We start from the raw sequence: 72,089 nt of genomic DNA on the forward strand, positions 1-72,089 counted from the left end.
TAGAGGTTACGGTGACCAGTAAGCCTCTTTGATTTTTTTTTTCAGAAAACTCCTATCAAAGTCTCTATCTATGGCTTATTGTTAGCCACAGTTTAACTATGTAAGAATTTTGACCAAGTCAAGTGCCTTGCTGAAGGTTACATAGTTAATAAGTTACAGATCAAACATTTGAGCTTATATCTTCAGCTTTCAAGAATAAGCCTCTTTTCATTACATTCCCTCTCCCTGTCATATTTAGGGGATTCAGATTACTTTATGCTAGAGGAGAATGACTTCATTGAACCATTAATTGGGCCTGTGTCCTGCCTCATCCATTAAACTGGTTTTATAGTATAATAGATTTATAGCTAGAAAGGGGCTCAAAATCCGTATACTTGAACCTCTTAGAGTTGCCTAAAGGTTGGAATTATTTCTCCTACCCAGATTTGGGAGTCTCTCTCTTTAGTTTTTTGCCTCTAACAGAAGGCTGAAAAAGCACCTTTTTAATCTATGATATTAACTGCATGCCAATTGTACCCACTTTACCACTAACACCATCTTCACCACCACTACCAAAGAAACCACCCAAGAATCTCTAGGATCATAACTATTCTCTGGCTAAATCACCCCTGATCCTTTCTTCTTAGCATTTTGAGCAATGCCTCCCTGATATGCTTGGATTTGACACTGTAAATAATAGGATTGAGAACAGGAGGCACAATCAAATAGACATAAGCAACAAGGGCATGTACAATGGGAGGTGCATGCCTACCAAAGCGATGGATCATGGACACTCCAATTACTGGGATATAGAAGACCAAAACAGCCAGAATGTGGGAAACACAGGTATTAAGAGCTCTCATACGTTCTCGGGGAGAGGCCAAACCCATTACTGTATGTAAGATGAGGCCATAGGAAAGAACAATTAGCAAGGAATCAATACCCACTGTAGATAGCACTACATAGAGCCCATATAGGATATTGACAGTGATATCAGCACAAGCCCGCTTCATAACATCTGCATGAAAACAGAATGAATGGGAGAGAAGATTTTTTCTAGGGCAGAAGTTCAGTCTCTTGAGTAAGAAGGGGACAGGAAAGAGTGAAACAGTAGCACGAACCACAATAGCCATTCCAATCCTTCCAATGACACTGTTGGTAAGAACAGAGGCATAGCGCAATGGGTTTGAGATGGCCACAAATCGGTCAAAGGACATAGCTAGTAGCACTGAAGACTCCACAACAGAGAAGGAATGGAGGAAAAACATCTGGATCAAGCAGGCATCAAAGGCTATGGGACGATAGTCAAACCACAGCACACCTAAGGTTGTGGGTAGTGTGCACATAGTAAGACCCAGATCAGTAAGAGCCAACATGGAAAGGAAGTAATACATGGGTTGGTGCAGACTGGGAGTTCTCCTCACAGCTAGCAGAATCAGGAAATTTCCTGTAAGAGCCATGGTATAAATGGAGGAGAAAGGGATGGAAACCCATCCATGAACAGCTTCCAGACCTGGAATGCCAATCAGTAGAAAAGCAGATGGCTGAAAGAAGGAGCTGTTGTCATGGGAATGAGGAAGGGACATCCTTGTAGGCTCTAAAAGATCACACACAGACCTTAAAAGATCACACTTCCTCAGTTTGTCCAGACAGATCTAGAAAGGAGATAAAATAAAAATCTATTTTTTTCTTCCATAAAAATGTAGAAAGTGCCCTAAATGTGTTCCTCAGACTACAAATATTGAAATGTAGACTCCCTTAGAGTTAGAAGACAGTATTTAGGGACCTCTCAATAGAATAGCTATCTCTATCATGCATCTTGGAGTTGTTATTTGATTAGATAGGTGCCCTAAGCTAGAATTAGAAACCAACAAAGAAAAATGTTTCAAGATGAAATTGGACAAATTTGAGAATGAAAAATGTCTGATGGTCTCCCAAGGGAAGCTTGCAGGGTTTAATTAACATCAGAGAAGGAAATTATGTAATAGAACAAGCCAGCTTAGAGCTTCTGCCAGATTAGACTCTGTCTAGGCACTAGGGAGACAACTTTGGGATTGACTAGTGGGAAGTGGTGGGGGTGACAGGAGTGATTGCTTCTAGTGGGCTTCAACCCAAGGTTTGACTCAGAGTAAAAGGATTTCTAAAGCTATTATGCTTCATTTTCTTCCTGTTATTATTGGGCTTAGGTTGACTAGGAGAAAAGGAAAACTCTAAGTAATAGTAACCCATGTTAACATAACACTTTAAGGTTGAAGTAGAGTATATGCATTATCTTTTTTGATTCTAAGGACATTGACAATAAAGAGGCTTTTACAGATGAAGAAACTGAGAAATTAAGTTAATTATTGCAGTCACTTAGATAGTAAATCTTTGAGGTGAGCATCAAATACAAGCTTTCCTAATTCCAGTTCTAGTGCTCTAGTCAATGTTTCACACCTCCTTTTAGGAGTCAAGATATAGAACTTCTTTTCCTCCATCTCCTTCCTCAATTGTCTTTCCCTCTGATAGGATAACTTATGTACTGACAGGAATCAAGAAATGATGGAGTTATTTTAATAATGGACTTAACAGGAAAATAAGATGCACAACAACTATAATAATACAAATGGAAAGAGTAATTATAAAACAGTGAAATGAAATGTTACCAGAATTATATGGAGCAAATATGATTTCAAAGAAGAGATACTTTCCCTGTTCCTTAGAAAAAATGGTTGTTCATAGTTGTAGGACATTACATGAATCAGATTTTTTTTTCTGATGTGTTAACTGACTTTTCTGTAAATTTTTTCTTATGCCTTTCTCTTTAAAAATATGTAAGGGATTTGTTATAACGGATGACTCTTAAGGAGAATGGGAAAGGAATGGGAAAGATACAGAGAGAAATGCAACTTTGATGTAAGGGCAAAAGATACCAGTAAAATTTATTTTTAAAGAAAATATATGCTTTTACCTACCTTTGGGTTTCATCTCTGAAAGGATTCTCACTTTTGTTTTTCTTTTCTCTCTCTACCCTATACTCTAGTTCAGGATCTTTGCCTTTTGGCATCATTGTCTATATGACAAGTTTTATTTTTCCAGTCCATCATGCATATGCTGCCAGTGTAATCTTCTGACTCCTTCGATCTTCATAAAAATCTCAAGTGGATTAGATTGACAATCAAATAAAATACATATCAAAGTTTTATTCTGAGATTTTAGAACCTTTATAATCTAGTCCTATCCTTCTTCTCTAGCTTCTTCATTTTATTTTCCAGCAATAATTGATATGTATTAAGCTCTTAGTAAACACAGAGTATTTTGCTAGTTCTAAAGGGACACAAAAAAGGAAAATGATTTCAAGATTCCATTCTAATTTTTGTATGTTTTTATTTTTGCACTTTTGGCCATGAAATTTCTTAAAAATGTATTTCCCTCTTCTCTCTTCCATATCAATCCATGATCCCCTCCTCAAAAACCAATGAACAAAAACCTGATTTCCAACTGTCTGCACTTATCTGCATATTTAGTGTTGGTTATTTATGTTTACATTTATTCACAAATTTTAATTATTGTGTTTTATTTTTTTCTTCATTTTCAAATGTGCAGCTATGTTTTCCCATAGTTATGAACCTCGGACTTTTCTTATAGAAGATGATAATCAGTTTCCAGATTGGGGAGTGTCCTGTTGTTTCCCTTTTCTCTATTTTTATACCTCCCCTAGTCACCAAAACTAGGTTAAAAATGTCTTAAAGGCCAACCAAGCTTTAATTCTCCTAAATCAAGGAGAGCCCTGGGGCCTGAATTTTTGTATGACCTAAAATTTTGCCTTAGTCCCTCATTTCAATTCATTCTCCAGCTCAGAATTTCCCATGACTTACAAAAGGCATGTAATTTTAATGACTATTTCTTCCCCCTCTACTTTTCCTTCTATCTTCTCCTAAGTACAGTGAGTAGAGGGAAATAAGCCTAAAGAAGCAAGATTATAAGGGTGACCCTGGGTAATTTATATTAAGAAATATATAAAAGGTAATTCTAATTTCAAAGTGTGTATAGTTATTTCTTATCTATTTCTGAATGTGTAACTTATATTCCTATAAGATAGAGATAGATAACTCTGTCTTAAGTCAGGTCCCAACCCATAGACACTAACCTCAGCTTTCACATAATGGTTAGAGGCTGCTGTTCATACTACCTTATCCAGTCACTTGCACAGCCAAGGCTCACTTTTGCTGGTCCTTTATATGGCTGCAGAGGAAAGTTCACCTGGAAACTGCATTCCCCTAAGGAATCCAGAAATCTGGCTATGAGACTCTGAGTATGCTAGGATCTCAGGAAAAGCACTTTCTTTGGTTAAGTCCTTTTGCAAGGTGGGGCCTAGGGTGGGACAGGATCTGCTGGGGAATTTTAGGGAACTGCTCATGTTAAGTTGATAAAGAAAAGATGAGAGAAAATGAGAGAAGAGAAAGAATGAAAAGGGAGAGGAAAGGGGGAGAACAAAAAAAGGAAGGATAAAAGGAGGAGGGAGGAGAATAATAAGGAATGAGGTTAAAGAGGAATATCAAACTAGTACAAATGTATAAGACTAAAAGCCATGCCCCAAGTGGATAGGGAATCAAAGAACAAGAAGAAACGGTTTTCCAAAGAATTGTAAACTACCAACAAGCATATGAAATATTGTTGAACATCACAAATGATATGAGAAATAAAAACCAAAACAATTCTTTCATACTCAGCAGTTTTGGGGGAAAATGTTGTAATGTCTGGGCCAGTTCTTTGGAGGACCTTGGGATCAGCCAGAGTCTTTGGTGGAGAAGTGAAGGAGGCTGGAGAGCCACCACGTGGCTGGTCAAAGATGGAGTCTGGACTCTTTAGTCTGGAGCCTCAAGTCTTCTCTGTCTGAGAATGCTAAGACCAAGAGACCTCTGTGTCTCTCCTCGAGCCCTTAAATCCTTCAGTACGATTACCTCACTACATCACATTGAGCATGCATAGTCATAAGTACCATGCTGTGATTCAAGTATACCTTTTCAGCATTCTGGTCTGTTCCATCTCCACCTTTCTTTTGTTTTAGAACAGAAGTGGCCATGCCCTCCTTAACTTTTCAGGAAGAGAGATGAGAACCCCAAAAAGAAGGTGATCACACCTTCCCTGACTTCTCAGGGAGAGAGGTGAAAACACCAAAAGGAGAGATGAAAATATCAAAAGGAAGTGGGGAATCAAACCAGATATTTCTAGCATGTATCCTCTGGACTGAAATTGAAACAGATATACATAAATCCAATACCATGAAAGTTATTACACAAGCACATAGTAATATAACTCGCACTAGTAATGATGTAACAACATGGATCAACATGAGGAATTATACATACAAATAGTGATGTAATAAACAGTATGAATCAACATAGTGATATGACAAACAATATTGATATACGTGTCCATAAATCCTAGAAGGAAGGTATATGAATAACAATCAGACATACACTTCCTTCAGCAACCAAAATATAGTCCAAAACCAATCTATTGTCCATTACTTCATGTGTCAGGGAATCCAATGATTCCTGCTGGTTTTAAAGTCCTGCAGCAGTCTTATTAACAATATTCAATGTTCATGAGTCAATTGCCATAACTGCCATGCTCTTTCATTGATGGGCACAGTAAGAGATGGAACCATTCAATGTTTCTTGGGTCTTCTCCTTCATTTCAAGAATCTTCTCCATGTCTCTCCAATGGCCAAGGTTAACACAGCTCGTTAGTACCCATGTGATTCCTTCTCCATATGTAGAGATACAAGAAAACCCTTTCCCCCAAGCAGTTAATCTAGCTGGTCCCTTCCATTCACCACTCTCTGGATCTCTCCACATCACCTGGCAATTATCTAAAGATAGTGGAGCTGCTCACACTGGACACTGCCCTTCTGGTGGGTTATAAAACCTATCTGCCAGAGCCAGTGCATCTTTATCAAAAATCAAGAAGTTAATTGTATAAAGAGCTAAATTTAGTTCTATAAGTTACCTGTGGCTCCCCCTTTCTTTTGTTTTTGGAGGAGTGTATTTATATCTCTATTCCTCCTCTCTACTATTACCTGTCCTTGAGGATTAAAGAGTATGCCAGTGGTGTGTAAAATCCGATACTATGCACAAAAGTTTACAAAATGTTTAGAAGTATATGCGGGTCCATTCTCTGTTTTTATTGCTTGTGGCACACCCATAATTGCAAAAGCTTATATAAGGAATTCAGTGACCACTTGAGCTGTCTATTTTGCTGCTGGTATTGCAAAAGTAAATGCTGAAAAGGTGTCTACTACTACTTGGATAAAAGACAGATGAACAAAAGATTTATAATGGGTCACATCCATTTGCCAAGTTTCATTGGTCTCAAACCATGGTTCAGAAGATGGTAAATGCCCTAAGGATGTCTGCTCAGGTGGAGGTGGAGGTGAAACTGAGCCAGCATGGTACTTGATTTGATCCAACTAGCTATGTACTCCAGCTTGACTACCATTGGCATCGTACTCAAGATCCAACTTTCCATGCCTTTCAGTTGCTTTGCTTTTGTTTCTTTTTTAAGGGTACTACCTCCCTCTCCTGCTCTTTCTTTCTTTTTCTTTATTCTAAAACTTATGTAATTCCTTAAAGCCAATTGTATTATATTGTATATATAGAATGTTTCTTCAGAAATTGAATCAGGACCATTATTTTCGTAATATTCAAATAGTTACTCTCCCACTAGTTTCCACAATCTGGCTCTAATCCTTTTTCCTTAGAGAGCCAAGGAGACATGTATTCTAATGTTTCTAAAAGTCCAAGGATCTGATCCCAAGTTACCAACAAACCTTGGCTTTTATTAACCTAATTATGCTTTCTTCACACTCCCCTTAGAGTGGAGGAGGCTCTTTTCTTGGTATTTGCCTCATTTCAACTAAAAAAATTAAAGTGACTAATTTAGCCCTTACCAAAGTTTCCTGGTTGTCTATTTTTTTACTCACGCTATTTCCAGGTCTCAGGGACTTCTCCATTGATCTTACAATCTTGTCAGTTGAATGCTGAGTGTAAGTTTTTAGTCCACGTTGGGTGCCAGAATGTAATGTCTGGCTTTCTGGAGGATCTTGGGATCAGCCAGAGTCCTTCGTCTTTAGATAGAGAAGTGAAGGAGGCAGGAGAGCTGCCACATGGCTGGTTAAAGATGGAGTCTGGACTCTGGAGTCTGGAGCCTGAAGTCTTCTCTGGCTGAGAGCGCTGTGGTCAAGAGACCTCTGTGTCTCTCCTACAGGCCTTAAATCCTTCAGTACAATTGCCTCATTACATCACATTGAGCATGCACAGCCATAAGCACCATGCTATGAATCAAGTATAACTTTTCAGAGTTCCAACCCACTATAAAATGTGTTAGAGGGGTTGAAGAAGAAAAAGAAGGCTAATGCCATGTTGGTGAACCTGTGAATTGGTCTAAACATTCTGGAAAGCAATTTGGAATAATGCTGAGAAAAATTTTCATAACTTTTTACCCAGAAATTATATGGAGAGGCTTATAATCCAAGAAAAAAAAAGTATTCCATGTACACCTAAATATAATAACAATTTTTAAATGTTTTGGTAGTGTCAAAGAGCAAGTAGAAATTCATTGGTTGGGTAAAGTGTAAATGAATTGTGGTTCATTAAGATAATGGTATGTTACTGGGCATAAAGATATGATCAATAAATGGACTTGGCTCTTTTTACAGTGAGGTGATTCAGGCCAATTCCAATAGACTTGTGGTGGGCAGAGCCATCTGCATCCAGAAAGATATTTATGTGGACTGAATGTGAATTCAACAACATAGCATTTTTACATTTTTGTTGTTTTTTGCTTGCTCTTTTGTTTCTCATTTTTTCCCTTTTTGATTTAATTTTTCTTTTGTAGCATAATTATTAGAACTGCACATATTTAACCTATATTGGATTACTCCCCTAGGGGAGGGGTGAGGTGAAGAGAGGGACAAAATTTGGAACACAAGATTTTGTAAGGGTGAATGTTGAAAACTCCCTTTCCATATGTTTTGAAAATAAAAAGCTATAATTTAAAAAAAGGAAGAGAACTGGAAAAAAGATATGATCGATATGATGAAATGGAATTATTCATATAAACTGATCTTTGTGAAATAAACAGAACCAGAGAAATAAAGTACACAATGACTAACAATATAAATGCAAATAATAGCAATAACAAACTAATAGAAGCTGAATCATGTGAAATTATAGTAATTACATGTAGGCCTTAAAAAACAGATGAAAAAGTACCTTCTGCCTTTCTTTGCAAAAATAATAGAACTATGAGTGTGAAACTCTATGTAAAATGTTGTACATGGCTGATTTATTCTTTATTTTTGCTGAATTGTAGTTGAATTGTATTTTGCTCTTTAATCTACACTACAAGGAAGATCCATCTAGAAGAGGAAAGATAGACAAATGTTTTAGGAAATATAACTGATGTAAAAACAAAAGAGTAATATTTTTAAAAAATAAAAATGAAAAAGTGAGCATTTAGATGAAGCTAATCTCTTTTATTATCATTATTATTCATCTTATGAGATATTGTAATATAAATGACTTTTTTTGTGTAACAAATGTTCTCAAATGGCTTCTACTTTATCTCAATTTTGTTTTGTAGGCTAGAAGCAAAACAAGGTTCCCAGAAATTGAAATGAGTAAAATTTTTGAAGTGGAGGGCTTTGTTCAATAACTTTGACACATTTTTTAAAGTCATGGGGTCTCTTATTTCCCCCAAAAAGAATGCCAAAGTCATTCACATAGGCAGAACTATTCTCAAAAATTATTCACATTATAACTGGAGACCCCCCAAACCGCCATGTCTAACTCATGGGAAGAAAATTCTAGCAAAATTGGGAAGGGTTTAATATTTAATGATTTGGAGGTAGGAAAACATGCAAGGTTGGAGAAGAAAAATAATATATTTCCTGCAACATTTTTTTTATCAAAAAAAAGATTTATTGAGAAGAGTTTACAGACAAAAATAAGAGATAAAATAGGCATTCACAAGTGACAAATATAAAATAGAGTTAGGAGAAGAAATGGTTAGATTTAGAAGAAAAAAAAAAGTTCCCCTGGGGAACTCATAACTAACCAGGAGAAAAGAAGTACTTCAGGAGGTGGGAGAAAGCCATTGTTAAATAGGGTAGACTGACTAGAATTAGCTAGAATAAGGAAAGAGGTGTCATTAAATGGAAAGACTATGAAGAAGAGAAAGAGGATACCTTATAATGGGCTGAGTCCTGAAGAGAACTTAGCCATTTCCTGCATCTAACATCTGAATTTGAGCCGCTTACTCCATTATTTTGCATGAAGGATTACTGTGGCAATTCAGTGAGTTTTAAGGTGAAGAAGTTTGCTCAATCTCTCCTATTCATTTGAACTCTTACATTTGTCAGCAAAAGCCTCTCCAAATGAAAAACCTACTACTAGCTTCATAAGAATTAGCATAGTGAATCTACTCCTTGTTCTTTACCCAGGTAAGTGGTGTGGGGTAGATTCCTAGAGAGTCCATTTCTAATGAGAGGAAGTACAAACTAATTAAACTTACATCATTATATCCTTAGAACAAATTATTTAAAGCTTCATTTATGATTATTCTCTAGACTGTTCCCAAAGGCAGGAATAGAAAAATACCCTACAATTTTCATAAATGGGACATATATTTTTTACCCATAAAAGAAATGCTAAACATAAATGATCCATATAAGACATTCCCAGAACTATTAAAAAAAACTTTATTCAGTAACTTTGCTTATAATTACTAATACAAACTATTAATAATGGTAACTAAATCTCATCTAAACATAAAAATTTGCTAGACTGTAATAAGACATTTTTCCAATTACTTCAGCTCTGAACATGAGTATGAGAAACCAACTAACTCCTCATAGCTATCCAATGATAAAAGTCAGGTTTCATTAACCCTTTTGTCAGTAGACATTCTCTTCAAGGCACTGGAGAGTTGCCAGGTATTCCTTCCTTATAGATATTCAACTCTTACTCAGTGGTATCTCAACCATCCAAACATTTTGGAATTTAAAAGGTTGTTTCCAAACTTACCTATATTTGTATAGATATCTACACAAGTAAAAACAAGAAAAAGGATGCACATATATACACATATGTGTGCATACACACACACACACACATGCACACACACACTCCAGACCAAGTTTGGGGTAGACCAGGCAGGGCATGTGCTACAGATGCTAGATGCTTATTGATAAACAAAGGCCAGGATAGGGACAATGAGAGTTCCTTCCTTATCCCCACTGAGGAAGCAGCATGAGAAAGTCTTGAAACAATTTTCAGCTAGAAAGGAAGAGAGTTGAGAAATTAGTCATTTTCTTTTGTATATCCACTGGTCATCAGGTCTAACTGCAGAGCCAATAAGGTGAATTTACCCTTTTAAGTAGAAGACATAAAAGATCAGAAACAGGCCTTTCATATGGTCATTTAGAATGAAAAATGGCAACTTTGTATATTCTCCATAGCATGTATTCTATTTGCCAATTCAATCTTGACATAACTATTGTTTTGGTAACAGTATCTGAATTTGGAAAGTAAAAAAAGAAAAATCACACATATGTATCCAAAGGACAATTAATAAAAGACATTATATACTGCCAAAACAACCCTTAGGAGGACTAGGAAAAAAAGAGAATTACTGCTATTTTTCCAATTTTCATAGGAAGGAGGATTCTGGGAAGATGGCCGAGTAGATCAGTAAATTTCAAGCTCTCTAGACTTCTCCTACAAACATAACAAATTGTCCCTCATGGTGAACATAGACTGGTGAAAAATCAAGACTTGGGGCAAAAAAGGGGTCATTCTGGTACAATCCAAGAAGACCTGAAGAAAGACCCAAGGCTGGGTATTAACCCATGTGAAGTACAAACATCTCCAGGCTAGTTCCACAGAAACACCAACTAGGGAAACCTGGGATGAGCTGGGCATGCCTGGAGCCTCAGCAGGAACCACAGAAATTTTCACCACTTGAACTGTGTGGAGTTGGGGGGTCTGAGTCCAGGAAGACTGAGGAACCCTCGCCTGATTAGGAATGCTAGGCATCTGTGCTTCAGAGACAAGACCCTGGGTGAGAAAGGAGTAGTGTACCTGAGAGTGCAGAAGCAGTTTGGCAGGAATGCAATGGTTACAGGAACTTGCTAATGGTGGAGCTTTGGTGGTCAGAGGGTAGAGCAAAAGAGAAACTAGAGGCACCATTCCCTCATCCCATGAATAAAGGTACTTACAAAAAAATGAACCATCAAAGAAGAACCCAACTACAGAAACTTACGTAAGAATAGGAAAGACCAAGGCTCATCTTTACAGGAGGACAGTGAAGTAAAAATAAAGCTTCTTCTACCCCAAAGAGTAATATTAAATGGTTCCCTATCCCATAGAGAATTTATAGAGGAACTCAACAAAGACTTTAAAGATCAAATTAGAGAGATTTAGGAAAAACTAAAACAAATAAAAAAAATCCAAGAAAAACAAGAAACATTATTTAAAAAGTTAACTAACTAGAAAAAAATACATTCTTAAAGACAAAAATAATTCTTTGAAAACTAGAATTGAGCAAGGGGAAGACAGTGAAGTTATGATACTAAGACTTAGCAAAACAACATATAAAAAAGAAAAAAGTAGAACAGAATATGAAACATCATAAGAAAAACAGCAGATCTGGAGAACAGATCAAGACGAACAAATATAAAAATAATTGGACTACATGAAACCTATGACCAAAAGAAGAATTTTGACATAATAATGCAAGAAATAATTCAAGAAAATTATCCGAGAATGATAGAACATGAGGGTAAAGTAGAAGTAGAAAAATACAATCACTATCTCAAAGAGATCCTTTGTGGAAAAAGCACAGGAACATTATTGCCAAATTTTGAAATCCTCAGATTAAAGAGGAAATTTTTCAAGAAACCAAAAACAAACAAACAAAAAATACAAATATTCTGGAGCTATAATTAGACTTATCACTTGAAACAATAAAAGACCATAGGTCCTGGAATCAAACATACCAGCAATAAAAATAACTGGAGTTGTGGCCAGAATATCATATCTAGCAAAATTTTGTATAATATTGAAAAAAAAAGAAATTCAACAAACTTGAAGATTTTCAGAATGTTCTCTCAACCAAACCCGAACTTAATGGAAAATTTTACATATAAGATCCCATATCAGAGATTACTTTCAAGGAATCCAATAAATTGTTTTTTACATGGAAATATATTCCATATGTTTAAAAATTATATCAGTAATTGGTTAGCTCAAAAGAAAGATTAGAGCAGAGTTGAGTTCACTCTAAAAAACAAAACTATCTAGGAAAAGTTTAAAAAAGTAATCATACAAATGAGGCACAAAGGAAGAATAGACACAGAGACATTGGAAGGGGATGAGGGCTCATAGTTCTGAAATCCTATTCACTTTGGAAATGGGTTAAATAAACAACACTAAATATATATAATTAAGGATATAGTACCCTCCAAAATATATAAAGAAATAAGGGGGGATAATAGGAGGGAACAGGATAAAGTGGGGTATAGAAGGATGTGTAGATTTATGGCTGTGGGACAAAGTGTATAGATTAATGCGTAAGGGATAAAGGATAAGGTGGGGTACAGAAGAATAAAGATAATGGAACAAGGTGTGTAAGATTCATGGGAATGGAATAAAGAGAGAAGGATGGGAGGAGAAAATAAGAAAGGAATCCTTGGATAAGGAAAGGTTCAGTAATAGCAAGGCAAGTTAAGGAACAGAATTAAAGTAAAAGATTTAGCAGGCATAGAAAATGAGATATACAAAAACAGAATCAGGAATAGCAAAGGTTCTGATAAAGGTCTCATTTCTAAAATATATACAAAATTGATTCAACTTTATAAGAATTCAGGCCATTCTCCAATTGATAAATGGTCAAAGAATATGAATGGACAATTTTCAGATGAAGAAATTGAAATTATCTGTAGTCATATGTAAAAGTCCTCCAAATCACTATTGATCAGAGAAATGCAAATTAAGACAACTCTGAGATATCAGTACACATGTTTCAGAAAGGTTAAAATGACAGGAAAAGATAATGATGAATGTTGGAAGGGATGTGGGAAAACTGGGACACTGATACATTGTTGGTGGAACTGTGAAGGGATCCAACCATTCTGGAGAGCAATCTGGAAGTATGCTCATAAAGCTATCAAACTGCACATACCTTTTGACCCAGCAGTGTTTCTACTATGCTTATTATTCCAAAGAGATCTTAAAGGAGGGAAAGGGACCCACATGTGCAAAAATGTTTGTGGCAGCCCTTTTGTGGCAGTGCTGCGTATCAACTGGAGAATGGCTGAATAAGTTATAGTATATTAATGCTATGGAATATTATTGTTCTGTAAGAAATGACCAGAAGGATTATTTCAGAGAGGCTTGGAGAGACTTACATGAACTGATGTTAAGTGAAATGAACAGAACCAGGAGATCATTATACACTGCAACAACAAGACTATACAATGATCAATTCTGAGGGATTGATGGATGTGACTCTCTTCAACAATGAGATGATTCAAACCAATTCCAATTGATTTGAGAGCCTTCTACACCCAAAGAGAGAACTGTGAGAGCTGTGTGGACCACAACATAACATTCCCACTCTTTCTGTTGTTGTTTGCTTGCATTTTGTTTTCTTGCCCAGTTTTTTTCCTTATTGATCCATTTCTTCTTGTGCAGCAAGATAACTGTACAAATATGTATACATATATTGTATTTAACATATATTTTAACACATTTAACTTGTATTGGACTACCTACCATCTAGGGGAGGGGGTGTGGGGAAGGAGGGGATAATTTGGAATAGAGGCTTTGAATATGTTTTGTAAATAAAAACTTTAATAAAAAAAACTGAATCAGGAATAGTATTTCCTAGATAAAAAAGGAATGCTAATAATCATTGATCTTAGATGAAGTTAAACTTAAAGATTCAATGGAGAAAAATTTACATTAGATGCCAATAATATTATTAATGTTTTAGATGTAAGTTTACATAAGGATAAATGTATCTGCATATATATGTGTCTGAGTATATGTGGATTTATGTATTTATGTAGATTCATGTATCTGTGTATATAAATATATGTATACGTGTGTGTGTATATATAAATATGATGGTGCTCAAATGTAGCCTGCTTGAGGGAGGTGCGGAGTAAATAAAAAGGGAAAAAAGAATAACATAAAAAGTGTTCAGCAGAGAGCAAAAGAATAACTTATAAGGAAACAAAGATGGACACACATGAATATAATTTATTCTATTATTATATGTGTTTGCTTGAAATATTTATTATTATATTTTTGAATACTACCTAATATTCTTCTGGGTACATGAAAATGTTTAATTTTAATTTTAATTTTTCCTTTATGTCTTTCTTTCCTCTATTCTTTTTTTTTTCTTATTTTAGAAAAATAAAAAAAAATTAAAATTGCATGAGAATTGAGGTGGTTCTGTAAACAGCTGCTGAAATTAACCCTTTTGTGCAGAATAAGTTTCTCCTCTCATCTCTGTTATGGATGATTCCTCATTTTCCAATTTTTTAAGAAAGTGATTGGTATTGTTACCTTTGTTTCTAGATTGAGACTTTGGGATCTTTGAGTAAGTCAAAGACAATAAAACCTATTTCACAGGTTTAAAGCTCTATTGGTGTATAATGGGTCAAGGGGGAAGAGGAATATGCAGCTAAGTGGCAAGACATTCAGGAAACAAGAAATCCTTTCCTGTACTCTCAACTGAATTAAGGACTTCTGCTGAAACAAGTTGAATGAGGGTTCATTACATGAGTTGGAGGAAGTTTTGTTAGTTTGGGTTTTTTTTAAAAGATATTTTTATGTCTTTTGTTTTAATATTGCTAACTTTTTTCGATGTATCTCTGACTCTCTCTCAGCGAGACATCTTTTACAAAAAAGAGTTTTTTTTTTAAAAAGCGAAAGAACAAAATAAAATAATTAAAACCAATGAACATATTCTAATAATTGTGTAATGTGCAATATTACAAGGATCTCTATGAGACTTCTTAGTTTTAAGATGAAACTTGATCAATTGTTCCCACACATTTAAATTCCTTCATTTGGTTTGCTTAGGAAGGACAAAAAATCATAGAATTATAATATTCTCCCTTCCCAATACACACAAACACATTATCTTGACATGAACTAATAAGAGTGATAAAGATGATTATACTTATAATAGCAGGTGCCATGAGGAAATTTAGGCCCAGGCAATAATAATTTTGTTACATTTATATAGTGCCTATTATATACTATGTAAAATGTTAAGCATTTTACAAATATTATCTCATTTGATGCTCAGAGCAATCCTGAGAAATAAGTACTATTATTATTCCCATTTTACAGATGAGAAAACTGAGGCAAATAGGGTAAGTGACTTGTCTAGGATAACACAGCTAGTAAGTGTCTGCCGCTAGATTTGAACTCAAGTTTTCTTGAAATTAAATTTGACACTATATGCACTATGTCACCTAGCTGCCCAGATATTCATCAGTAGCTAGATACTCATTACTGAAACTATAACTGGAAGGCTGGAAAAGAATCTTTTTTTCATTTGTTTTAGGGGAAAAGAACACAAAAAAACCAATTAAAATTTGTTAAATACAGAGATAGTAACCAATTAATAGTGGTTTGAACTTTTCCCAGGAAGTTCTGATGCTAAATTGGCTTACTATTGTTAGGGCAACTTTGAGTCATTTTCTCCAGTGAATTTCAAATTTTCTAATAGCAATTTTTTTCCTATTGGGGAGGAGAAGGGGAAAGAATAAAATTTTTGAGTGCTTATTATAAACACTATGCTAACTGATTTACAAATATTATCTTTTTATCCTTACAACAACCCACTGAATAGGTACTATTATAATCCCCATTTTACACATGAGGAAATTCACCTACTGTCACATACTTAGTAAGTGAAAAAAATTGGATTTGAACCCAAGTTTTCTGGCTCCAGATAACTGCTTCATCAAACTGGAATTTTGTACATGAATACCAGCTCAGAATCTATGGGTTATATAGTGGACAAGGGAAAAACAGCTTCTAATACATGAATAAGATCCAAACATGAGAAGAAAAATCTCAACTATGTGTAAATGTGTGTATGTATGTGTGTGTGTACTATAATAAGCAATATCAACACATTGTATTCTATGAAGTAAAAATGGAACTTAAAGTAATATAAATTATTCTAATTTATTCCAATAAGTAAATTCATCCTTAGAATATTTAGGGATTTTATTTGTATTTACTTCTAGAAATATGTTTTCATTCTAGAAATAAAATTTTCATTTTATTAGATTTTTTTATTTAAGCATATTTTATATATTTATAGAGATAGTTATCTAGATGAAGAAATGGAGGGCCAAAGAGCTGATTACTGAAGAACAGCTAAAGATTTTCTAAGATTCCTTTTAAAGGGTGGTCCCTTTCCAATCCCCCTGTTCGAGTGTGCTGCTTTACAGTTATCAAAAGATAACTTCTGAAGTGCTTCATAGGAAATTGGAGGCAGATAGAAAGAAGCAACAATGAAGGGTTGTTTTCAAAAGCAGAAGAATTTCCAAAGAAAAGAGACTTGGGTGGAATTTTGTCAATGGAGGACATATTTCTAGAATGCTTTCCACCCCCAAAGCTTATATTATTACTTCCATTTTATTGATTAAGTAATTGAGCGTCAGAGAGATTCTGTGTTCTACCATAGACTAAGAAACTAGTAAATGGTAGAATTGAGATTTAAATCTCCATTTTTTTTTCTGCTTTCCTGATTCTCAGCTCAGCCTTTTTACTACATTTACCAATTCCTTCTCTCATGCTGTCTTATTGGGAATACATATTATGTGAAAATATTTTCTTGCATAATTAAGAAATTCCAACATGAACTCTACATGTATGGAGACTTCCCCACCATACTCTACCTGCTTTCCTGCCCCAATCCTGAACTAGTTACAATTCTGCTTGGAAGTCAGGAATTGACCCAAGCAATCTGTGATTCTTTCTACTCCAGTAGCTTTTCTGAGTCACAGTGGGAACTGAGGCCTAGCCTGGTGCTCTGAACTGACCAGACCAAATTAAACAGGAATGAAGTCTAGATTTTTACTATCCTTGTTCCCCAGAGACATTGTTTCACTGGGGGAAATTTCTCTTACAGAAACAAGTGCCTGTGTGGCTCTCATGACCTCATGGGTCTGGCACAGCTCAGACCAAAGTCTTCCAGGCAAGTTGATTCAGCTGCAATAGGTCCCAAGAGGCCCTCTCCTCCAGGAAGTCTTCCTAAACAAAGAATATCCCTATGATTCCCTTCTCCCTATTTTTATGACAAATCAGTGTTCAGGACTATCCTTCAATCTTCAGTGGCTAAAGCAAAGAAACCCATTCTGTTTAGAGGAATATGGGGATATACTTTTGATTGTCCAATGGACTTAGTGTTCTGGTTCAGCATATTTTTCGCCAGTTAATTAGCAGTCTTCTTGTACTCCAGTCATAGAGTCTGGACAAAATATTAGAGTTGGAGGGACGTCAGAAGCTATTGGGGCATACCTGCAAAATAATCCCCACTACATTGTGCCTGAAAAGTGGTTAGCCAATCTTTGCTTTGATATCTTCTCCCTTTCCATCAGTGAATCATTACAGCTAGACTATTATATTTGGGGAAAAGGAAAAGGAGTAAGAATTTATGTAAGTGCATACTATGTGTCAAGTACTGTACAAAGCTTTTGACAAATATCTCATTTGAGCATAAGCCTTTAGTGCATTCCCAGTAGTTAGGTAGCTTTTTCTTATGTCAAACCTAAATCTATTTCTTACAAATTATATCTGCTTTTGCTAGGTTTGCCTTCTAAAGTCAAGTAAATGAAATTAACATATCTTTCACACAAAGTTTTTTAAATTAGGTGAAGACATCCATCCAGGCCAAACACCCGTATTTCTTTTAATCAGTACTCATGACATGAATTTGATTCCCTTCACCATTCTGATTAACTTCCTTTAAATGTTCTCCAGCTTAATCAATATGCTTCCTAAAATGTGTAGCTATATTTTAAAACAATAATTCAGAATTAGTTAGACCACTCTTATGCTTAGAGATTTCTGTATGAGGCAAAAGGGAAATAAACTTTTATCAGGAAAGCCTCTGGTCTTTGATAAAAGATATAAACAATTCCTTTGGGATGGAATAAGGATCTTTTTAATATGAATGGGGAGATATGACCCCCTTGTCTTGGGGAGTCATGCTATGAAGGTACAGATATGGTTTCTTCCTTTTGGTAATGGTCATTCTAAGATAGAAGAAATGACCAGCACAGGGAACTCCTGATCTAAACAAGAATATAAGGTTTCATTCTAACAGTCTCCAATTTGAGCAAAAAGATATGGTCCATTCATTTTAGGAGTTCCTAATCTAAGAAGATGATGAGAAATAAAACAAATAGGAAGTATCCTATATAATCAGCACACACAACATTTTAACAACCAGACCAAAGCTTACAAATTCCGATCAACATCTCATCTCCCTATTTATCCACATCTAAGATAAAGTTTCCTAAAATGTAGGTCACAACCCCATTTTGGGTTGCATAACTGAATGTGGGAATTGTGAAATACTTCACAACAACAAAGGTTTTCTGAATGCAATTACCAAAGATTAATTAAAAATCAAATGCATAATAAATCTGAGGTTTCTGACAGTGCTTGCCCATGTTGCATCATGTGACTTCACTGAAGCCTTGGTTCTGAATATACAACATTCACATTGCATTGCATATGCATGAATACTCCTAGAAACAACTTGACTCAGATTTGAAATGGGACCACATAAAAATTTCTTGAGTGAAAAAGAGTCATGAATGGAAAAAATGGAAAAAATATTTAAAAGAGACCACACTGATTTCTCTGTGTCTGGCTATCATGGCACCTCCCTTCCCTTTTCTGGACCTCTGTTTTCCCATCTTTATATTAAAGGGGTTTGACTGGATATTCTGTCCCTTTTAGCTCAAAACTTCTTTAAAAAAATTCCTTTGGAATCTCCATAATGGAAGGTCAATCTCAAACTCCTGGGAATGGATAATTCCATGGTTCTCACAGTCACACTATGATTCCTGCACTGGAAAGCTCTTCTCAAGGACAAAGAATTGAGCTGGATTATGAGAGTTATATGGGAGTTTGGGGGTGATGGGTGTCTGTTCTTAATTTATTTCTCTTTTCTTCCTGCACTGTTTCCTTTGATAAACCTCATTTGATTTAAATTACTACTTCCATACAGATGACTATTAAATCTGTTTCTCTAGACCTGATTTCTTCTGAGACCCTGACCTTTATCTCACATTGCCTAAAAAGCATATTGTAAATTCCTAGGTATGTTATAAATTCTATAAAGTGAACTAAAACTAAACTAATCCCATACAACTAATTCTCTACTTCATCTTCCCTTTTGCTGTTCTTCACTATTTACCAACAACAACATAATTCATACTGGTTTCTAGGTTTCTAAATTCAGACATAAGTTTGTGCCTTTTCTTAAAAAAAATAGCTAGGCATGTGGACAAAGTGCTGGACTAAGGAAGAATGGGCTGATATTCTGCCTGCAATATTTGCTAATGTGGTGACCATGTGACCATGAATTAATTATTTAACCTTTCTGACCCTTATTAACTTGATTTAACATTGCTTATTAATCTATTTTTGTTGTGCATTGTGACCTTGGGCAAGTCACTTAGTCCTCTTTCCCTCATTTCCTTATTGTAAAATACTCCGGAGAAGGAAATGGCAAAACACTCCAGTATCTTTTCTAAGAAAACCCCAAATGGGGTCAGAAAGAGTTAAAAAAAAAAAAGCTAAAATTATTAGATGACAACAAAAGACGACAATTAGATGACAAAAACAAAAACACTAGACTTTTTTTTAATGTTTTGCCAAGAGTGAAAATGAGAAACAAAAAGAAAGAAAAGACAATGACATTTAGACTATGTGATCACCTGGGCTTGGTACCTGCTTCAGAAGACATGGGGAAGTTAATATGAATTGGGGAAGTTGCTAGAACCCAAGTGAACAAAAAAGAGAACTTGGGACCTTGATGCAGTGACTAAAGAAGTTTGAGAATTAAATTACACTTCTTAAAACAGAACACTTGGATAAAAGACAGACTCAGTGGAATTATTTCTGAGAAATCAATATGTGATGAGACTATGTGGTCAGCAATACCCTAAAATAGCTTCTTTATCACACAATGCCTTACTTTATCTTGAAAGGCAAAAATATCTTAACTGAACAAAAATTGCATAGATCCAAAGCCTAGGGGCTCAATGAATTATCAAGAATGATGATATGCAGTGAAAGTTGCCAAACAGATTGCAATACCTCCATGTGTGAGCTCCAGTTTCTGGGATTATATTCTGCCTCCAGGCAAAGTGTCTTTTGACCACTGTTTCTCTGGACCAAGGTCTGTGACGAGTAATATGAAACCTATACAATCATGAAGAAAGCATGTTGGGTACAAGACATAAGTCTGAATGAGTTAGAAGAGAAAGAGAGCTGAGCCTAACAAAAAGTTTCTTTACACAAAATTAGAACAACCAAAATAAGGAAAGAAATATTAGAAAATTGAGTTCAATTTTTGGGACCATATTAAGAAAGAATATTTGCTCACTGGAGAACATTAGAAGGATGATAAGGTTGAAGATTATGCCATAAAGACTTAGATGACCTGAAGCCTAGAGATAAGAACATTTTATGTTGGACATGCATTCTATTTTCAAACATTAAAAATATTACTTGATTTTGAGTTATTTCCCAACTTTAAAATTCTGTGACTTGGTGACTTTATTTTTAAAAATAATTCCTATGAATATTCCTGTTGCTTCTTGGTCAAATTACCAAATAAAATTTTAGAACATTCTGTGTGCAAGTAACTGGACCAGAAAGCACCTTCCACTATGGGTTCAAAATCTGTTTGTGTCCTAGCCTACTTTGGGTGTCTGTTGAAACATATGGATCATTTCTCAGAATAATGTTTTAAATTTATAAAACATATAAGATTCAAAGGAAATCAATTATACTGATAAACAATTATCAATTTTTTCCAAAACCAATATTTGGCCCATGTTACCTTGCACATAATAAACAAGTAATAAATGTTTATTGAATTGAATTAGGTATTATACAACCAAAGGACTCCCAAGCTGACACAAAAACACAGAGAGACTGACTTGCAACTTGCAATCTGCCATAAACTTAGGGGGTTCTTATTCAATAATCTGTTAAAAATATTTGAGTGCTTCCCTATCAACTTCCTGACATAGGATAAACTTACTTGCCTTGTATTCCAAATGTTCTTGATTTAGTGCTATCTCAACTTTCCAGTCTTATCTCTTATTACTCTGATCCATGAATACATCGTCTGTTTCTTTTTATTTGTTTATTTTTATGTCCATTTATATTCCACTTTCTATGTCAAGATTTAGTGTGGGAACCATGAGATTAGGGTCCCTGTGTGTCAAACTAAGCATGTTGGATACATGATCTGTATGTCTGTGGCAGGCTGGAGAAAAAGTTCCTGAGAAGACATGTTTGTTTGGCTGGAGTCTGTGATGGCAAGTTCTATATGAAAGCCAATTCAACACAAGTTAATTAAAATCAATAAACATTTTGTTAAACTTCTACTTTCAGAACAATATGAGAAATTTACAGGGAAAAATAATTAACACGAATTCATAGAAACTATGAGTTTAAAATTAGAGGAAATAATGCAATGGATAATGGAATGGATAATTTGTAACATTATCTATTTTCCCTATTTTTAAGTGATAGAGAAGTGGGAGAGAGAAAAATTTAAAAAAAACTTATTAATTGAATACTTTCAAAAGAAAAATACAAAGTTTAATTGGACACTCAGAGAATTTAATTTGTCCTATTTTGAACTTCTTAGTGGCTTCTTTTTCAAAATTCTTTTTATCTATTTTTGAAACTACATATGTCAAGGAGAATTTGAATGTAGACAAACATATATTTATTTGTGTGTATGTATGTGTATATTAAAAATAAAATAGGTTAAGGTTTTGCATAGCAAATGGGACATTTCAGCTAAGTAATATACACATTCTCTGGGAACTCAGGAGCTCTGCACAAGAATTTCAAAGCTAACTTTATGTCATCTCCACTTAAAAATTCTTGAGATGTATTTAGAAGTTTTTCCTGGTTTCTTGAATTGCTAGAACCTTTCTTGTCTGATTACCTTCCATCTTTGCTATATATATATATATATATATCTTATATACATATAGTTGGTTGTGTATCATCTCCTTTACTAGAATGTGAGCTCCTCAAGCTCAGGGATTGTGCTTTTGTCTTTATAGATCTTCAGGTCTTAGCAGAGTGCCTGGCATATAGCAGTCACTTAAAAAATGTTTGTTGTTGATGGTGATGATGATGATGATGATGACGATGATGATGACACATCAGTCCCAGATAATAGGTCAGTAAATTGTTCCAAGTATACACTATAGTCTCTTTACTTACATTAATACCACTTGGTATTGTGGGAATGTAGGGAATTAATAAATTCTTCTCTAGTTCCAACAAAATCCTGACCTATAACAGTGAAAAACAAATAAATTGATAGGTCTCGAAAAACTGATCATCATTTTATAAAAGTGGAATATTCAATATGTATCTGGATCACAGAGGTTCATTGAAATCAGAGGTTTAAAATAGAGGGAAAATATACTGCTCTGAAGTGGGTGGACTCTAAAGAACAGCTATAATGAATATTAAAATGTACAGTATTTGTGTTGTTTTGAGGCCTGAGTGTTTTGGGTATAGATTGGTCTGAAATTATTTATTTCCAGTGACATCCCATAGGGAAGCACTGGGTTTTAACCTTCACAAAATGGTCACTCACAACACAGTAGGATTTCATAAGTAGGAATCCCAATGGAAATATCTGATCACATTACCTCCCTAAACTATGAACTCCAGTGGCTCATTATTACTCCAGAATAAGATAAATATAAAAAGAAAACCCAACAAAACTTTAAATAACTTTGAAAATCCTCCATAATCTGATCTCTTCCTATTTTACAATCTTCTTATGTGTTCCTCATTACACACCCTCTGATCCAGTGTGACTCATCTCCTTGATTCACTATTTCCTCCATCCTGCAGTACCTTCATTTCTTAACTCTGTATATTGCTGTCCGACTCACATGCCTGGAACTCTTTCCTTCCTAACTTCAGCTTCTAGCTTATTTAACTTACAATTCTCAGCTAAACCCTCAGCTCAAGTTAAAGGCTTCTCCAAGAATTTACTGAATTCCCCTTCATTTTAGTGTCTTCTCTACGAGATTATGTTTAATTGACTCTTGTTTGTACATAGCTGTTTGTATATTTGCTCTTCCATTAGAAGGTTTGTTCTTTAAGTGCCTGAGGCTTCTTTTTGTATTTTCTTTGTTTTCCTAGCAATTAGCACAGTTCCTGGATTATAGTAGGTGCTTGATATGTAACTAATTAACTATCTAATCAGTTAGGTCAAACATCAAGTAATTCAAAAGCCTTAAAAATTGTTTCTTAATTCTTTCTAGCTCCTCTTCCCTCCAATGAGCATCACTTTTTCCTTCAATTTGAGGCGACTGATTTTCTTCAAAATCACTTTCTGATGTCTGTAGGGTACCCATTGTTTTAGTCCTTGAAGTCTAAAGGATGGAATATTTCAGAAAGGTCAGTGTTGATCTTTAGAATATTTGCCAAAATCATTGCTAGACCTTTCTCAAACTACATTTTTTGAGTCCACAAATCTTATTAAACAAGAACCCTTTTCCTGCCAGGCTGAATTTGTAGGGGTAAAGGAGAATACAATAAACACTCTACCTGACCCTTTCTGGACAGGACTGGTACAATTATTCCCCTTAAAGTAGACATGGGGAGGTGAGACAGATAATCCAAGAATTTTATTTTATTCTAGATCCTTGGAAAACAGTATTCTATTACCTCTTCATTCACTTACAACAGAAAAGTGAATAATAGGTTTCTCTCTCTTCCTCTCTCTTTTTCTGAAGTTCATATTGGTATCTAACTTTAATCCATCCTGCTACATGTCTGTGCATACCTGTTCCCAAATATGTAGGTTTCTGAGAGACAAGAAATTTGAATTTGAGGAGAGAGGTGATCTAAACCTCCAATGAGAACCTGAGTTCTGAAAAGTGCGTACCCTAGGGATGTGACCTTTTTGGTCTGGGGGCAACTCTTAAAGTTGATGGGCAACCAAGGGCACCAAGCATCCCACGCCGGAGCCGATGAGACTGTATACCATAGACAAGGGGATGGATGGCAGGGGATGCAAGAAGGCCAAGAGAGACGAAGCTTCCAGGAAGTGAGCCAGGGAATAGGGCTGAAACAAAAAGTGGTCCATAAAATACCAAGAGGGCACAGAGGTGGGCAGTGAATGTTCTCAGGGCTTTGTGCTGCCAAGGAGGAGATACCCTCTTCACCACTTCCCAGAGAACCAGACAATAAAAGATAGTAATGAGGACTATATCCATACTGACTGTAGTGAGCAGAGACACAGCTAGGTATGTCCAGCCCCGTCCTCCACAGGAAAGCTGCAGCACTTCTGTTGGGAAGCAGAAAGGAAGGGAGAGATTACAAGTACTGCAAGAGGATATTAGCAAAGGAGTGGGCAGCAGTGGGATGGTGGCCCGGAGGATGAAAGCCAGACTGGTCCAGGCAAGGCGGCTGGGGGTAAAAAATGCCAAATAGTAGAGAGGATGACACACAGCTAACCAACGGTCCAAGGCCATAGCCAGCAGCACAGAGGACTGCCCAGTGGAGATGGTATAAAGGCAGCACATCTGGAGGATGCAAACATCCCTAGAGATAGTAGGGACTGGGAACCACAGAGCATCCAAGATGGTAGGCAGCATAGAAAGGGCCAGACCCAGGTCTGTAGTGGCCAACAGTGCCAGAAGTGAGAACTGAGGTTGGTGCAGGTAGGTGTTGGCACAGATGGTGAGAAGGAGCAGACCATTTCCCAGAAGGGTGGTGCTATAGGTCAAACCAAGGATGCTGAGGAGTCCTGGGGCCCCTGGCCCTGGGAAGCTGGGCAGAAGGAAGGTCAGCACATCAGAGTGAGTATGGTTGTGGGGAGACATGGCATATAGGCAGGGCCTGGTCTTTGTCCCTTTGAATAGAAAGCAAATCAGGAGTACTTAAAAATAACAATTATAGATAATTCCTAGGATCTAAAATTGACACGGTTTTTAGAGATTATTTAGTATAATCCCTTCATATTATATACAAGAAAATGGAGGCATAGCAATCTTAAGATCCTAGATTTAGAGGAGGAAAGAACCTAAGAGGCCATGTTACCCAGCTTCTTTCTTTTAATGATAAGGAACTAAGGCTTGGAGAAGTTAAATGAGTTTTCCAAGGCCATACAGGTACCAACCAGTGTTTAGGATGGAACCTATGTCCTGCAAAGTCATCCCTATGGCTCTTTCCATTATGCCTCATGCTTCTATAGGCATGTAACTTATCCAAAGTGCTTTTCCATTTGGTCTATCAGTATTAGAGATCAAAACATCTTTTGTCATATCCCAATATGGTCCCTGAGGAGTCCAGGATGGTTAAATAATGGTGAAAAAACACTCACATTTACTATAAAATAGAAAAGCATGGAACTGTCATTTATGGAGAAAGAAAAGACTTAGGATCAAAGAAGATATAGAAAGAGCATTATAAAATATAAATTAGATAATTTTCATTATATAAAACTTTTTAAAAATTGTATAAATAAAACCAATGCAACCAAAATTATTAGGAAGAAAAAAACTTGGGGAAGAAATTGCAAAAATTATCTTTAATAAAGGTCTCATTTATCATATATAGAGAGAACTGAGTCAAATTGTTAAAAAAAACAAACAAAACAGGTTATTCCTCAATTGATAAATGGTCAAAGAAATGAACAGATTTTTTCAAACAAATAATTAAAGTCTATAGTCAAAGATATCTATACTCATATAAAAATGCTCTAAATCACTACTAATCAGAGAAATGCAAGTTAAAACAACTCTGACGTACCACTTATCAGCATGATTAATATTACAAAAAAGGAAAATATTGAATGTTGGAGGGAATGTGGAAAACTGGAACATTAATGTACTGTTGGGGGAATTGTGAACTATCCAATCATTCTGGAAAGTAATTTGGAGCTATACCGAAAAGGCTACAAGATTGGGCACACCCCTTAATCCTCTTCTAGGTTTATATTCCAAAGATGTCAAAAAAAATTCAAGAAGACATATTTATACAAAATAAATTATAGATGTTCTTTTTATTGTGGCTAAGAAATGGAATTCAAAGGGATGCCCATCAATGACTAAACAATCTGTGGTATATTATTGTAATAGAATATTATTACACTGTAAGAAATGATAAGCAGGATGATTTCAGAAAAACCTGGAGAAACTTATATGAACTGATTGCATAGTGAATTGAACAGAACCAGGAGAATATTGGACATAATAACAGCAACATTGTTCAATGAAGAATTGGGAATGACATAGTTATTCTCAGCAATACAATAGATTAATAATGAAGCATAATATCTATCTCCAGAAAAAGAATTGATATTATTGAATATAGAGTAAAGCATGTGGATTTTCACTTTCCTTTTATGTTTTACTTGAGTCTTATATATGACTAAAATGAAAATATTTTATATACTTTCACATGTATTACCTATATATCTTGTTGCTTTACCATCCAGAGGGGAGAGAAGAAGGAGGGAAGGGGTAATAGAATTTGGAATTTAAAATTTAAGTAAAAATGCTAAAAAGGAAGGAAGGAAGGAAGGAAGGAAGGAAGGAAAGAAAAGCACTCACATTGTACTTGTGAAATAAGTCTAAATAAAACTAAAATAATTTTGTGAGTGTTAATAGAGATATGATTAGTCACTGATTGTGAAAGGATTAATCTCCTGATGTCCTAATTCCCAACTATAAAAGTTATAGTAAAGGTCTCTTACTTCCTCAAACCTAATTCTCCACTCTCTCCACTTTTATAGTGGAACTAAGTAGTTTCATTTTGATGGAGTTGAGACAAATGTACTGAAAAAAGGATACATTGACTTAGGGGTGAGATTGGTAATAATTTCATCTTGGAAAAACATTTTGGAGTTTGTTTATCACATGAACACTCAGCTTTTTTTGCCTATATACATGTACGATTCCACATTATGATTTGCTTCTAGGCTTTCTTTCTTTCTCTTAGGAACACAAGGGAAAGAGAATTGGATACAGGAAGAGATTTTAAATGAGAAGGGTGGGGTATGGGAAAAGAGCCAATAAAGATTATATTGAAGAATGGTCTAATAAAGATATTATAGGAGAAAACAGTTTAAAAAATCAACATTCTATAAAGTAGAACTTAGAATTTCTGACAAAGAGCATTGTAAAAGGAAGTACATTATTAAAAAGGAGTGTTCCAAGCAACTACACAATATATGTATGTGTATATATATATATAAAATCATTGCAAAAATAAAATAAAATGAACATTCTAGGGGAGACGGTGCTAAAGAGGAACATTCTAAGAAAGATCTTTCTAAAGAAGCACATTAAAAACAATAGATGCTTTAAATTCACTTAACTACTCTTTGCCTCAGTTCCTTATTTATAAAATGAGCTGGAAAAGGAAATGGCAAATCAATGTCTTTATTAAAACTACTCCAGATGAAGTCACATAAAGCCATACATGACTGAAAAATAACTGAACAACTACTTTTATTTCTTACATCTAGAGACAAAGCAAGACTTGTTCCTTTCCCATAAATAACATATCAAATAATTGAGAAAAGTTATCATGCCACCGTTATCTTCATTTCCCTAATCCAAACATCACTAGATTCTTCAGCTAATTCTGTACATCATAGTTTCTAATCCATTTCTATCTGGATGAACATTCTCTAGACTAAGGATTCTTAAGTTTATACTATGTGTCATGGAACCTTTTGGCAAAAAATTTATATGTATATATGAAAAATATTAAAGTTCCAATTTCACAGATCCCCTGAAATCTATCCACAGATCCCTTCAAGGCCCATGGATTCTAGCTTAAGAACCCTTGCTGTAAATGTTCTTTCTCTGAACAAAGTCTTTCCTAAAATGATGCACTCGGGACTAAGCCTGATACTCTAAAAATGATCTGACCATGCAGAACATAGTAGGACAATAACTTCCTTTGTCGTGGAAATTAAAACTCAATGAAATTAAAGTTAAATTAAATTAAAACACCTATGGTGCTGTTAGATTGTTTAGCTGCCATTTCAAACTATAAACAGATCCTGAGTCCAATCATTTTTCAATCATGTTCAACTCTTCACAACCCCATTTGGGGTTTTCTTGGCAAAGATACTAAAATGTTTTGCCAACTCCTTCTCCAGCTAATTTTACAGATAACGAAACTGAGGAAAAGACAGTTAAGTCACACCCAGGATCATACTGCTAGTAAGTGTTGAAGGCCAGGTTTGAACTCGAGAAGATGAGTTTTTCTGATGCTATGTCTGGCCTTCTATTTACTATGCCTTCTAGCTATTTGATCCTAAAGTTTCCACTCATTAAAATCCTGATATATTTCCCCCCCCCCCCAAATAGCAGTGGACCCACAAACCACTCCTCTTACATCTTGTAATCATTAAGTTGATTTTTGGAACTTGGGTAGATAATGTTACATGTATTCCTATAAAATTTCATCTTATTATATCTAGCCCCTTAATTTATCTTGCTAAGGTCTTTCTTGAATCTTGATATTAGCAATTAACATTACACATTCCTTCCAACTTTTTTTGCAAGTTTTGTAGGTTTGAGATATGTGCCAACAGATATAAAAAAATGTACTCTATACACATAAATGTTATATACATATATAAATACAAATTTTATATACATATATAACACAAATGATATATATACATATATACATACATGTACACATAAATGTTATATGCATATACATATATGTGTATATACTGTCACTCAAGTCACTGATAAAAATGTTGAATAGCATAGAACATATACATTGCACATTCCATTAAAAATCTCCCTCAAAGTTGATATCAACTCATTTACACAACTACTATTGATATTAGATTATTCTTTTCATTCTCAAATATATTTAAAAAGATTATTCTCTTGCTAACATTTTTATCTTATCCTCCAGAGTAGGAGGAAAATTTGTCAAATAATTTTCTGAAATTCAAGTGGACAGTGTGTTATCTTTTTATATTAATCTTGGTTTTAAAAAAGCTTAATCTTTAATGACAAAGTATTAAAATTATAGTAGGTTTTATTGATCCCAAGTTTGATTTCAAAATGTTCATAAGCAATCTCTTTAAATAATGTATTCTATAATAAGCCTGGAACCCATTTAAATTGAATTATCTATAGTTTATTGATCCCCTTCCCTTTCTTGAAATATAGATATATTTTGCTTGTCTCAGATCTTTTCCCACCTCTTCTTTTCTCTGTAATTTAAAAATAATCCCTGACAATGGCCTAGCTTTACACATTGGTGATTCATTCCACTACACTGGGATGTAGTTGATTTACATCTGATTACTTGAATTCTTTGAAAGTATATGTTACCTCTTTTATTATTATCTTTCTTATCTTAGTTTGTAATCATTTATTAAACATTTTTGATTTATTCTTCCCAGTTCAAAAATAATTATTCTTGACAGATAAAACAGAAGTTCAATAATTTGAGTTCTTTTTTGGCCGTTATTTTCATCCCATCTATGCTAAGCAGTAATTTTACTTTACTCTGAAATCTCTTGCTTTGTTGTCCTTAATTTTCATTTCTGTCTCTGGTTTATTGTGAGGTTAAACTGCCTTGATGCTATTTATCACAGAACAGATCACTCCTTTGTATTCATTCTCTTTCTTGAGTTTGTTTTAATCTCCTATACATATCTTTTGAAGAGCTAAATTTATTGAAGATATCCATGTGCATTTGCCTCAATCTTTTTTCAATCAGATCTTTTTTTGCAACATTAAAATTTCATTCTTGAACATTATTTGTTATCTTTAGCTCAATTTTTCCTTGTAGACATTTAGGTTATATAATCCAACCTCTGTTCTAAATTCACTTACAGCCATATTTCTTATATGATTAATGACAGTTATAAGTGGAGTAATTTACATTCCTATGGCATATTAAGGTTTACTTTGTTAACCTTACAATAACCTAGGTAAGTGGGCAGATAGATTCCTTTGGAATCTTTGTTTTTTTGTGAATACATTATCCTACAACCTTCTCAATATTCTTTCTTCCTCAGCTGAAACTGAAAGCTAGCCCTTCTGATAGATACCATTTCTTTTGGAATAGCTTAATTTATATAATACCATATGGTTTGTGAAACACTTGACAAGCTATTTCATGCAGCTCTAATAGCTTTATTAGAGTTACAAATGAGGAAACAAAGCAGAGAAAGTTTAAATGACTTGTCTGGGATCATGAAGCTAGTAAATGACTGGGACAAGAGTCAATCTCAGGTCTTCCCAAATGCAAGTTTAACACTATCCACTGAGCCACCTAGCCTTACAATGCTCTATATTTGTATGCATTTATTTTTATATTAATCAGGCTAGGAGATTAATGGGCATTCTCTTTGCACCCCAGTAATGCTTCTGGATCAGCCTTTCCTGTTTATATCCATGTAATGACTACTCTGTGTGCCATGCTGTCCCAATTCATGTCATCAATAGACTTCAAGAACTGTCCTCTAACCTTTCCACTGATCTAATAACCTAACAGTCAAGTCTTGATATTAAATTAGAGAACTCTGATATACCATCTTAAAATCTGACTACATAATTCTCAATTGATCACCCTTGCCACCTCCCACAGTCCACAGGGACCTTACCTAGAGCCCAGAGCTAAGTGTAGATCACTTGGTCACCAGGAAAATAAAATGGCATGGACTCACCACTCATATGGACTGACTGCAGGTCAAAGGATATTTGTAGTGTCTCTCTTTTAGGCCCTCTCTCAGGACCACTGAACTCTACTGGACTAATTTGATGCCTTGGGAATCATTATATAAAATAAGCCCCAAGAGACTCAGTTGAAACAAACTGACAAATTCTTCCATTTTTAGGTTGTTGGATTCATTCCAAATCATTTTCTTTTTCATTGTTTTTATTAGAGTTTCATATTAGTGCCATAAGCCTTTGAAGATCAAGGTTATTAATCTCATTTTATGGCTAAAGAATGAACTAATTTCTTATAAGATTGATTGATTTGCCCAAAGTCACAGAAGGGCAGCTAGGTGGTAGATGGATAAAGTTCTGGGCTTGGAGATAGGAAGACCTGAGTTCAAGTACAGCCTCAGACTCATTAGCTGTGTGATCCTGGGCAAGTCACTTAAACCTATTGCTCCAGTTTCCTCATTTGAAAAATGAATTGAAGAAGGAAATGACAAACTACTTCAGTATTCTTGCCAAGAAAACTCACAAAGATCTCAACGTGAGTGATACAACTAAACAACAACAACAATAAACAACAAGTCACAAAGGAAATCAATGAATGAAGTAAAAGCAAAACCTTTTGATTCCTAGACAATCTTTCATTTTCTTGATTATATAAAACTTTTATGTTCTAAATCCAAACACAGACCTTTTTCATTTCCTCTTTCTCCCTAATTCTATCTGTATAGCCTTTACTAAATATTGTTAATATTCTCTCAAGAAAATCTTCCATTTCTTCCTTTCCCTAGACTATTCTCATTGTCTTCTAAGGCAAGCCTGACTTAAGGATTTACTTTTTAAATCCATCCTCTACTTAGCTAATTTTCCTAAAGTCTGGAGCACAGCTCTGACAATGTAATTCTCTTGCTCAACAGACTCTACTGGCCTTTTGTTACCTTTACAATCAATGTCAAATTCTTCTAATTTGAATTTAAAGAATGAAAATCTGACTCCAACCTGCTTTTCCTGATTTTTCATTTTCAATTAATAAGCTTGTATTAAGGGTCTAATAAATAGAAGGGTTTGGATTAAGCACTTTTGCTCCAAAGAAAGAGAAAAGCCAGAACTTTCTCTAATGAATTTACAATATAACTGGCAACAACAAGCAGTTCCTTTAACACTCCCGTATAGCCGAGTGAGTGCTTCACGCAAAATATCATTTGTTTTATCTCCATGCTTTTGCATGAAAGTTCCCTGCCGTGTCATGTACTCTTTTATTTCTACCTCTTAGAATACTTAATTTTCTCCAAAGATCAGCTCAAATGCTATATCCTATATGAATCCATGTCTATAGTTGACACAATGATTTCTCTAACACACCCATCTTGATCATGTCAACTTCCCTAAAGCTCAGTAAATTCCATTGACTTACTATTACCTCTGGTATCAAATAAAGCCCCTCCACTTGGCATTTAAAACTCTACATCCTTCCTTTCTTTTAAGTACTGTTATATATTAATTCCCTTCCTTATAATCTACTGTCCAGACATACTGACCCTATCTGCTGTTTCTCACCCCAAATGCTCTCAATTCTTTCCATGCTTTTGTATTATTTCCCATTCCTGGAATTTTCTCCCTTCCCTTCTCTGCCTATTCGAATCTATGGCTTTCTTCAAAAATCACTTTAACTTCTCTAAAAATGTTTTCCCAATACCATTAGCTTCTAGACTCTTGCCCTCTAATGTAGCATGTATCTATTTTACACGAGTTTCATATGTATGTATATATATGTATATATATATATACATATATATGTATATATATATATATATATATATATATATATATATATATAAATGCCATTTCCCTCACTGATCTATAACTTTACTGGGGGCAGGAAGTGTTTATTTTTCTCTTTGTATCTTAGAACTTGTCATCATGCCTGACACAAAACATTGAATAAATGCTGAATGATTGATTTTATATACTTGATTATACTTACATGTTTATATCCTGTGTATATTATTCTCTTCCACAGAACATAAGCAATTTAAAGATGATTACTGTATCAAAAATGAAAGACAATTGAGGAGGCTAGCATAAGAAAATGTAAAAATCCTGGTAGAAATAATAAAATCATTGTTCAAGATATTTCAGGGGCATGACACATTTAAGGAAAAAGTTGGCAATTCATCACAGAATGTACTAAGAGAATGATGGACTTAATCTTTGTACATCTAGCAAAGTTCTTGGGAAAACTGGAAGTGTTTAATAAATATTCATTAAATTATTGACTGATACCTAAACCTTTGAGTCTTTTCTGAGATAGTATTTATGAAGGACATGAAAAATAAAAGGATAGTCTTTGTTCCTTGAGTGTATTAATATTTACTTTAATGACTCTTTTATAAAAGCAACTACTTTTGCCTCAGTCATATGATCAATAATATCCTTGGTGGAAGAAAAGGGAACTAGTAGTGATCTTTCTTGACTTTATTTATTTATCTATTGATCTATTCATTTATTTATTTGTTTGCTTATTTATTTATTTTTATTTGTTGCTTTACACTGTTCTCTTTGTTTCTTTCCACAATTTTGGTGAAAAAGTATTTCCTCTCAAGTAAGAATTTTTCTGACTCAAGAACAAACTTCAAGACATAGGCCAGAATCCTCCAAAATGCCTGATGTCCATAGGTTTAATCTTTTATTTGAATTAAAACTGATGAATGTTTTAGATAGTTCTTTATTTTCATCTTTGAAGACTAGCATATAAGACATAAAAAAGCTTTTTCATCAATACCTTCCAAATAAGTAAATGTGATGTTTTCTCTAGCTAAAAGACAGGTAGGTAGATAATAGTAGATAATCCATCCATCAATCAATCAACTTTTATTAAGTACCTTCTATGTGTCTAGCTCTGAGAGACTGGAGAAGGAAGGCTTACCATCAAGTGATTACAATCATTCAGGGATAAGATGATTAAAGACCAGAGTGTTGACATTATCAGAGGAAAAAAGAGAAAAAGTATTTGAGAAATGCTGATAAAATGAAATCCTTAAGTCTTAGTAAGAGTTGCTATTGTGGATGAGAGATAATGAGGAATCCATGATAACCTGACAAACTCGAAAGACTGGGAGTATAGACATGGAATTGTCATCAGGAACTCCTGAGTTCAAATCTGTCCTCAGACTTGTACCAGTTTTGTAATTTTGAACAAGTTATTTATCCTTTGGCTCAATGTCTTCAACTATAAGGGGGGTTAATAATGTCCCTGTTTGTTGTGAGGATTAAATGAAATAAAATTTATAAAGTGTTTAGCATAGTTCCTGGTACATAATATATTTTAATAAAAGTTTATTCTTTCTGCCCATATGATCAGTCTAAAAAAACCCTAAAATTTTGGGTCCAAAGAAGTTGGGGGCATTGCACTTTCTCCTTCTTCACTATAGCATGCATCCATTTTGCACCTGTACTACACTTTAGATTAGATTTAATCTTAAGGATGCCTGTTCGTAGAGAAAAGAAATTAGACTCCTTTTCTCATACTTTTTGTCTAATTGTATCATATTCCCAGAACACTTGAGAAAAATAATTAAAGAATAGGTTTTGATTTTTTTCTAGGATCCTACCAAATGCTGGAATGTAAAGATTCTTGAAGTATAATTTAAACCAGGTATAGGACAGTTACCAATTTTCTTTACATGAAAAGATATATTTAATACAAAAAGTTTTCACTAGTGCTTATTGACAAAAGGCTTAAAGTACAAATCCATTGTTTATAACTTATAACTATTATTATGCTTTGCTGAAAGTTAAAACATTGAAACATAAGCCATTTGTTAGGACTGCTGAAAAAGCATTTTTAATTTTCATTTTGGCCCTGTACTATCTAAACAACTTCCTCTGACTCTATATATTCTGGTAAAGTAAGTCAAGGCTGGAGCTCATCCCTTTATCAAAGGTCTTGCTAAATCGCAGCTCAGTTCTAAGCAAGACCACCAGAATTTCCTAAACTTTATCTGGCAGAAAAAAATAAAAATAAAGTACATACAGAAAATAAACCAAATTGAGAAAGGGGAGTATGGAGAAGTAAAAAGTGGACAAATTCACCAATTCTGAAAAGCAACAAGGCAGGCAAAGTCAGGGAAATTCTGTCCTGGCAGATCTCTTAAGTGGAACAATAATTCTGATAAAGTTCCTCCAGCTATGTGTGATTATATTCAATTAGGGATAGTAATGTTTTTCACTTGTAACTGCTTCACTGCTAGTCTCTTCAGAGTTCAAAGACTTTCTGGATCCCTTCATTGTAGATAGCCATCCATGATGCTGAATTATCTCCTTCCTTCTGGGAAGAACTGCCTTCATGCTAAGAGACTATAGAAGCAAACATGAAGAATAAGGGAAACTCTGCAGTGAAATATAAAGAATGACTGATGATTCCATTTGTACTGGTTATTAAGTAATAACTATGTATTAACAAAGTGTAGATCACTTTTTCTATTAGAAAAAAAAAGGTAAAAAGGACTGCTTCTCTAGCTTTCATGTTTTCAGGAGAATAAAATAACCCTGGAAAGAATAACAAATAACACTCACATAGTACTTTAAGCCTTCTAAAACATTTTTTTTTTCACAATAGAATTGTAAAGAACTCAGATATCATTCTCCACATTTTACATATAAGGAAACTGAAGCTTCAAGAATTTAAATTATTTTTGTCTTTGATTGCACTAGAAGTGAATGTCTAAGGCTGGATTTTAATTAGGTCATCCTGATATTAAATCCAGGATTTTATCTATTTTGTTATGTGAACTTTCAAATCTTACAAAAAAGGAGAAGAGTTACAAAGAGAAAATGAAGATGAAAATGTATCTGAAAAGTTTGAGAAGAATCTCATAACAGAGAAGTAAAGAAGGAGGATAATTGAATATCTGAAGTTATACACAATTATGAGTCTTTTTTCCAGACTGGACTATATCTTCTGAATAGGAAACATTTTCTTTTGCTCCAATGGCTGATGTTGCAGCCCTATAAATGATTCCAGAAGTAAATCCAGTAGTAGTCAAAGATAAGAAAGAGATTTGTGTAGAAAGTATTGCAACTCCCTGATGACATGAACAAAGGCAGGTAATTTTTTTTAACCTGATATAGACAATATAGGAGAATACTATCTTTTTTCAGAGGAGTGATCTAGATTGTATGTACAAGGGATGTTTAGTTTTGAGATGAATGAGAGGAAAAAAGTAATTTCAAATAATTGAATGACTTTCAAAAGTATAATGGCTTATTGCTTGGTTTTATAAGGAAGAATTATGAGCAGTAACAGAAAGTTGCAGAGAAAAATAATTATACTCAATATAAATAAAAATGTTCATAACAATTAGAGCTATACAAAATTGGAACAAGGTATTTAGAGATATAGTGGATTCCTTCATTGAAGCTCACCAAAGCTAAATGACTAGCTGATAGGAAGATTATATAGAAGATTCTTGTTTGGGTATGAGTTGAACTAAACTACAATTCATAACACATTTGATATGATAGAAATTATAAAATTATGTTTTTAAAAACATACAAAAACATATAAACCTATAGATCACTACAATATTCTGGTGATTCCTATTGGAATAAAAATGACCACAAAAAGGAACTCAGGAAGTGTTGTTAGTGATTATGAAGTATGGACAAGAGATATAAAGTAACTTCATTGTTGTAGTTTTTGCTGCTGTTGTTCAATTTTAGTCATATTTGATTCTTCTTGACCAAATTTGGGGATTTCTCATCAAAGATAGTGGAATAATTGGTCATTTTCTTCTCCAGCTCATTTTATAGATGAGGAACCAAGGCAAACAAAGTTAAGCGACTTGATCAGGCTCACACAGTTAGGAGTTGTCTGAGGTTAGATGTGAATACAAGATTTTGAGTCTTTCTGATTTTAGTCATAGCACTCTGCACATTGTGTCATCTAGTCACATTGCCTTCATTACTCCTGTCTATTGAAACCCATGATTTAATAAGAAAAAGACAAATATGAATAGTGTATGAATTCTTTATTGCTAATATCAATAAATTTTAATAGAATTTTTTTGTATCCTATTTTACTGAAGCTATTCATTTTCTCAGGTTTTGTACATATTACATAGGATTTCCTAAGTAAATCATTAATTATGCCATCAGTGATAGAGCTAATTTTATCTCCATTTTGCCTTTGTTTCTGCCTTTATTTTTCTTGTCTTATTTCCATTTCCATATTTTCTGAAACTATGATAAAAAAACCACAGAAAAGGGAACATCCTTTCTTTATTGTATTTATGTATAAAGTTTTAGTATTTTCCATTGTATATAATGTTGAATTTGGGCTTATTTAAAAATAGTATCTAGGAAATCTTTTATGCCTAGGCTTCATAGCTGTTTTTTAAGCAAAAATATTGTACTTTGTCAAAAATTCTTTACAACTACTTTTGCTTCCAAATTGTTATAAAAAAACTTCATGGAAAATATTTTATCAGAACTAGTCAGCCACAAAATGAAAGTGAGGGATGACTGTTTCATAGTCTAGTTATTTAATTGTTATGCCCAAAATGTTAAAAGATTTAATTATAAGACCTATAGTGTGTTGAGCAATGTACTTGGGATGGTGAGATTCTATTGAAGAGACTGCACAAAATTTTGAGACATGATAATGAATGAATTGATAAATTGAAAAAAATAATAATCAGTTATATAAAAAATTTTAAAGGATACACATTTTAAAACAAATTCTTTGGTGCTTTGAACTGATGAGTATATAAGAGTAAGAAAAATTTTATAAGCCTTTATAAACAGTTCAAATAGATAATTATGGTTTATTTTATCAAAAATGAAATAATTGAAAAATTTCTAAATAAAAATGTGATTAAACAATGTGTCACAAAATGAATTACAGTAAATATTATCATCATAATGAGTTGCAATATTACTTGTATTTTAGTTTTGGTAACAACAAAAGGCAATTAAAAATAAGTCAAAGAATTAAAATTATTTATTTCCTCTATATTGAATATGATAATTGTATTTTATAATTAGATAGTATTTTGAGGTGAAAAGTTCTCTCACTTTCATGTTCATTTGATCTTCCCAAGAATCCTGTGCCACTGGAACATCTCCAGCTGATATAGGTCATAATTGGAATTGAACATTCAAAAGATTAAATAAATTGTTTAAGATTGCCTTGTTAGTGGTGATGAAAGACTTGTAGCTTGATTCTATAATCCTCTGTCAACTATTTTTGGAAAGTACCAATTTGCTTAATTTGCCATTGCTTTAAACAATTTTTTCATCATCTATAATAATCCCTCTTTTTTATTATTCTTATGTACTAAATGTATGAGGCACTGCTTTGAATATCATATACCTTTAGGCGTCTTATGGGATACCAATCCAAGATAGGTACGTTCATATAAATATATTCAGGCAACACATTCAGATTTCAGAAGTCCCACATCAGATTCAACCATGATTGAACACTGAAAGATTCCCATCACTCATAATTCACGGCATCTTAAGTGTGAAAGGTGGAATGTGAGACTGAGCAAAGTAACTGAACTGATAAAACTCTTCTTAATAAATGGTAATCCTTACTGGTCACTTAGAACCAAATAAATTACATTATCACATATTTATAAACTTTATATTGATCTAAAGCACATCATGAACATGACTTCATTCAACACTAGTAAGAGCCTTGTAAGAAAAAAAGTGATCATATGAAGAACTAGTCCTTTATTTTGGGGGGAGGGAGGAGGACAAGACTGGTATGATCCATATGTCTTATTAACTCTATGTTACTGATGATGAAAAATAAAGTAAATGGAATTTAGGTGGTTTACCTAAAGTTACATATCTTTAAAAAGTGCCAGATTCAAGATTTAAAGTTATGTGTTCTGCATTGCCTACTGAACCATAGTTTGTATCTTCTTCATGATAATGGGAGCACTCTGTTCAATGCTGGAATCTTTACCTAACATTCGAATGATGTATTTGACTCTCCTCACACTGAGATCGTAGACTTATCGAGTTCAACTCAATGAAGTTCCTTGAAGATGGAGATTATGAGATTATAAAGAAGGGAAAGGGACCTGTATGTGCACGAATGTTTGTGGCAGCCCTTTTTGTAGTGGCTAGAAACTGGAAACTGAATGGATGTCCATCAGTTGGAGAATGGCTGAATAAATTGTGGTATATGAAAATTATGGAATATTACTGTTCTGTAAGAAATGACCAACAGGATGATTTCAGAAAGGCCTGGAGAGACTTACACGAACTGATGCTGAGTGAAATGAGCAGGACCAGGAGATCATTATATACTTCAACAACAATACTAGATGATGACCAGTTCTGATGGATCAGGCCATCCTCAGCAACGAGATCAACCAAATCATTTCTAATGGAGCAGTACTGAACTGAACCAGCTATGCCCAGAAAAATAACTCTGGGAGATGACTAAAAACCATTACATTAAATTCCCAATCCCTATATTTATGCACACATGCATTTTTGATTTCCTTCACAAGCTAATTGTACAATAATTCAGAGTCTGATTCTTTTTGTACAGCAAAATAATGTTTTGGTCATGTATACTTATTGTGTATCTAAGTTATATTTTAATATATTTAACATCTACTGGTCATCCTGCCATTTAGGGGAGGGGGTGGGGGGGGTAAGAGGTGAAAAATTGGAACAAGAGGTTTGGCAATTGTTAATGCTGTAAAGTTACCCATGTATATATCCTGTAAATAAAAGGCTATTAAATAAAAAAAAAAACTTAAAAATTTAAAAAAACTTAAAAAGAAAAAAAAAAGAAGATGGAGATTATGGCTCACCTCTCAAATTTGTAACTCCTTCCTTCCTTTCTCCTTCTCTTTTACACTGCTCTTAAAAGCTTTACAAAGAGTGACATGATACTGATGGTTCATTCCTCCTTCACCCATTAGATTTCTGCAATGTTATGAGTATTTGGGGATGAATCAGCTTTGGCCCTTTCTCCTTAGCAACTTAAACATTGCTTCCCGAATGTGCTTGGACTTGACACTGTAGATGATGGGGTTGAGCACAGGGGGCACAACTAAGTAGACATAGGCAACAAAAGCATGCACAATGGGGGGTGCGTTCCTACCAAAGCGGTGAATAATAGATACTCCAACACCAGGAATATAGAAGACCAGAACAGCTAGAATATGGGAGACACAGGTATTAAGAGCCCGGATTCGTTCTTGAGGAGATGCTAATCCCATCACTGTGTGTAATATCAGGCCATAGGATAGAGCAATTAGCAAAGAATCCAAAAATCCTGTAGACAGAACGACATAAAGCCCATAAAGTATGTTGACAGTGATGTCAGCACAGGCCCTCTTCATCATGTCAGCATGAAAGCAGAATGAGTGGGAAAGTTGGATTTTTTCAGGGCAGAAATTCAGTCTCTTCAGCAGGAAAGGCACAGGGAAGAGAGAAACAGAGGCACGGGTCACAATAGCCATTCCAATCCTGCCAATGACACTGTTGGTAAGGACAGAGGCATAACGTAATGGGTTTGAGATGGCCACAAAGCGATCAAAGGACATGGCCAGAAGCACTGAAGATTCTACAACAGAGAAGGAATGGAGGAAGAACATCTGGATCAAGCAGGCATCAAAGGCTATCCGGCGATAATCAAACCAGAGCACAGCCAAGGTGGTGGGAAGTGTGCACAGAGTGAGTCCCAAGTCAGTGAGAGACAACATGGAAAGGAAGTAATACATGGGCTGGTGCAGACTGGGAGTCCTTCTCACGGCTAGCAGGATCAGGCAATTGCCTGTAAGAGCCAGAGTATACATAGAACAAAAGGGGATAGAGAGCCATCCATGCACAGCCTCCAGTCCCGGAATGCCAATCAGCAGGAAAGCAGATGGTTGGAAAAAAGATCTGTTGTCATGGAAGTAGGGAAATGACATCATTGAAAGAAGGAAGGAGTCTTTCAAAAGATGACACTACCTCAGAATGCACACACAGATTCAGACAGTAGACAGACAATATCTACAAATTTTCATTGTGAATGCAGAAGGAACTGTAGACATTTTCCTCATGTCCCAAGATGCTGAACCTTAGGTTTTAGGAAATAGTTTTACCATCCTGGTGAACAGCCATACTGTACTATATTGTTGGAGTTATTATGTGGAAGTCTTTGATAGCTATCCTAGGATAGAAAATTTAAAAAAAAAAAAAAACAAAAACCTTGGATTAGCTCAAAACTGCCTGGTGAGCTTGCCAGAACCAGAGTATTTTGCCAGTTATATGGAACAGCACCTGTAGACCTAATCTCAGAAATGCAGGAGCAGCTTTCTAAAAGAACTGAGACTCAGATTTGGACCTTTCAGCAAAAAGATATTTGAAGCTCTGAGATAAGAGAAGCAAAAATAAGCACAATTTTCCATTTGTAATGTTTAGTTGGCCTTGCTGTGAGAAACCAAATGTGGATATAGAGTTCAACAAATTTCTAGAGCAAGGCCTGGAATAAATATTAAAGTAATTCAATTGAGTTACGTTACCTTTTCCTCATTCTAAGCCTACCCTATCCTGTGTTTTCATGGATCTTCTTGATAATGGTATGCCATAGAACAAAGACTTATGGAATCACTAAAATAGGTAATTTTATTCACCTGTCAACATCATATCTACAATATTATTCACATCTGTTTCCTTCTTTTCCTATGACCATCACATTACTTCAGGCTCTCATAAACTTTTGTTTGGACTGATATATAGTTCCTCCACCATCAGAATGCTAAGCTAGAAGCTTTTAAATTGGACTCCCTAGGAGTCCAAAATTTCCTGGACAGATTTGCTGAATATATTTGAATTTAAATGAGAAAAAATAAACATTTTTTCAATTACTCACTGAAATTTGTATTTCTTTCAATTTGTAATTATTTTTTCTGATAAGATCAGGATACTCTCAGAAAAGCCTGGAAATACTTTCATGAATTCATTCAAAATAAAATGTACTATGTATAAAATAACAATGATACTGTAAGATGATCAGCTGTGAATGACTTTGTTATCCTCAGCAATACAATGATCCAAGACAATTTGGAAAGAGTTATGATGATAAATATTATCCTTATCTGGAAAAAGAACTGATTATGACTAAATGCAGAATGAAACATACATTTTTCAAACTTTGTTTTCCTTGAGGATGTTCTTTTGTGGGGTAAAATTGTTTTCATGTCCAAAAACCATGACTTTTATGGAAATGTTCTGTATAAATTTACATGTGCTTTCTCAATGTGAGGGGTGGGGGGAGGAAAACAGAGAATCTGGAACTTAAAAATTTATAAACAAATGTTAAAATTATTTTACATATAACTGAGGAAAAATAAAATATTAAATGAATCTAAAATTATTTTTGAAAATGTGTCTATAGCTTTCATTGCATTGTCAAAGACACAAATGTGCCCATGAAACAAAAAAGTTACAGAATTTCTCTTGTTGTCCATCTTGCAAATACTCCCAGAATGATCTTAAAGATCATTGTTTTGACCTCATTATCCCTCAAGCTAATCTTCAGTGATCCCCAAAAGTACTGAAGTCCCTACATATTTTGGTCTTATTCTGCTTTCCTAGCCATCTCTTTTGTTTCTTTTACAATATTTAACAGACATGCCTTATACACATCTTGTGGGTACAGCTCTATGTAGTTAGAGACACAGTTCTATTGATAAGGATCTCACACCAGAATTTCTTTGTATCCTAGCCTGTGTATGTTTTTTTGTTATTACCACTATACCTTTAACTAGGCAATTCCCTATATGTGCCCTGCTCTCTTCCCTCCTATCCATTAATTCATGTTACTCCTCTCCTCCTTCTAAGAAATGACTTTCCAAAAATGCTGCCATGACTTTTCTCCAGGATTAAACATAGGACTCTAATTCAGTAAAAGTTAAGTCAAGACATTTCCTAGGGAAAAGGAGAGTCAGTTTTTCTGCAATAGAAAAATTTATTTTTTGATTTGTCTCCTCTATACCAATCAAAATGTTTTAATTTAGAAATGATTTCAAACCCTTCCAAGTCTTAATTCAGATTCAGATTTAGCTTTAAAATCTAAAATTTTGTGTCATTCAAATTTTTTTAGCTCCACAATTTCAAACATTTCTCCAAACTAAACTTTCCCAGAATGGTCATAATTGGTAGGTGGTTTAAATGGGAGTTGGTATTAGTGATTAGTATAAGGGTGGAAAAGTAAATGGAAAATTTTCTTAGCTCTTCCCTTTATCTTTCTTTCTTTTTCTTAAAGAGGAAACCATGAATGAAGACACAGATTAAATGAAGTGGGGTTGGGAGGGTGAGGAGAAATAAATATAGAAAATTTACATTCAGGAAATTTGCCTCTAAGGACAATACATTATCAAGACTGAGAAGTTACTGTGAATTGAGTCATACAGAATCATTTTACATGTGCCAAATATTTTATCTACTGCCAGTTCCCCTCCCTATTTCTGCATGACAAATAGAAATAGAAGTAATAAAAATAATAAATAGTTACTATATATAAAGCACTTTAAGATTTGCAAAAATATTTCTGTATTTATTAACTTATTTGCTTTGATGTTGATCACAACTTTGTGAAGTTAGTGCTATCATTATCTTCATTTTATAGAATACTGGAAGCTAGAATGTTAAATGACTTTTCCAGCATTGAACCTGTCTTCATTTGTCATCTCATTGTTTCATATAATTTCTTTGGTACTTATCTTTCTCATTTGTAAAATAGGTATCATAATAATTATTGTCCTACCTAAGTTATATAATGAGAAATCAGTCATGAAAGTGTCTTGTAAAAATTGTTCATCTTTCTGGTTTTGTCTTTTAAATTATTATTATGAATAGTATTCACATCATTTTCCCCGGGTATCCCTCCTTTTCTGCATATAGAGATGGGTTTAATACATTCCACTCCATTAGTCACAGAAAAGTAAAAAAGGAGAAGCAGAAAGGAGAAATGGAAATGAAGTCTGTAATCCCTACCTTTGGTCTTCACTTGTCTTCAGTGGTAGGGAGGAAAAGGTTTCAAAGGAGAGGGGAAACTGAAATACACTTCATACCAGATCTACAAGAAGGAGCCAATTTGAAATACAAGGTATGAATGTACGTATGTATATATGTATGTATTTACCTATCTATCTATCTATTCTTTTTTCTCTCTCCTTGGGTGAAACAAGAGATTCTTCCCTAATGGTTCTCACGAAGAATTATACAAGCCTATAAAACAGAGGAAAGGTCACCAAAAAGGGAAGGAATGGAAAAAGAATAAGGGGGGGAAAGACTGAGGAAGGTATCAGGGGTCCAGAACGACACAAAATGGGAAATGATTGAGTTAGAAGTGAAACAAGGATGAAAAAAATCTTTGACTTTTGCTCAGTCAGAAAGCATTTTACTAAGTACTGGCTGAGCCAGTAGCTATGCTAAATGGTATGGATAAAAACTAAAAAGGTAGACTTAATTCTTTCCCTTAAATAATTCATGCCTTATTGGGGAAATAAGACACTTTCACTGATAAGTAAATATAAAATATATGCTGTGTGTGTATGTGTGTGTGTGTGTGTGTGTGTGTACGTGTGTGTGTGTGTGTGTAGAAGGAAGTATTAACAACTTGTAGTATTCTGAAAGGCATCTTATATTAAAGGAGAGAACGGGAGTATAGGTACTAGTAGTGAACAGGACAATATTATAGATTCCAACTGGCATAGATCAGGATGGAGAACATTCTAGAAATGGTGATTAGCCTATTCAAAGATAAGGCAGCTGAAGGTTGAATTTTTTGTTTGGGGGAGAATTTATAGGATACTTTGGCTAGAGCACAGAAAGCGAGAGAATCAGCCAGGAGAATAATAGTGCTGTTTTTTCCAAGAATGGGGAAGGAAAGATATTTAATGAGTTTAGGAGGAAAGATAATGAGTTCTGTTTGGGGCCTTTTGACTTTGAAATGCCCACCTTATGTTGAGCTGGAAGATATGTAGAATTGCAGTTTGGGAGAGAAGGGAGATGTTGGTATATGGATTTGGGTTTTTTGTGCATAGTAGGAATAGTTGAATCTATGAAGCTGTAAACAAAAAAAGATCAAGATTTAGAAGTAGAAGTTCTTAAAGTAGCTGAGCATGGATGTCCTGTACTAAACAAAACTAGGACTCAAGGAATACTTACAGACTGAACTTTCTGAACTATGAAGCTATCCTTGGTACTGCTAATTCAAAGTGTGACTAAGAAATGTATTTACTTTTAATTCCATGGTCCTCTGTTTCTTTTTTCCATAAAGTGAATAAAATGGATTATACTCTTAAGATATGTTTTATTTTTAATACCTAAATTCTAGCAATCACCTTTTTGAGAAAATATGGCATTGACTATATACTCTCTTCCACCAAAACATACTTGTACACATGGATCCTCCTCAAGTAATTCTTTCTTCCTGAAGAATGTTATAGGAAAGCTTTAGCAATAACACATAAGTGTTTAGAAGCTAAGATTTGAGTATTCATGAGAAATGAACTACTGTGGAAAATGCCCTGATCTTCCAATTGGTTAAAAAAAAACATTTTGTTTAAACTGTTTATTGATCTTATATCCTTGGGTATATCAGTTGTTTCTGATTCTGGCTTTCCCCTTCTATAAAATGAGAACAAGATGATCATTAAGTTCTTGTTGAGCTCTAATGTTCTATGATTCTAAGAAGACTGAGATGGCTCATAAAGATTTTAGCTAATTTCAAGTTGTTTGGCTGGCTTTGAAGGAGAGAAACACTTGTTCCCTGCCCCTCTCAGCTATCCTAGCCACCTACCCACTACCTACCATTTCAATTGACTGCCTTCATAAGATTCACAGATTGCATATTGGAATGGCTGTTCCAAAATATAAGACTATGATTCTGGTAAGAGCAGTCTGTGGGTCACATGAAGGCAATAAATTGTAGCCCACTTTTGATTACACTGAACTGTATTGTCTAGACAAAGGGTTCTTAATCTGGGATATACTAACTCCCTAGGATTTTGGATATAGATCTCAGGACATCTATGAATTTGAATAGGAAAAATGCATTTTCATTTAAAGATAATTGATTTTCTTTGGAATTGTGAATATTATTTTATACATTTAAAAAGAATCAAGTTTTTCCACAGGTTTCACCCGACTACTAAAAGAGTCCATAAGATTTTTTTAAAAGAGTTTAAGGGTCTCTGATAAATACCTTAGTTTTTATCTAGTTGCTATTTTCTATCAATTCTTTTTTGTCACAAAAGCCTTCATTAAGTTTAGGGCCAAGGGACTGAGGAAAATATCTGATAGAGATTCCTTGTTTATGAGTAGTTCTTATTATAGAAGGTACTAAACCAGGTGCCAAAGAAGGAAGTATCAGGAAGATCCAATGAAATTATTTATTTTCCATAAATCTCAAGTATCTAACCCTACTATTCTGGAATAATGAAGACAGAGCTAATGAAATCTGTACATTATGTCACTAACCTCAGCTTTTACATAATAGTTGAATTCTTCAGTTCAGTCTCATGTTGTCATGGGCTCAGTTAATAGGTCTACTCTGCCTGTCCCTTATATCTCTGCCTAGGAAAGCCTTCATGAAGTCTCCAGCCCCCTGGAGATTAAAGAGCTCTAGGATGCGAATCTCTGACTATTTTAAGGTCTCAGAGATTATGTTGTCTATTTAGCCATTTATTGATGTTTTCAGGTGGGAATAGAATTCAGGTGGAGAATTCAGGGGTGAATTCAGAAGGGCTCTAGAATGAGGAAAGTGTTAAAAGGTTGTTGCATTTGTGTTTCCAGTGTTTAATACAATGTGTGACACATATAAGCATCTAGCATAAGTTTTTATTTGTTTTATTTATTTATTTTCTCACTACTTATATGGTCACTTAGTAACAACCCTCTGCATTCAGGGTGGGAGGAGAGAATCTGAATTTTTGAAGGATAGATCAATGAATCAATCGAGCAATCAGTCTTTTCTGAATGCCTTGGAGACCTATCCTTGTTTTCCATCATCAAAGGCAATATAGGGAGACTATATGAAACCTGTCTTCAGGATCTCTAGTCTTTCATAGCATGAGACATTACTCTCAAAGCCTCTAATTTGACCAACCCTTTTTATTATGTAGAGTCTCTCTGGAAGCTTTTAGGATCAATGGATCAGAGATATTCTTGTTATTAATCTCTACTTTGTATTTCAATGGATTTTTCTTCAGGGAAAAGTTTTCATGGAGTAAAGATCACAAGGTGGAAGGCATCCCTAATTGCTGAGTTCAGACTTGTGTTGAATGGGGTAGTCTTACTGATGGGGTAATAATGACATGTGTCTAATTTTACCTACCAAATCAGTTAGAAAAAAAGAGGAAAGAACTATGGAAGATTTTTGAAAAAAATCTTGAGATTTTTTTTTACTTCATTGGCTAGAAGTCCCAATATATCATATTGGAAAAGTGTTAGATTTTTGTAATTCATAAGTGAATCTTGGCTTGATTCCTTAAGGTTACCAGCCCTGGAATCTATTCAGTCCAATTTAATTCAATTCATCAAGTATTTATTAAATATCCATTATGTAAAGAGTTTGCTAAGCATTTGAGTTTATAAAGACACAAAAGAGAATCCCTACCCTGAAGTAACATACATTTTATTTGATACAGACTCATACATCTGGAGCTAGAAGAGACATTAAAGATTATCTCCCTCAATCATCTCATTTACAGATGAGGAAATTGATTATTAGAGAGATTAAGTAACTTTTCTAAAGTAATATGGTAGTGACTGAGAGATCTGGAATTTGAACCCCAGATTACAAGTTCGGTGTTCTTCCTGCCACATCACTGAGTCCCTTAAGATTATTTAGAAATAGTATTTTAACACCAGTGACTTCACTGGCCAAGTAAATATAAGTTCTATGACTTCTTGGGATATGCACATAAATTAGGAAATTATTTTTCTTTTGTAAATATAACTGTTGCCCTTAGTTCTTGTAAAAGGCTGAAATGACATCATTATTTTAGAGTTAATGTATAGTAGCTAATGGTAGTTGATCTAACTAATACAATCTTAGAATACTCTACCACACTCCGGCCAAAAATAGTCCATGGGCTATTTGAAAATGTCTCTAAATTTGAGCATCTCACATTTCTTTTGAGCTATTGCAATTCTGTTTTGTTCATGGAACAGTGTTCTACAACCTTGGGACAGCTCAGCTGTGAGAAAGAAGGTCCTAGAAAAGAGGGTACATGCTAGAGTAATAATTCTCCATTGATAAGAAAGTTTGGGTAGGGGGAATACAGAAGAAAGTACTGTCGTGTGTTGGGACTTAGGAAATAGACCTCTAAAACCATATAGTGGTGTGTCAACAGAACAAACACACTAATCGTGTTGACATTCCTTGATAAGTTTCAGGATTTAGTGAAGTCATGTTGGTCAATTAATTACTCAGAATAATAATGAAAATTAATGCTTATAAACTCTTTATGGTTAGAAAACATATCATATATGACATCTCATAACAGTCTTAGAGAAAAAGTATGAAATGAGGCTGTAAACTGTTCATACCATTTGAATCAGTCTTTACTAAATCTGTATTCAAAGAGATCATAAAAAGAAAAAAAATCTACATGTGCAAAAATGTTTGCAGGAGTCCTTTTTGTAAGTAGAAAGAAACTGGAAACTGAGTGGAGACCCATTAGTTGTAGTATAGCTCAATCAGTTGTGGTATATGAATGTAATGGAATATTTTTATTCTATAAGAAATGATGAGCAGGTTGATTTCAGAAAAGCCTGAAAAGATATACATGAACTGATCATAATGAAGTGAGAAGAACCAAGAGAACATTGTACACAGCAACAAGAAGATTATGTGATGATCAATTTTGATGGACTTGACTTTTTTAATAATGAGGTGATTTAAGGCCGTTCCAATAGACTTGTAATGGACAGAGCTGTCCCCATCCAGAGAGAGAATTATGGAGACTGAATGTGGATCAAAGCATAGCATTTTCGCCTTTGTTCTTGTTTGTTTGCTTGTTTTTTTTCTTTCTCATTTTTTCCTTTTTGTCTGATTTTCATTGTGCAGCATGACAAATTTGGAAATATTTTTAGAAGAATTGCACATGTTTGATCTATATTTGATTGTTTACAATCTAGGAAAAAAGGTAGGGACAAGGGAAGGAGAAAAATTTAGAAGACACAGTTTTGTAAGGGTCAATGTTTAACAGTATCTTTGCATGTATTTTGAAAAATAAAAAGCTTTTATTAAAAAAGAAAATAAGAAAAAGTATAAAACATGAAACCTGAAGAATCTTGTGAATGTAGCATGAATGTGTGTGTACACACACTTTTTTATATGCAAAAAGAAAGACCAAAAGAATTTATGGGTCCTATGTAAAATTACACATCTAGGTAACAGCAGTTTCTTGAGCCTTTGAGAATTCTGTCAAGTCTAATTTTATTGCCACAATACTGTGCTATCTTTCTTCTTCATGCTAATAGGAACATATTTTTCTATACTAGAGTCAGTATTCTCTACCTGATACATTAATAGGGTGATTGTTATCACATCAGGCTAGTATAATAGAATATTATATACTTACCTCTTTTTTACATACCAATTTAAGATTTACAGTGTATTCTTCATTTATTTTGTTATTATTGTCTTGTAAAATGTGTTATTATTAATTTCATTTGAAGTGGGAAAACTGAGGGTGGAGGAGACTCCAAGCCCAGAACTTTATCTGTACTGAGATGGGACTTCAAAAAAATCTAATTCTAACCCCTGAACTTTCATGAGAATGGGCACTATCTCACCTGTAGAGTTTGACGTCTCTTCCCTTCAATATCTATATATTAAAGACTTTGCCAAAACAAATTCACTTTGTTTATGATTATGACTTTACTCATAGTTCCCACCCAATCTCAACCATCCTGAGATCCCAGAACTACTGCCTAAAGAAATTAACTTTGACCTTTTCTCCTTAGCAACCTAAGCATTGCCTCCCGAATGTGCTTGGACTTGACACTGTAGATGATGGGGTTGAGCACAGGGGGCACGATTAGGTATACATATGCTACAAGAGCATGCACAATTGGGGGTGCATGCTTACCAAAGCGATGGATAATGGACACTCCAATAACTGGAACATAGAAGACCAGAACAGCTAGAATATGGGAGACACAGGTATTAAGAGCCCGGATTCGTTCTTGAGGAGATGCTAATCCCATCACTGTGTGTAATATCAGGCCATAGGATAGAGCAATTAGCAAAGAATCCAAAAATCCTGTAGACAGAACGACATAAAGCCCATAAAGTATGTTGACAGTGATGTCAGCACAGGCTCTCTTCATCATGTCAGCATGAAAGCAGAATGAATGTGAAAGCTGGATTTTCTCAGGGCAAAAATTCAGTCTCTTCAGCAGGAAAGGCACAGGGAAGAGAGAAACAGAGGCACGGGTCACAATAGCCATTCCAATCCTGCCAATGACACTGTTGGTAAGGACAGAGGCATAACGCAATGGGTTTGAGATGGCCACGAAACGATCAAAGGACATGGCCAGAAGCACTGAAGATTCTACAACAGAGAAGGAATGGAGGAAGAACATCTGGATCAAGCAGGCATCAAAGGCTATCCGGCGATAATCAAACCAGAGCACAGCCAAGGTGGTGGGAAGTGTGCACAAAGTGAGTCCCAAGTCAGTGAGAGACAACATGGAAAGGAAGTAATACATGGGCTGGTGCAGACTAGGAGTCCTCCTCACGGCTAGTAGGATCAGGCAGTTGCCTGTAAGAGCCAGAGAATACATAGAACAAAAGGGGATAGAGAGCCATCCATGCACAGCTTCCAGTCCCGGAATGCCGATCAACAGGAAAGCAGATGGTTGGAAGAAAGATCTGTTGTCATGGGATTGTGGAAGCAACATCATTGAAAAGCAGAAAGTGTCTCTCAGACCAAAAGGATCTCTCAAAAGATGACACTATTTCAGGCTTTACATATAGATTTAGACAGAAGATAGCATCGATGTCTACAAATGTTTTGATCAAGAATACAGAAGTGAATGCAGACATTTTTCTCAGGTATCTGATACTAAAACCTGATTCCCCATTTAATTAGAATGGAAGTTGTCTATGAGTCATCAGTGGACATATCCTAACATATAATTTTCAGCTATTATGTAGAATTCTTTTCCTTTGTAGATTTCCTAGAATATAAATTGTTTAAAAGTATTCAAAAATTAATTTGAATAAATTTAATATCATTAATTCCTAACCTTTTCTTTTAGTGTTAGTCATGGACTCCTTTGGCAGTCTGGTGGAGTCTACGGATCTCTTTTCAGAATAATGTTTTTAAATAATTGAAGAAAATGTTCAATGTCAGTTCAGTTATAGTTTAGAAAATAACAATGCAGTTTTTCCTTACCAAAGTAAGAGATTCCCTGTAATCTATTAACAGATCCCTTTAAGGGATCTATAGACTTTTAAGTTCAGAACTTCTGCTCTTGAGTAAAAGATGCCTGACCAGTCACCAAGGGAATCTGAACAAATTGAAACATATATTTAGCCTGTGAGGACTATGTCTGGGAAAATAAATATATGTTAATCCAGAGTAGTTCAGACTTATTATCAAAAGCAAGGTCTTTGCCAGAACTTGTGATTGTAAGATGGACTCCAGTGCTTTGCAGTGGGCTTCTGACAGACCTCAGGCCCTTGTTTGAATTTTACTAAGAAAAGATTTTTTGAGATTTTAACCTAGACTAAAGAGATTTTAATCTGAGCAAATAACACTGAATTTTTTACCTTATTTTTGGATTTTCAGAGAGCCTTGACAAACAACCATGTGAGTTTTGATAAACCAATCAGATTCTATCTAGCAAAGTATCTCAAATTTCTTTCCTCCACATTTCCCCAACATTTCAAAAAAATATTTATCAATCACTTGCCGTGTTCAATGATCTGTGCTAAAAAGTTACCATACAAAATTAAAAACAAAACAAAATACACAAAACCTTCCCAAACCAAGACCAACCAACTAAACAACAGTGAAACACTCATGGAAGTTACACCAGAAATCCTCTGGTCTTATTTCTAATTTCTAACTTTGTACATTGGTCACAATTTCACCAGGCTACACTAACCTCTTCCTTCCTTTTCATCAATCCTTATCCCTTCTCCTTAAAAATAAAAATAAAACAAATAAAAACTAAAGCACAACTAAAGTACTCAAAGAAGTTTTTTCTTATTAATATCAACCATATCCAATCACCCTATGTCTCATGACATTGACCTACAAATTGTGAATTGCAGTACTTATGCTTCTTTATATTTATTTACCATTTGTCTTTCTTTTTTCTTCATTTTTAAAAATTTTACTGTATTTTCAATTCTGAATTTTCCCCTCTCCTCATCCTTCCCTTGCCATTGAAAAGACAAGGGAGAAAAACTTCATCACAAATATGTCTTTTTTCAATTGTGGGTGACCTACCTGATCAGACCAGTGGCTTTCCAACCAGGTGGCTACCTGATTGTCTCGTATTCTCAAACCCAAGTATTTTCCCCAAGAAAAGGATATGCAGTCTTTGGGTAAGAAAAATCCTGCTTATTTGTTTCAATCCAAGTCTATCTCAGTCACAAAGACTGAAGTTATAAAGGGCTTCAAATTCAGTCAAATCTCAATTCTGACTGAGAGTAGGAACTCAATTTTATCTCATAGTTTCATCAACTTTCCCAACTTAAACTTTCCTATAGAGTACCTATAATATTAATTGAATTAGATAGTAATTGGAGTGTAGAAAGGACGTTTCTCTTACTCCTCATTCTATTCTGTCTTCCCTTGAGACGAGGGGGTTATTGATGAAGAAAGAAATAATCTAAATGTAGCAGAATGAAGTCTGAAGTAGAATCCTTTTTTATTGCGGAAAAAGAAGAACAGAGATAATTCAAATCCAGAAAATCTTATTCTCTTAAAGAAGAATATAACTCCAAAATTTGTAAAATTGTAACATGTAAGTCTACAGAATACTTTGTTCTTATTCAGTCATTTTCAACTCTCTTGTAACCTCCTTTGGGGTTTTCTTGACAGAGATACTAAAATGGTTTGCCATTTCCTTTTCCAGCTCATTTTTACAGTTCAAGAACTGAGGTGACATTAAGTGATTTGCCCAGGGTCACATAGCTAGTCTGAGACCAAATTTGACCTCATGAATAGAAGAATTTCTGACTTGCCCATAGTATATTTTGCAATGTGTTAAATGTTTTATCTGAAGATAAATTTTCCTCCACCTTTACCTCCCTTTGTATATTATTTTTGGCAGGTCATATATGGTGTGACTTTTATCCTCTCAACCTCTTCTGTAAAATGGGAATACTTATTTGTATTGTTTGATTGATAAATTAAATATAAAAATGCATCCAGGAAGAAATAAATATTTATTTGTAGATAGATAGATATAGACATACATCAATTATACTGGGATCCAATAAGAGAAAAAAATATGAAAATGCTTTGCAAAGATGAACTCAACTAAGGTATCATTACCATCTTCTTCATTAATGTTATTGTTGCACTCTCCTTTCAAGTTTTTTTCTTCTGTTTGCATATTACAAAGAAGCTCCAAAACTCTCTTAAAAATAGGAAGCTGTGAGTGTAATATATGTGGGCAGAAAGTGAAGAAAGTGGGAACAAAAACTGCAGCTTCTTTTCCCAACTCTTCTGCCCCACATACAGGAGAGTCTGGGATTCTATGGTAGAAGTTGCAAGAATGGGGAGGGGGACCATCACCTAATATTGTAATAATTCATCTGCTTTCTCTGTTTTGTCTCCATTGGACCACACAAGACTCTTGTCTCTGGATGTATCCCAATTTTCTAGAACAGAGGTAATCCCATCTAGGAGGAAATAAGGCAAGGAGACCAAAGAGAAGAAGGCCTGAAGAAGTGAGAGGTTTCAGGTACATAGAAGTAAGAAGAGATAGAGCCAGAAAAGAAATAAAGAGTTTTCCTCTATTTTTCTAGTCCACTCAAAATTATACTTACCTGTGGATTACCTAGACTCCCTAGTTTAACCTGTTCCCATGTTCTAATTGTTATCTTTCCTATAGCAGAGGCAAGGGGTTGAGAGAAACATCAGATACGTCCTCTATTTCCTCTATTATCCTTTGAGTATTTTTCTAATTATTTCCTCATTTGTTTAATCTTTATTATATGCTAGATTCCATGCTAAATGTTGCTGTAAAGATGAAGAGTTTACATTCTAGCAAGAGAGTAAAACATGAATAAAATATGTACCAATTAATGTGAGATTGGGAAAAAATGTGAACTGGGAGTATTAGAAACGATCTATGAGACAGCACTTAAGTAGAACTTTGAAAGGAATTAAAGGCTCATCGAGCACATGTGAGGATAAGAGCATTCTAGTCATAGAAGAATGTCTTTGCAATAATGATGAGGAAGGAGGTAAAATTTTCTATCTAGGGAATAACCTATATGTCAACTTAACTGGAGCACAGAAAAGATGAAGGGAACGATTATGTAATCAGTTAGTCTAGAAAATTAAGTTTTAGATAGATTCTGAAAGGAAGAAAATGTAACAAGGAATTTATATTTTATTCTAAAGGTAAAAGGGAAATATTGAAGCTTCCTGTGGAGATGAGTGACATACTCAGTTTTTGCAATTGTATTTAATATAATGGGAAGAGACATAATGTAAGAATATTAATTAGGAGGCTAGTTTCTTATCCAGTAGTTTAGGTGAGAGTGATGGGAGCTGAAGTAAAGTGTTGTTGTATGAGCATAGACAAAGAGGCAAAATGCAAGAGATATTAGAGAGGTAGAATTAACAAGATTCAACAGATTCTTGCATATGGTGAGGTGGGTGGAGAGAGGAAGAAGAGTTGAGAAGGGCTCTAATTTGGAACCTGGGTGTCTAAAATAATGGAAGGGATTAGAATGTTAGGGTGTTGGAGGATTTTGAGGAAAAGATGATTACTTATGTTTTGAACATGTTTAGGTTTAGATGCCTATAGTACATCACAAATGATTTGGATGTACAACAAATAGTTGATGATGTAGATTTGAACTTTTGATATGGGAAATTTATCTGAGTATCTTCTGTAGTGAGTATAATTAAATCTGTAGGAACCTTGAGAGGAAAAGAGTGTTAATTAAGCAGGGAGATTCTTACTAGGCTGCACATGATAATCATAGAACATGAAAAGCCAAAATTCAAATAAATAAATGTATAGACTGAGGAAAGAAACTATAAGAATTATCCATATGACTGCACATAAAAGCCACTCTTTTCACCACTGATTCATTAAATGACTTTGAATGGATTATGTTCTATACCTCTCTGTTCTATTTCCTTATCTGTAAAAATAAATAAAAACACAAAAATAACAACAGACTAGATGATCTCTAAGGAACTATCCAGTTCAAATATATTATATAATTGTATGCTTTTCTTTCTGAGAGACTAGACATCTAGAAGAAAAGAATTTGACCCAGCTCTTTCACCCAGCTCCTTCACCAAGAAATACATATATACATTAATTTTTACTGACTTGATTTCTGCCTGAAGAGATAGTGATTATGGAAATGTGAATAATAATCCTTATCATTCAATTGTGGAATTCAAGATTTTAAAAAGATGGTGTGGTACAGTAGAAAGCACACTAAATTTAAAATTGGGAAATCTGGTTATTTTGGCCTAAAGCAGGGGTTTTTAAATTGGTGTACATGAATGTTTTTTAAACAATACGATAACATGTTAACACGACAACATAATTGGTTTACTTTGTTATCATAAACATTTTATGTTATGCACTTGAAAATATTATTCTTAGAAAAAGTCCATAGGTTTCACCAGATTGCAATAGGGATTTATGACCCTCAGTATTAAGAATCTTTGTCTATAGCATTATGATCTTAAGATGTGATCTTAATTTTTATATAAAACCAAAATCTGTGGAAGATAAAAGTTCTTATGAGCTACTTTATTTGCTCTTTTCTCTGCATACTTCACTCAACCATTTTTTTACTTCTTTGAATGAAGCATCTCTTCCTAGAAACATGGTATTAAATGCTAAGATATCTATCTTGATAGATGATCTCTAGATTTTAAGAAGGCAGTGATTTTTCTAGTCCACTCAAAATTATACTTACCTGTGGATTACCTAGATTCCCTAGTTTAACCTGTTCCCATGTTCTAATTGTTATCTTTCCTATGAACCTTTTGAAGGAGCAGAGGCAAGGGGTTGAGAGAAATGTCAGATAAAATATCAATTTTATTTAAAAGTAGCTCTAAGTAGGGATGGAAAATGCTAAACAGATTTAATGAAAATGGAAGATTGGATTTTTTTTTCTTTGCATGTAAGAGATCCAACCCTACCAATTTGGAAAAAAAGACTAGGGAAATTTATGCAAAGTCACTAACCTTAACTTTTACATAATAGTGTAATGCTTCTGATCATCCCAGTTTCACCCAGTCTTCCTTTCACCCTAGAGGTAACTCTGCCCATCCCTTATACCTTTGCGTAAAAAGTTGAATTGGAGCTTCCAGGCCCCTTGAGATTAGAAGATTCTTTTACTGGAAATCTTTGAAAGTAGTCTCAGAGGAAATATTCCCTTCTAAATAGCACACTTTATATAGTCGGGCAGAGTCATGGAATAAAAATGATGAGATCCCTGAAGGGAGTATTTGTAGGTAATGGTTCTAGTGGGATGAAATGAGGAAAATGAAAGAGAAATATGAGGAGGGAAAATGAGTAAAGAGAAAAGAAAAGAAGAGAAAAAAGGAAGGAGAGTAGTAGATTAATACAGTTATCAAATTTTTAAACAATTCATGCACAACCAAGTTAAGAATCTCTGTTTAGACAATCTGAACCAGATTTTCCTACTCTTAATTCAGTGTTTTTAAAGGGAAAGACAAGGCAAGAGAAAAAAATTGGTTAAAGAAGAATAGAGAAAGGAACATATAGACAGAAATTTTATGTTTTTTTTCATTTTATTAGGCACATTGCTATGTAATGAATCTTCCTACAATTAACATTGAACTGTCAGGTAGTTCTGAGTTATCCCAATGTTAAGAAGATTTCAAAAAGCCTGAAGAGTTTTCCGTGGCTGGATCGATCAATCAATCAATCAATAAGTAGTGGTAATCATTTATTGTTTTGCTAAGCATTGTGCTGAACCCTGAAACAATTGTTACCTTCAGAATTTATACTTCACAGGAAGAGTCAACATGCATACATATAAAAATGTGCAGAATATACTCCCAAATAATACAAGTTTTAGATTTAGGAGGGAGATCTCTAGTAGCTTAGTAGACTGAGAGTCTTCATGGATATAACCAGTAAGCTAATTATCAAAGAAAAAAGGGATTACAAGAGAAAGAGAGAAGAAGGGAATGCAGTTCAGGAATTAAGGGACAGTCAGTGCAAAGGAACAGAAGTGGGAAAGGGAAGTTTTCAATGTCCTAAGGGAATTTAGAGTACTCAAAGATATTCAATGTGTAAGAAAAATGGAAAGACACAAAAAGGCTAAATTTAAAGAGCTTCAAATAAATAGTGGAGGATTTTTATTTGATCTTTGTAGCATAAGAGAAAGATTTGAGTTTCTTAGAAGGGAGGGGTATGTGTGTATGTGTGTATTTCTTGTGTCTACATGGCTACCTGTTCCTAGTCCTGTGGATTCTAGGAAAAAAATAATTTACTTCTGAAGTGTCCAATTAATGAATTCAACCAGCAAATTGTTTTTGTGCCTTCCCTACCCCTTCTTCAACAACCTGTTCCTGATCTCTGTCAGGATATGAAGGAGTTAAGAAATGGAAGACATGTATCAACTATCCTCAGGATTTTCAGTCAGATACAAGCACACAGCCATTATCTTCATGCCTCTTAGTTTGAGAGATGCCTTAAACTGAGTGGAATTTTTATAGAAATTTTCAGGATAGATATGTGAAAGATATTCTTTGTAATAACTTTTGTTTGTGTTAACAGAATTAACTTTTATTCCAGTTAAATCTTCATGAAAAGGAAGACTTTCATTAGAATGGTGACCAATAGAGAAGATTTTCTTCTTCCCTGGATTCAAGCCAATATGGGAATATTGTAATAATGGAGTGAGCCTGTTTTTGATAATATGGATCCCTAATGAGCAGGGGGATAATCAGTTGTTACAATATTGAGAAGGATTAGAGTCCCTAAGTGACTTAAATAAAGTAAGGACTTCCTAAATGGAAAAAAGAGTAGAAAAGTCTAGATATAATGCTTCCCTGAACTCTCACAAGTAGCATGAATAAGGGACACAATTAATAATAAAAATATAGATATTATTTGACTGGAGAGGTCTGATGGGAAACTAGGCTTAGGTGATAGAAATTCTTCAAGCTAAAAATAGTTTTTGATGAGCAGCATTTCAGGACTGTTTTTTATCCCTCTCCCTGTCTAAGATTTACTCTATATTTATTAACTTGTGTTAGTCCCAGGCTGGGATTCTTAACATTTTGGGGGTCATGGATCACTTTGAGAGTCTAGTGAAGCCTATGAATCCTTTCAAAGGATAGTATTTTTAAATGTCTGAAGTAAAAATACATAAGATTACTAAAGAACCTATTATTTTAAAATTCAGTTCTCAAACTACTGGGAGGAAAGAAAAGAAATTCACACTTTCTATGAAATCCATCCATGAATTATTCCTAGGAATTCATGGACCTCAGATTGGATCCTTCGATTTAAGGGGAATAAATACAACATCCTCTTCTATTATGGAGATCCAAATGAGTACATTCTCTCCCCCTTTCTCTGTTCTTCCATTTGTGCCATAAAGAAATTCCATTTCACATCTGTTTAATGGGACAGAAAACTTTACTCCAATACCACTTTACCAATATCATGAACCACACCAGAAAATAATTTAGACAGGCTCCAATTTTTCTCTTTTTGAATACATGAACAGAGGTGAGTGCAAACATGTACTATCAGGAAATTAAAAACAACACCACCAATAAAATGGAAACAATAGCAAAAGGGAAACCATGGTCATTGTTGGCCAGCAGAGCAGGGAAGCAGAAGTCCAAACCTCTCTATTGTCTTTTCTTTACAAAACTGATCATAAAAGGGTAAGGGCAGAAGCAAAAGCTGGAAGGCAGTTTTTTCACCAGTGTGTCCATCATGCCAGGCAACTGTTTTCTTTTCAGTTCTCCATCATCATTTCCCTGCAAAATTCATCCTTAACCCTCAAGGAATTTACATTCAATCAGTAGTAGCTTAGAATTTGAAGATGTAGTACCATGTTGTAATCTCACAGGGGAGATAACTTTTAGCCAATAATTTCTTGTGCCCTGAATATTATTTTATGAAAATCTTCTCCTGTTATAATAAGCACAGGAATATCATATTCTGCTTTGTAAAAGGGGGACCCTCTAAAAGGGACAGAGCTTGAAAGTACAGGCAATCAATGGTGGTAAGGTTTAGATTTTTGGAAATTCACAGTATAAAATAGAGCTTTGAAACTTGAACTTTTAAGAACTTTGAACTAGTAAAGTGATGGACTTATAGGACAGGGACATTGGGCCTCTTAACACCTCTGTGTAACCCTTGGAGGATGGCAGAGTCAGGAGGGATTTTCTATCAGCAATTCTGATATACAAAGATATATGGCAGATATTTCATCTTCCCTTTCAAGTTTCTATATCCACAATTCCTCACATTTTCCTTTTGTTCTATGGTTTTCAGTGCTTTAACATATAATATCTTATTTGTTCTTCAGAACAGCTTTTAAAAATATGTAAATTTAATTAATTTCTATTTAACAATTAAAGAAAATGGAAATCTAAGTGGTTGGATGATTACATGTAATCTTTTAAATGGCAGTGAATACCAATAAGTCAGTACTTCTGATTCCCAATGTAGTATTTTTTCTATAGTACACTAGTCATTTTTGTTTAAAACTCATTTACTACCAAAAAAAATTTTTCAGTCTGAGTGGGTACACCTAACTAGCTACTTCACTCATCCCACTTTTCATTATCACCTACCAAACCACTTAGTATTTGGTTTGATAGCTTTGAATCACTTTCTTTAGTATTAGAATTGATTGAATTGTTTTGTTATTTGTTCATATTGGATCTATCCCACACATTCCCCATCATACTGGAGTATCTCCAAAGACTAGACCAATGCTTGTTTCATCAGACTGGGAACTCCCCATGGAAGGTGACTCTATTTGTACTGTCTGAACAGAAAATCTCTGAGAGCAGGTAACTGGGAGAGATTTATGTTTAATGTGGCTGGGATGAGGAGATGATGTCCACCTGGGGACTCCAGGTTGGTAAAAGCAGAGCCTAAGCAGGGTTTTCCAGATGCACTGACACTTGATACTGTAGATAACAGGGTTGAGAGCAGGTGGCACCAGGAGGTAGATGTAGCCCACCAAGGCCAGAGGCAATGGACCATGACTCCCAAATCGGTGCATGACTGAAAGTCCAATCATGGGCACAAAAAATACTAGAACAGCAGCCACATGACTCACACAGGTCCCTGCTGCTCGCACTCTCTCTCCCCATGACCCAAGGCCCAGAATCACCCTTGCTATAGGGATATAGGAGAGAATGATGAGGATTGAGTCAATACCAGCTGTAGACAAGATAACAAAGAGACCATAGTGAACATTGACTTCAGTTTCATTACGTGCCAGTTTCATGATATCTGGGTGGAAGCAGAAAGAATGAGTAAGCCTCCGCTGATCATTATAAGTCAGCCTGAGCAACAAGAATGGCAGTGGTAGCAATGTGAGAGCTGACCGGATCAGCACAGCTAGTCCTACCCTTGCAACCACTCGGTGAGTTAAGAGAGCAGAATACCGCAGTGGACAGGCAATGGCAGTCCATCGGTCTACTGCCATGGCTAGCAACACTGATGACTCTGCCACTGAGGCAACATGAATGAAAAACATTTGAGTCAAGCAGACATCAAAGGCCACCTGACTGATACCAAACCACAATAATCCTAATGTGGTTGGTAGTGTGGTTCCCGATAATGCCAAGTCAGTGACAGCAAGCATGGAGAGGAAACAATGCATGGGTTCACGAAGTGATGGATTACGGGCTACTGCCACCAGGATAGCACCATTGCCTAGAGCAGCTGCAAGGTAGAGGAGGAAGAAGGGAATAGAAAGCCACTTGTGGATGTCTTCTCTCCAGGGTATTCCAAGCAAAAGAAATGCTGGCAATCGGGACGTTGTGTGGTTGGATGACATGACCTATTTAATGGCTGAGAATGATGGTACTCCATGCAGAATAGGTGAGGGAAGTCCAAGGGTTTAATATCTCTCTGTTTCTGTCTCTGTCTCTGTCTCTCTCTTGTCTATTTAGTACCCAAGGATGAAGGACCTTAGGGTAAAGTCTGTATGTCACTATAAATTTGGTGACCAATTGAGGAGTATTCAAATGTGAAATCAGTCTAGTGCTGAAATATCGAAGATAGCCTATGACATTAAGGTTGAACCATGGAGGACTGCTCTAATGATATCAGCATTTGAAAATGTGGCCAATAAGGAAACTCCTCGATGTCAAAGGTAGTCAAGATGTTTTCTTCATATATTATGATGACCTTGATATATTTGAGGATGACACCTGGGGAAAAGAAAGACAGCATTAGCTCAACCTGGTTGCTTATTTAATAGAATCATATGATTAGGGAATCTCAGAAAAACCTAAGACACTACCTGTCAGTCATCAATAAACATTTATTAAGCACCTACTATAGGGACACAAAGAAGTCAAAAGATAACTGCCTGCTCTTAAGAAACTCATAGTCTAGTTCAATCCATAATTAAATAGGGTTTTCTTCATAGCACAATTGACAAATCTTCATTCTACTTCCAACTGAAGCATTCCATTGACAAAAAAAAAATCAGCTGTCTCAAACAAAACCAATTCAGTCAAGATTAGAAGGGAAGCAGAAAGCTAGGGAAAAAATTACAGCCAGAAATTCTGATAAAGACGTCATTTCTAAAATATATAAATAACTGAGTAAAATTTACAAGAATACAAGCCATTCCCTAATTAATAAATGGCCAAAGGCTTTGAACAGACAATTTTCAGACAAAAAAAGTTAAAGCCATTTCTAGGCATATGAAAAAATGCTCTAAATCATTCTTGACTAGAAAAATACAAATTAAGACAACTTTGAGGGACCACTTCATCCCTCTCAATTTGGCTAAGATGACAGGAAATGATCATAATAAATGGAAGAGATATGGGAAAACTGGGACACTATACATTGCTGGTGGAATTGTGAAATGATTCAACCAGTCTGGAAAGCAATTTGGAACTATGCCCAAAGGGCTATCAAACTACGCATTGGGTTAGTTACATCTCCATTGGGTCTATATCCCAAAGAAACCATAAAAGAGGGAAAAGAACCCACATGTGCAAAAATGGTCATAGTAATCTAGAAATTGATTAGATGTCTTTTAATTGGGGAATGGCTGAATAAGCAATAAGTATATTGTATATTGAATATAATGGAATATTATTGTTTAATAAGAAATGATGAGCAGCTGATTTCAAAAAAGCCTGGAAAAACTTGCATGAACTGATACTGAGTGAAGTGAGTAGAACCAAGAAAATGTTGTACACAGAAATCAAGAAGATTATGTGATAATCAGCTGTAATAGAATAGTCACTTTTCATCAATGAGGTAATTCAATGTAATTCCAACTGACTTGTGATGGAAAGTGCACATTCAGAGAGTGAACTATGGAGACTGAAGAAAAGCCTAGTATTTTCACCTTTTTTTGTTTTTGTTTGCTAGGTTTTTTTCTTTCCTGTGTATTTTTTCTTTCCTGTGTTTTTTTTTTAACTTTTGTTCTGATTTTTCTTGTGCCGCATAATGAATGTGGAAATACATTTAGAAGAATTGCACATATTTAACCTGTATCGGATTGCTTGCTCTCTTGGAAAGGAGAGAGAGAGAAAGTAAAATTTGGAAAGCAAGATTTTCCAAAGATGAATGTTGAAAACTATCTTTGCATCTAATTGAGAAATAAAATACTATTACATTAAAAAAAAAAAACCTGCTTCACATATAACATATATTGGATCACTTGCCATCTAGGGGACAGGGTTGGGGGAAGGCAGGGAAAAATAGAAACATAAGGTTTTGTAAAGATGAATGTTGAAAATTATTTGTGTATATATTTTGAAAATGAAAAGCTTTAATTAAAAAAATAAAAAATAAATAAAAATCTGCTGCTTCCTATAGTAGCTCATTATAGCTAAGTCCAACTAAGTAAACTAATTTATATTTACCTAAGTCATTCATGTCTCTTGGAATTAAGGAAAATATTATTGTGGAGCTAATCTCAGAGATTCTTATTCCCCATTCATTTAGACTGAGATTACTCAGTGACATCCCCTAAACATTTTAGGATTACCTAATTCAGGCACACCAGGCTGTATTCTTGTTTCTCAAATCATTATAGCCTCTTGACCTTATTGTTTCCAAGCACTTATTTAGAAGATTTCCTTCCTCTCATTATAGCTTCCCCATCCCATTTTAGATCAGGTTTTCAATGCAATCTAAGGTGACAATTTACTAAATAAATCATACAGATGAACTAACAAGAATATTCCTAGATCTCAGAATCCCAATGTCTCTTGTTGTTCAAAATCTATGATGTTATATTCCTTACCATAAAATGGAATAATTAAAAAACCCTCAGGACCCAGATAGTCAAACTTTTACCAAAAGAAAGATGCTTTCTACAAGAGTTCAAAAATAGCCATTTAGACTTTACTTGAAAATCTCTAGTGAGGAGGAAACCAATCTCTCTCTCTCTCTCTTTTTAATTTTTATTTATTTATTTTTTTGCTGAGGCAATTGGGGTTAATTGACTTACCCTAGGTCACACAGCTAGGAAGTGTTAAATATCTGACATCACATTTGAACTCAGGTCCTCCTGACTTCAGGGCTGGTGCTCTATCCATTGTGTTAACTATCTGCTCCTGGAAACCAGTGTCTCTTGAAGTAGCCAATTCCACTTGTGGTTAGCTGTTTGGAATTAGATCTAACTATCCTCAACCTCTTTCCATTGATATTAACTTTACTTTCAAGGACCAAGACATGAATGTTTAATTCCTCTTGCATATGATACCCTCTTTAGTCACTTGAAGAAGACAGATATGTGATTTTTTTTCTTGAGTCTTTCCTCCTTCAGGTTAAATTCTTAAGCCCCTTCAATTGGTCTTTGCATTCTGTAACCTAGAAGCAGTTAGCCATCTCTTTCACCATTGTCTTCGATGGATACCCATTTGGCAATGTCTTTTCTAAAATGTAGGACTCAGAACTGAAAGTAACAGTCCTTATCTGGGCTGCTTAGGTCAGAGGATTTTGAGACTTTCATCTCTCATGTTCAAGATAATATGTTAATTGAAATGAAATTTGCAGTAGTTATTTTGACTTGCCATATAGCTGTTTTGATTTATGAGTTTCAGTCATTTAATGTGTATTAAGTTTCTACTATGTACCAAGCACTGTGCTAAGTGCTAGGGATACACATAAAGGCAAAAGACAGTGCCTATCCTCAAGGAACTTATAATACATTCAAACTATAAGACATTTGCCACGTAATACAACCTAGCCACTCCTACTCCATCTTTTACTGAGAAGTTATGATAGAAATTAGGGAAAAAACTATCTTGAGCATAAGAGAGGTCAAAAGAAATTCTGGGAGACTAAGCCAGTGGGATCATCTTTAGTTGGGAAGTTGAGAAAATAATCTGGAGTATAGTTTTCAGCTGGATCTTGGAGTTCAGGAAGGATGTCAGTGTGTAAAATATTTGACTTACTCTTCTGACAGCCTTGTTCATGAGAAGCAGAGGAAGCAAATCTGGAGCAACTCTGGATATTGAACTAAAGAAATGAAAATGCTGACTTGGTGTCTGATCTGAACTGGAACTCAAAAGGATTGCCCGTTAACATGGTGTCTGCATTTTGTACTATTAGAGATGTCAGACTGCTTCTGGCTTCAGTGAGTCTGTTTTGGAGGAGGTTAGTGGATGTAGTAGCCAGATGTAGCAGATAGTGTCCTACAAGATACATAAGTGGTCTAGTAAATTGTTCATTGGTCCTACAGTCAAGAAGACCAGAATTCAAGTTTTTCTTTACTTATTAGCTGTGTGACCTTGAATAAATACTTAACAACTAATTTCCTCCACATTTGAAAGGTAGGGATAGTACCTATCTACTATCCAGGGATAAAGTTGTGATGATAAAATGAGATATTTGTGAAGTGTTCTGCAAATCTTAATGCTCTATACAAATTCAAATTATTATTATTTTTTCTTTTTCTTTTGGACCTTAAGGATAGCTCCTCCCTAAAGAAGCCTCTCTCTTTCTCTCTCTTCATTTTTGCTGTTTGTCTTTCATTTTGGAAGAGGACTGTGACATGAGGGAAGTGATGCTATGACAAGCAAGTGAATTGGATTTAAGTGAGGGAGGGCTGTGCAAGGTCACTTGCCTTTTTAGAGCCATCTAGGTCTAGTGCCAGATATAGATCAAGATGACTGGAGATAGCCCTGGATGAAATGGGACACCTTGGCCTTTTTAAGCTAAGGTCTTCAACAGGGCTAGTCATTTTTGTTACTAATCTGCCAAATATCAAGGAAGCTATTCAGTAGGTCAGTTTTAAGGTTTTTCTACTTTCCTGTTTGGTAATGTATCCTTACTGTCTGTAAATGATTTACTCAGACAGGCAAAGTTCCTTATGTCAAAGGAGCCAGAAAAATGGAAATAGTATCAGAAAACTTTTTGTTTTACAGCTAAGGAAAAGGTCACAATATAAAAGTTATTTAGGTATGATTTTGTGAAGGGGTTTAAATAAAATTCCCACTTCTAAATTGAGATGGCACGGTTGATAAAAGTCCTGAAACTAAAATCAAGAAACACCTGAGTCCAATTTACTTTTAGGCACTTACTAGTTTTGTAATCCTGAGTCATTCAACCCATTTCTGCTTCAGTTTCCTTATATAGAAAATGGGGATAATAATAGCGCCTTCCTCTTAGAATTTTTTTGAAGATAAAATGATATAATATTTGTAAAATGCTTTGCAAAATTTAAAATGCTAGCTATTATCATTCTAGATTGTTTTTAAGATTTATGTGACACAAATGAGTATGAACTTGATTTTTTCCCAGGAAATACATGAGGTCTGGAAATGCTGGCACAGCACTGTTCAGCATGGTGTACCTGAAGGGACTGTGCTCAATGAGCAAAGTAAAATCATAGAAGCACAAAGGAAACATGAGATATACAAATCCAGATCTGCTTCTATTCTAAATGTTCTAACAGACCATTTGTGCCTGATCTGTGGTAGCAGCTTTTGAACTCATATTAGTCTGATCAGTCATACTCAAACATATTGTATCCATAAACTAATATTATGATATATTGGTTTTTGAAAATGAAGAACAAACAACAGTAATACTACAATCAGTAAGAGTATCTAAGTAATAATTTTGCCCAGCAAATACTCCAGCCTCCCAAGACCTGAAGTCCAGAAAAGAATGAACTCTTTTACTCGTATGTAAAAGATTATTCTTCTGCCTAAACACAGGCAATAAACATAGCTTGAGCAGCCAGATTTGAAAATTGCAATAGGTAACATTGGATGACTCAGATTTTGAATAAATCTTAAGATTTCATATAAAAATATTGATCAGTTATAAAAAAATGTAGAAAGTTCTTCTTGACTTTTTATCTTTCATTCTAATGTCTTCATTTTATTGACCATTTCCAATTTATCCTGTATGTAACTCTACATAGATGGTTATTTGTATGTTGATTCCTAATTTAGATCATAAGATCCTTGAGATGGGATGTCCTTTTGCCTTTGTATATCTTTTAGCACAGTGTCTGGCTCAAAGGAGATACAAAATAAATGTTTACTGATAGACTATACATCTGTAGTCATACAACCCTATCCCTTTTATTTGGTGGGAAATTTTCTAGTTTAATTTCCACCTCTCTTGAATGATATTATTCAAGCAAACAAATCTGTTACCATGTTATTTTTCAGGTAAAATAAAACTGTAATGAGATAGTGAAATGCTTTCTTCTTGGGTCACAGTTGTCTCCCCAATTCCCTCAACTACAAGTTGTGCAAAGCAAATAAAAGTGGTAATGTTGCTTCAGTACTAATTCTATATCATAGATCAGATTTGAGAACAATGAAGCAGGATAGTCTTCTAAAGGTCAGTTGGCCTTCTGTCCTTCTTAACAGATACTGAGCTCTTCTATTCAGTCCAGTCTGGGTGCTGATCATCAACCCTGACATACTTCCAATTCAATCCAATTGTCCTGGTGCCCTTCTTAGTGCTATCTGTCAACATATTTCCATCTTGGTTCAATAGCATGTGAGTAGGAACAAAGAAAGATGATGGTAGAAGTAATCCAGAATAGTTTGATAAGGAGTGATCTAAGATAGGATAAGCCAACAAATTATTTAACAGTAGGAAAGAGTGTAGAGGTGAACTAATTTATTAAGTGTATTAGATTGGAAGAAAGTATAATTAGAACAAGGATGATGATTTAGGAAAATATGAAGGAGTATTTTAGAGATTGAAGTGAAGATGAAGAATAAGGTAGGAGGTAATAAGATATAAGAGTTTAAATGATAAAAAATTTTTGATTAGATAAAGGATTTTAAATATTTAGATATGGAAAAATATCTGTAAGTGATGGCAAGATCAAATTTGCAATTATGCCTGGGTATAGATGAGATAGAGTGGAAGAATGGAGTTAGAGAAACAAATCATGGGAGTTGAGTATATTGGAAAGCTAGCAGTTAGATTTTTTCTAAAGTACCTCAACAGGAAAGTATCAATTAAGTTAGACAAAGAAACTATGAAAGAAGATAGACAATTAATTTATTGAGAAAGAAGAAAATATATCCTGGAATCAGTAGATAATGTTCAACAGAATATGGATTAGGAGATGAATCTGGATGAGGTAAACCTCAAAGGTTACTGAATGATCAAGCTAGAGGGACAGTATAATTAGTGATAGGGAATAAATAGTATCCTGCTTCCCCTACTGTAATCAGTTAATTGATATTGAGAGAGAGGGAGTGTAGTATGAGAAGAGCTATAACAAATACTGGACTAGCCAGGTATTACATGTCATCCCTGGAAATGCAAGTGCCCCTGTGAGCAAAAGAGAGAGGTCTAAAATAAAAAGAAGGATGTTAATTATGGAGTAGGAGTGGAAGGGGTGAGAATGCTTAAAGTGGGATAGCATTTCAAATAAGGACAATGAATCTCAGAGAAGTTAAAAAATTTGTTTAACATTATCCAGTCATTAAATAGCCAATATGAGATTTAAATTCAAATCTCTTCCAAATCAAGATTCTCTATTTTTACTATATCAGATTATATCCTATTAGAATGACCTTTCTATAAACATGTACCTTGTGGAAATATTTTCTTTTGCAATTAAGAAGTTTTTGAGCTCTCCATATATGAGAATTCTCTTCTTTATCTCCTCCTCTCTATAGCTATTTTGGGTTAGCTACCTCCCTGCTGTGTTGGGAGTTGGCCTTCTCAGCAGCGGTTCTGAGTCACAGTGAGAACTGAGACCTAACCTGGTGCTCTGAGATCAACCAGCCAACATAAACATGGCTAAGAATCAGGCTTGGATTTTTATTGTCCTTGCTCCCCAGAGATGCTGTTTCACTGGGAAAATTTTCCCTCACAGAAATAAATACCTGTCTGGCTCTCATGACCCCATCAACCTGGTAAACTATGGCCAATGTCTTCTGCGCTGTTTTAATTACACAGTTTCCAAAAGGTCCCTTCCTCTAGGAAGCCTTTTCAAACATAGAGACCAAATTCCTGTGATCTGACCCCATCTTGTTAGAAGTGTATATACCAGTATATACTGATGTAATCATCAATTACATGTTGCGTGACCACTTGTTAAGGAAGTTATAGAAAGGATTTCTGGGGTGTGATAGGATATTCTCTTTTTAGCCTCTTCCAGCTCTGATTTTTTGTTACTATGATTCTCCAAAGAAAACTCTTTTTCACAAAAGGACAACATTATTTGGAATGGTAAGTTTGATGTATTAAAACATCTCCCTAAAGCATATGTAGTCTCTTCTAAATTTATAAATGGTCAAAGGATACAAACAGGCAGATTTTGGATGAAGAAATCAAAGCTATATATAGCCATATGCAAAAATGCTCTAGATCATTTTTGTTTAGAGAAATGCAAATTAACATAACTTTGAGATATTATCTCAGACCTATCTGATTGGCTAAAATGGCAAAAGGAGTAAATGAGAAATGTTGGAGAGAATTTGAAAAATTGGCATACTCATACACTTTTGGTGGAACTGAGCTCTTAAACTCAGTCCAGTCTGGGTGCTGATCATCAACCCTGACATACTTCCAATTCAATCCAATTGTCCTGTTGCCTTTCTTGGTGCTATCTGTCAACATATTTCCATCTTGGTTCAATAGCATGGGAGTAGGAACAAAGAAAGATGATTGTAGAAGTAATCCAGAATAATCTGATGAGGAGTGATCTAAGATAGGATAAGCCAACAAATTATTTAACAGTAGGAAAGAGTGTAGAGGTGAACTAATTTATTAAGTGTATTAGATTGGAAGAAAGTATAATTAGAACAAGGATGATGATTTAGGAAAATATAAAGGAGTATTTTAGAGATTGAAGTGAAGATGAAGAATAAGATAGGAGGTAATAATACTGATTCAAAAATTTTGGAGAACAATCTGGAATTATGTTCAAAGAGTTATAAAATTGTGTATACCCTTTGACCCAGAAATATCACTGTTCTGTTTCCTGAAGTGATTAGGGAAAAAATGGAAAGAATTTATATCTTTTCAAATATTTATCGTAGCAACTTTCTTTGTTGTGGCAAAGAAGTGGAATTTGAAGGGATACCTCTCTTTTGAGGAATGGCTAAAAAAAATGCTGTGGTATATGATTGTGATGAAATACTACTTTATACTATATTATGGAAATGCTTGTTTTATTCTATAAATTAAAAATAATAAACAAAGATGGTGAGCAGGCTGATTTTAGAAAAACATGAAAAAACTTGCATGAAATAATGAAGACTGAAATGAGCAGAACCAAGAAAACATTATTACAGCAATATTGTTGAAAAAAGGGGCAGCTGGTTTGTACAAAGGATAGAGCACTAACCTTGGAAACTGGTGGGGACCTGAGTTCAAATGCAGCCTCAGGTCCTAGCTGGGCAAGTCTCCCTCCTCATCTTCATCTCTGTTCTTCCCTCAAAGTCCAAGTTACAATCTCACCTGGAAGATGTCTCCCCTGATCACCCTGAAGCCTAGTACCTTCTCGCTGAGATTATATCAATAAATCAATATATTATTAAGTTTCTACTATGGACCAAACCATTGTGCTAATCATGGAGGATACAAAAAGAGGCTAAATACAATCCCTTCCTTCAAGAAGGTTGCAATCTAATGGAGAAAACAACATAAAACAAATACATAAAAATCTATAAACAATATAAATAAGAAATAATTAAAAGAAGGAAAGTGCTAGAATTGAGAGTTAGAAAAGGTTTTCTATAGAAGGCAGGAATTAGTTTGAACTTAAATGGAGTTAGGAAGGTTAATATTTGAATAGAGTCAGGGAGAGTATTCCAGGCATGGGGACATCCAAAAAAGATGACCAGAGCCCAGAAGTGGAGTGCTTTATTTATGGAACAACAAGAATGACAATATATTTTCCATAATTGTTTATATATTGTCTCCCTTATTAAACTGTGAACTCATTGAGAGTAGGAACCATTTCCTTCCTTCTTTTTTCCTTTCCTTCCTTCTTCCTTCCTTCCTTTTTTCTTTCCTTCCTCACTCCTTTCTTCCCTCCCTCCTTTCCTTCCCCCCACCTCTCTTTTTTCTTTCTCCTTGACACTCAGCTCAGTACTTGGTACATAATAAGCATTTAATAAATGCTTGTTCGCTTGACTCTATTAGCTGATTGAAAATTTGCTTCAATTAGGAGCTTTAAGAGTAAGAAGCTCTAAGACCCTGTTGACACTATTAGGTATTATTGAATAGTGCAGAAGAGGGGCATAACCTCAAAATAGAATGGAAGCAGATTTGGGAAGGAGAACTACAGCCTCTTAATCATTGGAAACTTTGGGATAATAGCAAAGGATTGAAATTCTGACTTGTAGAGTTTGCAGAGGAAAAAAGTCCCAGCATTTAACCTCCTGGAACAGAAATAGCAGTTTCCTGTCTCCTAGGGAGAGGTCTGCAAATTTAGCTCACTATTTTATACATTCCTTTTTATGTAGAAAGAGTGAATGCAGTCACGAGTTTAGAATCATGAATCTTTTTTTTAAATGGTGTATATGGATCAGTGAAGTCTGGTGAGAAAAATCAAAATTTTAGATGCTTTAAGAAAGTGAGGATTTTTAATGGGATGAAGTCCAGTTCTTACAGGAAATTTTATATCTCTAGGTGCTTACATGAATAAAATAGAGAAAGTGAGCTCAATGAATCGGGCATGCAACTAAAAATACTAGAAAAAGAACAAATTAAATTAAATAGCAAATCAGGAATACTAAAAATCAAAGGAGAAATTAATCAAATTAAAATTAGGAAAACTATCGAAATAATAAGTAAAACTAAGAATTGGTTTGTAACAAAAAAAAAACAACAAGAAAATAGATAATTCTTTGGCTAAATTGATAGAAAGATGAAAGAAGAAAACTAAATTATCAGTATCAAAAATTGGAAAGGATGAAGTTATCATCCATGAAGAAGAAATTAAAGCAATAATTAGGAATGATCTTGTTTAAATTTAGGCCAATAAATCTGAAAAATAAAGTGAAATGGATGAATATTTACAAAAAATATAGATTGTCCATATTAACAGAAGAGGAAATAAAATACTTAAATGGTCCCATTTTTTAAAAAAAGAAATTGAACAAGCCATCCATGAACTCCCTAAGAAAAAATTCCAGGATGAGATGGATTTACAAGTAAATTCTACCAGACATTA

At 34.7% G+C, this 72,089-nt stretch overlaps 5 protein-coding genes across 7 annotated transcripts in view; all 5 read right to left on the bottom strand.

The window, feature by feature from the left end:
- Positions 1-602: 602 nt before the first annotated feature.
- Positions 603-1,565, bottom strand: LOC100916284 (olfactory receptor 51I2-like). The gene has a single exon (XM_003764731.1). It carries the CDS (start codon positions 1,563-1,565, stop codon positions 603-605), a length of 963 nt encoding a protein of 320 aa, XP_003764779.1.
- Positions 1,566-24,238: 22,673 nt separating this feature from the next.
- On the bottom strand, positions 24,239-25,177 carry LOC100920199 (olfactory receptor 51L1-like). Its single transcript, XM_003764745.1, has one exon. It carries the CDS (start codon positions 25,175-25,177, stop codon positions 24,239-24,241), a length of 939 nt encoding a protein of 312 aa, XP_003764793.1.
- A 14,705-nt stretch (positions 25,178-39,882) lies between these two features.
- LOC100920459 (olfactory receptor 51I2-like) lies at positions 39,883-40,956 on the bottom strand. Its single transcript, XM_031957255.1, has one exon. The coding sequence runs from the start codon at positions 40,954-40,956 to the stop codon at positions 39,994-39,996; it is 963 nt and encodes a 320-aa protein (XP_031813115.1). The 3' UTR covers positions 39,883-39,993.
- A 9,031-nt stretch (positions 40,957-49,987) lies between these two features.
- Positions 49,988-50,950, bottom strand: LOC100920721 (olfactory receptor 51I2-like). Its single transcript, XM_003764747.4, has one exon. The coding sequence runs from the start codon at positions 50,948-50,950 to the stop codon at positions 49,988-49,990; it is 963 nt and encodes a 320-aa protein (XP_003764795.4).
- A 5,834-nt stretch (positions 50,951-56,784) lies between these two features.
- LOC100920979 (olfactory receptor 51G2-like) overlaps positions 56,785-72,089 on the bottom strand; it is a 21,416-nt gene continuing 6,111 nt past the window's right edge. For all 3 annotated transcript variants that reach the window (XM_031962057.1, XM_031962055.1, XM_031962056.1), the window contains one exon: positions 56,785-61,656. In XM_031962057.1, the coding sequence (XP_031817917.1) occupies positions 60,171-61,280 (1,110 nt within the window). In that variant the 5' untranslated portion in view covers positions 61,281-61,656 and the 3' untranslated portion in view covers positions 56,785-60,170. The remainder of the gene's footprint in view (positions 61,657-72,089) is intronic.

This window comes from Sarcophilus harrisii, chromosome 3, assembly GCF_902635505.1.
Source record: "Sarcophilus harrisii chromosome 3, mSarHar1.11, whole genome shotgun sequence".
In the NCBI taxonomy this organism is placed as follows: Eukaryota; Metazoa; Chordata; class Mammalia; order Dasyuromorphia; family Dasyuridae; genus Sarcophilus; species Sarcophilus harrisii.

Excerpts from the sequence above, each read along its gene's own strand:
- LOC100916284 (XM_003764731.1), bottom strand. The coding sequence starts at position 1,565 with ATGTCCCTTCCTCATTCCCATGACAACAGCTCCTTCTTTCAGCCATCT.
- LOC100920199 (XM_003764745.1), bottom strand. The coding sequence starts at position 25,177 with ATGTCTCCCCACAACCATACTCACTCTGATGTGCTGACCTTCCTTCTG.
- LOC100920459 (XM_031957255.1), bottom strand. The coding sequence starts at position 40,956 with ATGTCATTTCCCTACTTCCATGACAACAGATCTTTTTTCCAACCATCT.
- LOC100920721 (XM_003764747.4), bottom strand. The coding sequence starts at position 50,950 with ATGTTGCTTCCACAATCCCATGACAACAGATCTTTCTTCCAACCATCT.